We start from the raw sequence: 72,089 nt of genomic DNA, 5'->3' as shown, positions 1-72,089 counted from the left end.
TTTACCATTGTGTTAAAAATCTTCAATGTAAATAATTATTCTCCGTTATTTTCGGAGAGGTATAATGAAAAATATCGTTCATTACACGTCCAGAAAGGCTTTTCCCGTGTTTGCATGACTTCCCGTGTTCGGCTTCGCCTCACACGGGAAACGTCATGCGCCCACGGGAAAATCTTCCTTTCTGGACTGGTAATGAAATATACTATTTTATAAATCAGTGATGCTTTGGAATCTTTTAACAAACTACAAGCGCATCGCGCATCTAAGTTATAGTTGTTTGACGTCAAACGATTTTCATATTTAAATTCTGTTTCAACTAACCGACCACGAAAAACCGTCTTTAGGGTAATGTTTTTTTAGAGAATGTAATGCTGCATCTGCATCAGATACTATTTGTTTATAATTTTCCGGAACCAGAGTACAGAATCGAACAAAAAGAAATTGATTTGAGCAAGAATTGTTCTTAAACTTGTATTCGGATTTTCCGCTACTGCAGCCAAAACGTTGAATGTATTGTCGTTTTCCTGATGGTTTTGACGGACATTTTGAACAATACCTATTGCACTTGCAGATATTTAACACTGTTCCTGTTCTTTGAAACTTGCGCACAATTCTGTCTACTGTGGTACTGCTTGGAATCGGTCGATTGGGGTACTTCACAGTAAATAAAGACGTTACTTGGCGGGCATAAAACAACTTTACCATTTCCTCTTTCTCTTCAGTTAAAAACATGATAAACAATTTTATGATTAACTAATTTATAAACAAGTATAAATTTAATATACGTCAAAGGCAAATAATGAAAAGTTATCGCCGTTTTTTTTTGTAATTCCAAGGCATGTCTGATTTATTGTAAAATGATTTTGTCGATTTCTATTTTGCCTTTTTTTTGAGTGGGCGGTGTTTCAGCCGAAGGTGCTCTACCAACCCAACCCACTATACATTTACAAATATCCATGCCCGAACCCGGGACCCTTAGCACCGCAGTCCAGCTTTAATTGAACTGCGCCACACGGGCCGACTATTGGTGAAGTCAAAGACAACGAAATGTAGGAAGAGAGTACTCATAAAAGGCAAGTGAAATGTCAGGACGAGACATACCTATTGGTGATGTCAAAGCTTTCAGTGCTAATATCTCCAAAATTGAGTCTTTAAGTCTTTAATGTCTTTAAAAACTTTAAATATTTATGTGTAAAGAGCCTCCTCCCCATTAACCATCTACCAAGACATCAATAGCATGTACGATTTACATGCACAAGAGTGGTGCACAATTTATACTTGTTTTCTTTTTATTACAAGGCTGTTTTGATAGGACCAGCACTTTGGATGCTACCGACGACAGAAACTCGTCAAATGGTACATTTTAGTCAATATTGGAAAAATGGTCGTTCTCCAGCCGTCCATTACTACTTTATAAATTACTTCAGCTTTAAAGTGGAGGGGCGGAGGGAGTCAATCTATGCAGAATTTAATGCTCTTTAATTTGGTTCTGAATAAGGTTATCGCTAGGATGCGTTTGTTATAAGCGAAAAACTGAAGGTCGTCCGAACATTTGGGGTACCAAAAATTATGCGAAACCCAGATTACTCGATTTCAGTACTATATTAAACATCGAGCAACCTTATATAATATTGTGCAACAAATTCGAGATGTACCAAATATCTATAACTGAACGATTTCTGTTGGCGCAGTCATATACTAAAACTGAAGCTTTTAAATTACTATACAACAAGCAGCGCTATAGATTTTTATAACGATTTGGATGTTATTTCACTTAATTAAACTTTAAATTCATTAGTACAGTTGCTATGTCGTGTTCCATTTTCGGCTGCCTCAATAAGAAAGTGCTAGTTTCTGAGGTAAAAAATCGGTACTTTTTTTTAACGTAGAATCCCTAATTGATATGCCCAATTAGTGCGTAACCATCTTCCTGTGGTGTTTGACAACTTCACACCGAAATTAACTACTTGATGCCCTGAATACATAAATAACCGCACAGGTGCGGGTACCTGCCGAATATATTTATGAATTTATGATAAAAACGTGTAGGACACTTAGATTATCTTTTTAGGTAAAGCAATCATTCACGGTTATATGTAACATTTAATTGCTTCAGTGTGGTACTAGGTACCGTAGAAATATTGGATAATTGAGGCAATTTTAGGTTTTGTTGACATTACCTACTTGACAATTTGCAGATTTACGTCAAGTGGGTCAATTTGGTAATTCGAATAAATGATGACCGTCAGCAGTTTTTCACGAGGCACCATGAAAATGGTGTAAGTAAAAGCTTCGGTTCGATTCATACTCACATTATAAAGTGCACTTAGAAACTTTTGTAGATAAGAAATTTGCTTACTTCGTTCTTAAAAGTTATGGACATGCTACTTTGTGATACAAATTATCTATTGTTTTCATGCAGTGTCCTTTCACGACACGTATGTTAATATTTTTAATAGATACCTATCTGATACATATATTCATGGACATTTTGTCAGGATCAACCCTAATGTCAGGGTTGAATATGTTAGACTTGTACTGCATAAACGTTTCGCGGTTCTGTTTATGTAAATCATTATTGGCAACATACTTAGTGGTAGACAACGTGATTCATGATTTCAAAGATTATTTAAATCACAATAACTGCAATACCCACTAATTTATTGTATTGTTAAATTGCACGTTACGTTTGTAATATGCCTTAAATAAGAAATAGTGACAGTTCCTAAGCTTACGGTCGCGTACGAGGAAGTAGATTGCAAATACCATCAAACTGTCTGCGTAAGTGAGATTGACCTACAAATTAGCCGTCAATGGGACATTCAATTTCGTTAATCTGGTGTAATCTCCATGGTGAAACCCCATAATCACTCTATTGCGTTTTTTTTATTGTTAAACTCCTTTCACCCAAACAACTAAGCGCTATGTTACCCTCAAGACCTAAAGTGTAATTGCCAACTGAACGCAAAGATAATGAAATGTTTGTCCCAGTGGAAATTGCAATAAATATGGTTGGGTTTGTAGGTAATGCATGTAATGCGGCATGTACATTTTACGAATAGATATTTATGTTTTATATGCAAGAACAAGCAAAACGCGAATACATAATTTTAATTTGAACTGCTTTTATTTACGATGCCATGCGAATGTGCTGCCCATTTTCCTGTTCTCGACTCGTAGAAAATTATTGCATCCTGATACGCATTTAAATAAAAAAAAATTGGTCGTGGCATTCGCACCTTCAAACTGTATAATGCGAACGTTTGCAATTCAGAAATCACCTCGCCTGCAATCCGATGGCAGTAATAAAAGTGGGGAATGAATAATAATTTTGTCATTAATCGTTTAGCTTGCATAAAGTGAAATAAATACGGTCTTTCGTTTTGTAAGTGAAAAATTCACCGTGCATTTCTGACGGTTCCTCATAAAATACAAACTTGGCTGCCAAATTTAAGCTTTCTCGTTTACAAAAGGCTACGTAGCTCTTATGTAAAGTTGATCGCGAATATAATTACGCATACAAAAATTCTTAAGGGGAAATTCGCGTATATGCGGATTATATGCTATATATACTTTTATGACAAATTTATTATTCTATTAACGCAATGCCCATAAAATTTGATTACTGTCGTACAGCGTGACAAATTGCAAATGCCAGATCTAAAGAAGCCAATTTTGTGATATCTTAATTTATGCAATACCATTATACAGGGTGGTGACTTGCGTAACGCATCATAGGGATTTCAATGTAAAATTCATAACATGCGATTATTGGCTCCCCAAATTATTTTAGAGCAAAAATGTATTAAGTTTTTTTGTAGAAAAAAAATGTTTACGTCAATCAACCGTATTAGTTTTCAATTTTTTGCACAATAAATACGGAAAACTGGAAAAATAAAATCCCCATCTTTTTCAATAATCTGCGATGCCATGAAATTTTCTAAAACAAAAAGATATCCAGTTATCAATTAGCAGCAGTTCGAAATGGATTTTATGATCGACTTGGTTACTGTCTTGCAGTTAATGGTGACTTATTCGAACATTTATTGTAAATTGTTATATTAGGAAACCGTTTTTAGTAATTTGGTCTTTCTTTATGTTGAATTCGCTGTTCTAAATATAATACTTTTTGATAGAATTTGATTTGTTTTATAGCAGACATTCCATGGCATGACGGAAATTGGCGTAGTTTTTGTATTATAAAATTCCATGGCATCATAGATTATTGAAAAACATGGGGGTTGTATTTTTCCAATTTTCCGTCTTTATTATGCAAAAAATTGAAAACTAATACGGTTGATTGACGTAAAGATTTTTTTTCTACAAAAAACCTTAAGACCGCCGGAACGCATCAAAAACAGACCTTCGCTATTCCAACAATCCTGCTTTTATTTAACAAAATTACACTTTCATATTAGCTGATATTGATCTAGAAGATTCAGTGTTGAACCTAATATACTTTGTTTGTTAATATATTGCTCCATTTTCTCGTAATTGTTGGAATTGCGAGATACAAAATACAATGAAGCGCAGACACACACCCATGTCCATTAATTGTAAAATTGTAGCAGTCCGTACTGTTTCGTAGTTCAGCCACTATATGAAGGATGGCATTACTATCGCGTTATATTTTCACAATTCGTATTTTGTAATTGCCGCGCCGAATGAAAAATAATTTCATTCATATTGAATGATATATTGTTCTTCAGTAAACAATAAGCGTTTTGTAGTAGGTAGTAGGTAGGTAAACGTTTTAGAAACAAATGCATGCGTTGGAAAATCTAAAATTTTCGCAAGTAGGAATTACACGCAAGTGCATCATAATAATACATTTTTTTGAAAGCATGTTGTCTAAAAACTACATGAGCTATTTTCATATTTTGACCAAGCGCTCTTGCTTGAAACAAAATATGGAAATAACCAAATTCAATCTTAAAAAATTATCAGGTTTATTTTAAAGAACGAGTCTAATTCAGTACTTACAGTATTTCTAGAATCTTTGATTTAGTTCAAATTAGCATAAACCTCATTAGCACAAAAAGCACTCGTTGATAAACACTAATTATTTTGCCTTGTTACTATAGACACGGGGTCTATAAGAAATTATTGGCGGTATCTTTCACATAGTGGGAAATTACCTATCACTGTAATTGAGTGATAATTGCCCGCTTCATATGGGAATTATTACGCATGAGGCGCTCTCTTCTCTCTTCAGTTTTTTAGCGCATTTTTTAAGAATGAAAAAAATGTGCTATTGTTTGCGTTATGTCCGTTCGTCCGTTCGGGCCCACTTCTACCGTTTTGAACTACTAATGGTCCTACAGTCATAAAATTTTTTGCAGTAGATACCCTATACCTTGAAGGCCATCAAATTTCGCTTTCTAGGGGGGGGGGGGGGGGGGCAAGAATTATTTCCTGAGATGTTGTTTTTGAAAGTAAAAGGGCAATAGCTTATACATACGACAACCAATTGGTCTCAGATTTTGCATACGCATGCCTTTAATGGGCTTTAGAACATTGGCGGGGGGGGATTTACAGTGTTCTACCCTTAATGGTATTCTAATGAAAGGTCTCATCGAAATAAATTGGTTTGTACAAACTATAACTTTCCCGTGCGACTCTTTTTTGAGATCAGTGAGCGACGGGGCCTGAGGGGGGGAAGGGGTTAAAAATTAATTTTATCTCTCATTGTATTCCTCGTTGTATTCTAATGAAAGGTCTCAACGAAAGGAACACTTTTCTGCAAACTACTGCCCGTTTTTCTGTCCTCTTATCAAAGTACGGGGTGGAGGGGAAGGGGGGGGAGTCAGGTACTCTAATGAAAGGTCTCAACGAAAGGAATTAATTTATACTAACCATAGTCTTCCTCCTCGATCCCTTGTCGTGATCGGTTATAATTCCTTATATCTTAAGAGTGAATTATCAAACGAAAGTACCTACAAAGGGCGATTGGGACGTTTGGAAGAAATATAACCATTGGGCATTTAAATAAAATTTGATACATAGCCACTTGGAATAAAACCAAATTTAACGCCAATTTCAAAATTTCGTTTTGCACATGCGCAGTGCTAACTTTCTTATTTATGGAGGCATTTAAATGAAATTTGATACATAGCCACTTGGAATAAAAGAAAATTTGTCACCAGTTTCAAAATTTGTTTTTGCGCAAGCGCCATATCAACTTTCTTATTTATGGAGGGATTTAAATGAAATTTGATACATAGCTACTTGGAATAAAAGCAAATGTAGCGCTATTTTCTAAATTTTGTTGTGTGTAGGATGTGCAGTGCCAACTTTCTTATTTATGGAAGAAATTTCGTAGGGGTGTTAAAAAAGAATGCGCTTTACTTGCACAAGGGTTGTGCACAATTGGTACTTGTTAAACCTTAAATTTCATGTTTTCTTTCAGCCTAACAAAGTTTCGTGGTTCGCAGGATCTCGATTAGGGAATCGTTTGCAATACAGATGCACTGCTTGCCCACGGTTTTTATTGCACTCGAGGTACACTTGCAACATATCAGTTAATTGACTGAAATCCATTTAAAAAAATTTAGCCAGCAACCACAGTAAAGTGTAATGTTGTTTCCATGGCATTCCATAAAATTTCTCACGATTTCTGTTACATTCGATGCGTAAAGAAGATTGTTTCCTTGACATGCCAGAAAATTTTGAAAAACTAGCTTCTTTAATTTTCTGTGTAAAAAATTCCAATCAAATATCAAATTCAATTAACAAAACATAATCATGCAATTTAAAATATATAAGTCAACCATAATAATAATTTAAAACATTCTAATTACGGCCGTTTTGTAGTATGTTTACAATCATGAAATATGGTTTTTGTTGCATTTAATTCGGACAAAAACTGTAGGCGCTACAGGTTGAGGCGTTTTTTAAGTTACATCCTGTATTGTATCCAGACGATCCATTTTGCCTTTGTGGATGCTCTCCTCTCAGATATCCCAATCGCCCTTTGTTGAGTACTCTCCTCCGACACTGTGCTCTTTGAATATAAGAAATTATCACCGATCACGTAAAAGGGCCGAGGAGAACCGGTTTAACCTCCCCCCCCCCTCCAACTCTGATAAAATGTGGGCGAAAAGGGCGGTAGTTGATAGGGAACAGTTCCTTTCATTGAGACCTTTCATCAGATTACCATGAAAGGTAAAAACATTTCCGCCCTCCGCCCCTCCGTCTTTCCACGTCACTCTCTTATCTCTAAAAGCAGTCGCGGAGGAAAGTGGTAGAAACCAATCCCTTTCGATGACACCTTTCATTAGACCATGAACGGTAAAAAGTGTGATTACCCCACCTCCCATTTTGAAAATTTTATTTGCCAGGCGCATACCAAATCTGACACAAAAAGACGCAAATGAATATGATGCACCTTTTACTTCCAAACAGCATCTCGAAAAACAATTCATGGGGGGAGGAGGCTTAAAACAACAAAATTTGAAGACTCTGCAAAAAATTCAGCGCAATTACCTAAAATGAGTTCAATACCGCGGAAGGGGATCCGGACAGAAAAACGTACAAAACGCAAACAATAGCGCACTTTTTTAAATAAAAAAAGCATACTAAAAATTTACAGAGCATTCCGTAAAAATACTAATTTGTTGAATGTTTTAATAAACCTATGCGCAACTACTCTTCTAATTTAATTATTCTAATTTTGTCATAGTCACTATGCAGATAATTTTGACCTGTAAAAGGTGGCGTAAAAGATTTTATTGTTTTAAATAGCCCAGAACAAGAGAGGGATAACAAATAAATAAATAAATAAATTTGGCTCCAAATAACATGTATTTGGAAAGTGCACACCATTTTATTCCCGGCACAACTTTTGGCAGCCAAAAAACCTCAAAATGTTTGGAATTTTTTCAGTTTTTCGCTTAAACCTCGAAAACGGTCCATATTTAATGAATAACACTTATTTAGTGAATTAAAGAAATTAAAGAAATTCGGCGGTGATCAAAAGATGAACAAACAAAATCGGTCCAATAGAAAAAATTTTACAAGCGATCAAAGAACACCGATTTTTTCCAAGCTTTCTAAAAAAACTTAGTGCGTTGTGGCTCCTTGCTTGTTTGCTTGTTCATTTTTTTCACTGTTGATCGACGCAGAATTGTGTTTTCTTTAATATACTTACTAAAGAAGTGTTATCCATATAAAGTATAGACCGTTTTCGAGTTTTAAGCGAAAAACTGAAAAAAATACGAACATTTTGAAGTTTTTTGGCTGTCAAAAGTTGTGCCAGGAGAAAATGGGTGTGTACTGTTCAAATACATGTTATTTGGACCCAAATGGACCATTTAAAACGATAAAATCGTTTACACCACCTTTTGCAGGAATCGCCCCTTCTGAATGCTCGGGCCGTAGCCAGATTAGTTACTAAGAGCGGGCAGGAAAAATATTAATAATTTGCTGTGTTCTGCCGAAGGAATTCGTTTTTAGCGCAATCCACGAAAGTGGTGCGCTTATGACTTCACATTTCCGTCCGTCTGCGTGTCGTTCCGTACTATAGCTCAGTGGCTAAACCTCGTATTGACTATCAAAAATGAACTTTGGCATTCATCACGTGTTATAGCCCTAAATTGGTCAAAATTATTATTTATGCACCAATTTTGTTGAGAAAACGATCAAGCTCGATTGCTCGATGACCAAGAAATGATACATTTCTATTTTTGGCGACCAAAATATTTTTATCTAAAGGATGTCAAAATTGTTATTTATGCATCGATTCTCTTGGGAAATTCAATTGCGCAATGCCCAAGAAGTGGTCCATGTGTTTTTTTTGTTCACAAAAAATGTCAAAGTCGTTATTTATGTACCGATTTTCTTGGGAAGAAGAACTCGTCGACTTCTAGTTTTCATCAATACAGATAAATAACCGTATGAAACTTGGTCACTAAGTAAGGAATTTTACTATTACAAACATTAGTTACGGGGGTGTCGAGCTAAATATAGCCCAGGGCGTTAAAAACATAGCCCGGGGATATATTTGCCCGGGGTCTGACTGTTACACAGATTATTGAGAATGAAGTAAACATGGGATGCGTTCTTTACCTTTAATTTTACTTTACCACTGAATAAAGAATCTGAACTTTATTCAATAGCTGGCATAATAATAATAATAAATTAATTATTTTAGCACCTGAGTAAGTCTAAGTAGCGTTTTTTCATGTTAGGAACAGTTTTGGTTTATACGAGTACAAATTTTAATATCGTTGATTAGTTCGATTAGTTGATTGATTAGCAAAGGCGAGCGGGAAGCAAATATATTTTGCTTGGTCTAACAAAAAAGTGTAGTACAATTTTTTAAATAATGCAATCAACCAAATGCGCTTCATAACATGACAATCGTTATCATTAGGTATATAAAAAATAATCGCGTACAAGAACCTGCAAAACAAGCGTGTCGCTAAAAAATCATTTCAAAATACAGATCCATAATGATATTTGTCCCTTTGATAGTTTATAAATTCGAATTTCGAGGATAAATTACCACTGCATGAGTGTTCAAATATGCTCATTCGTGTAGACTGTAGACGGCGAGTTGAATTTCATTTTTACAACCGGTATAAAGAGGTATAATTTGCTATCAGCATTCGAGTGCAGCTATCAGCTTTCAAGATAAATTTATTCAATGTTATCTTTTATGAAGCGCCAAAAGCGGCATCTAGTTTTGTATAACCATGGTATAACCCAAATATTTAACATTTTACTTCGCAACTGCCATCTGTATATGTATAGTACAATTTTAATGTTTAGGGTAATTTTCCACGCTTAGCAAGAGAACACGAGGGATCGGGACGCGGGTCTTAATTTGGGCGCAAGTTAAACATTATGAAGCAACACTACATACAAAACTGGTGATGTGAAGTTAGCAGAAGGTGTCGACAATATAACCAAAGAATAATAACAAAATTGCGAGAAACACACGATAAAGAAAGAAGAGGATGTAGGATCTGAATGGAATAACAGAGAATATGATGGAGATCATAATCAATTTGAATTCAGATAGGTCCACTACTGAAGAGTCAGACGGTGAAGATACTGACATATAATCAATAGTACACGGGAGGTAGGCAGTAGAGAAGGCGCGAAAAACACAAACAAACTATACGGCTTACGGCGAACACCAGCCACTGAGAAATCCACGTATGCTGAAGAATACCATGCACCTGCAACAAACAGGATCTTTTCTATCCAACGACGTGTTGTCAGAGTGCTTGACAATGAAAATTACAGAGAGGACTGCAAACTGTCTTTTCTAAAATTAAGAATGTTAATTTTGCCATTCAGTTGTGCACGTCCACAAACATGGTATGTTAAACAGTACCACTTGTTCTACAATTCATAGTCACTATACAAGAACGAGAGAGAACATATATATTCCTTTTAAGAGAATGTCAAAAATTCAATCAATTTACCTTTCTTATAAATTATACAATAAATTGCCATATAATTGGCGCACACTTAATGAATTCAGTTTCAAAAGGAAAATCAAAAGTTATTTGCTAAACAATCCTTTCTACCACTATGAAGAATTCTTAAATAGTACCATCTGTGATAAAGTGTGATAAATCTGTTTAATGTATTCTATGTAGTTTGTCATATCATATACTGTCCATGTTTTTTACTTTACACCTGTTATATCTGTACCTATATACTTTATATATTTTTGACAATTGTGAGTACATGTTGTATAATAACCAGCAAATATATTATTATTAATGCCGCGCACAAGATCTTTCCGACTACACCCGTATGAAAACTATCGGAGCAAAAGTATAGAAGATAGGACAAAAACAGAAAAATCACCCTCGGGGATGGCGCCCACATGTCACCGACCCCACATCATGTAGTCCCGTCTCTAATGTTTTTTTATATAAGCGTGCTTCTACGGGCTCCCTTTTTACCTCGGACACGTGCGCTTGAACCTCACTCTCTGATGCGTCATGCGACTGTTTGGAATAGGTGGCCCACTATCTACTGTCATTGACTTCGAAAATGAAATTACACCACAAAAAATTGGGGACATTTACCTTTGATGATCTTAAAAATTTTAAAAAAAGTATATGACACCGTCCGAAAAAGTAATTGAACTTTGATAACCTTGAAAATGAAGCACCATACACCATACCAATCAATAACATCTGGTTACTTTAAAAATGCAATATCACACCACAAAACAGTCTTGAGCGGCGACCAACCTTTGAACTTTGCACGACAAGCAATCGTTGGGATTTGAACGGTGAGTAACCTTTAAACTTCTTCGTCAGGCGGAGAGCTAGATAACTTTAACGACATCCGAATTTAGCCTTAACGAAGTATATATGCAGTGATTATATGGCTATCGCTTGCTTTAGTTATGAGTGCTCAGCATACGCTATCCATCATATATTTTTCGATACGCATGAATGCAGAAGCTTTATAATCGCTGAGTAAAGTTCAAATATTTTATTTATGGCCGTTTGCATCGCGTTAAGCTAAGCTCCGCTTAAATTTCTCGGTGCAAACGGCCATTAGGGTTTAAGCTTGTGCCCAAAATCGTCAACCCTTCATTTTCATGTCTACTTTGTCACGAAATTTTAGAACTCACACATAGCTTTTAATTTTTTAGGGCAACGACCCACACATTCAAGCCGATCTCTTTGTTGGCACTCTCAACCGCACACAGAATCCAGATTTTTATTGAGGACAAAATCAAAACATCAGGTCTTGTAGGAAGTAACCATGCTTACAGCTACCCAACTTTGTTGAAAACTCCAGCCTTTGGGTTGCTACAGCTCTAAAGCAATATTTATCCACCACAAAGGAACATCGTACTTCGAATATGGAGTTCTTGCATATAACATACAGGGTGTTCATTTGAAAACTTCCCACCACGGTCCATTCGTTTTCGAGAAAATTAGAAAAATCTTTATTCATCTTAATTGGTTCAGATAAAAAACAAACGAAAATATCACTTTTTATTTCAATAAGTGTTGAAAGTTACCCGTTATTGGCCAAAAAAATGATATAGGCGATGTTTAAATTCGTAACGGACATTTTCAAAAACATGTTGTGGGATATCATGGCAGCTTTCGATGGTGGGTTGACGAAGTTCATCCAAACTTTCAGGTTGGGGAGTGAACACAACAGATTTCAAATGACCCCATAGAAAAAAGAATGAAGTCTCGCCCTATCCATTTATCTGGATAAATAAATATTTTTCTAATTTTCTCGAAAACGAAACGACCGATTTTAAAAAATAAAACGTCTAAATAAAGGACTTCGAAAGACCTTTCAAACAAGGTATATTACTCGATACCAGTTGTCATTTAAAATTGTTAAGGGAATGATCCTGGGATGGGGTGAAGTAGTTTTTGGTTTCCCTTGACGAATCTTTTGACGTGTTTCGGCGTTTTTCCTTTAATCAGTGGTTTTCGATAAATCTGTGATGGGAAGTTTTCAAATGAACACCCTGTATAAGAAACCACATAGAATGGGCAGCAAACAAACACTTAGTCGATGGGTGAAGAACACCTTAGAAGAGCGTAGCTTTAAAATCCATGGGATCGATTATTGCGACAATGGTTTTCATGGATTTTAAGCTAAACTCCGCTTAAATTTGTTGGTGCCATCATTCTTCCGTTAAATATTATTTTTCCTTTCTTCTTTTTCTTGTGATTGTCTATATCATTTTATATTTTTGTGATTTTTATGTTTTAACAGATTTTTTAAATTTGATTAATTTTAACTATTATTATAATTTCCAACGATTATCACTCCCTTTTGAGTATCTTCCCTAAATGAATGTTTGACTAACAAATTTCGTCGTGAGAGTTTATTTTATTTTGTCTATTTTGTACACTAAGAGTACCCCACGAAATTAATGTTACATCGTTTGCGTGTGTACACACCGCCAATTAAATAGGAAAATAAGTTTGATAAATGACGTCATTAGTTGATTAAAATTAATCGAGTGATAACGAGTTCGGACCGTGACCACCTGAAAGCCCATCGAGCTCATTAATTTAGACATGTTAATGAATTACCGTCTAAGTGGCAAACGCCGCCGTCTTGGAAAACGGAGTTTGCACCTTGATAAAATTCAAAATTATTAAAACTTTAAATCCTTCAAAGCCAACATTTCCGCGCTACTAAAAACAGTAATTAGCTTATTCGTCATACAAAGCTTTCGGGAAAATCTACGAAAGCTCTTAATAATCCATTAGACTAATTTTTCATGCTTTTGCTCACGGCTGCTGACGCGTCCTTTTATTTTGATTTGGGCCGCGTAGAGGATGACATTGCGGTTTATTCGTAACGTTCGCCGCACGCTATATCCAGGTGATGAATATGATAGAAACATTTGTAGGAAGGATTTTAAGATAATAATAATAATAGAGTTATATGTCCTACAGACTTTTAAATCCAATTATAGCATAAAGATAGCATTATAATAGGTAGTGTACATACATGTGAAATAAATCTAATTAAAAAAAAAATAAGAAAATTCACCTATATTAAACAATTATTAAGACAGAAAGAGAGAAAAAAATAAGAAAAAAACTAACGTAAGTGAATCCGATATAAAGTTATAAAGATGCAAAAAACAGAAAGAAAACACGAATTAAATTAAACTATTCATCCCTTATACAGGGTGACAATTTGAAAACTTACCACCCCCCATATCTTAGTAAATAAACGAGATATTTAAAAAAAATCAAAATCCGTTTCGGTAATTCGGATGGGGAATCACAATGACATAGTTGGCGACGCACCCCCTCCAACCCAGCCACCCTAACTTTTAAATCTTAAATAGTGACCCCCCATGTGTGATACGTCGTTGGAAAGCTATGAAAAAATGCTTTCCAACCATACCAAATAGCATTACATTTAGGTTAGTAGTTATCGTGCAAATCAAAAAATAAACATGGAAAATCGTATTTAACTTGAACTTCCAAAGCCGACTCGACAGCAACTCATTTTTGATCGCCAGTTATAATCTATTCTCAAACTCTTGTCGAACCTTTTCAAATGTTGGTTTTGCAATATTTCGACATTCTTGAATTATTCTCTGTCTTAGTTCGTCTATGTTCGCCGGTTGCGTTTTAAATACGACAGATTTCAAATGTATCATATTAGTTTATTTTTTGATTTGCACGATAATTACTAACCTAAATGTAATGCTATTTGGTATGGTTGGAAAGCATTTTTTCAGACCTTTCCAACGACGTATCACACATGGGTGGTCACTATTTAAGATTTAAAAGTTGGGGTGGCTGGGGCGCAGGGGGTTGGAGGGGGTGCGTCGCCAACTATGTCATTGTGATTCCCCCTCCGAATTACCGAAACGGATTTTGATTTTTTTAAATATCTCGTTTATTTAATAAGATATGGGGGTGGTAAGTTTTCAAATTGTCACCCTGTATAACTAAGAATGCATTTCAATCTACAAAAATGTATGTCATAGCCTACACATCTTAAATTAAAGTTGTTGCACATAACATGAATAGGTGCACGCTGCAAGATGTTACTGTGCGACATATCGTTATAAAATGTGTGATGTTTTCTAGTCCGGTGTAGAGTACATGGAAGTGAACTGATGATAATAAATATGAGCAATTTACATTATTGTGTAAGAGTTTATAAACAAAAGCAACACTACTTTTACATCTTCTTGTTTCAAGCGACTCTACAACGATTGAGCAAATTGTTATGGTCGGTTCCTCTAACAGGGTATACTCCATCTACCTTAAAAGCCATATATTTAAGCGTCCTTCTTTGTATCGACTCTAATTTTGTGATCTGATAATGATATGTTGGGTACCATATTAAGGAGCAATATTCCAGTTTACTGCGTATGAGATGAAAAAATAATTTTCGAATTGGTGTTATATTAGTGAACGACTTACACATGTGCCAACGTTTTCAGTGACGAATTGTATAATTCATCTATATGCTTCTTAAAAACTAATTTATCATTAAAATATACTCCAAGATCTTTTATGTCTGTACAGTGATTTAAAATAACGTAATTAACGTGGTATCTAAATATAACTGGTTCTATTTTACGCGTGTATGACATAACTTTGCATTTTGGCGTGCTTAATGATAAACGATTGCTGTCAGACTGTCACACCAATCTTTCAATACATTTAGTTGCTGTTGCAGAAACAAACAATCACTATTGGATTTGATTGACATATACATTTTCAAATCATCTGCGAACAAGAGGATATTACAATTCAAAGCAGAGGTAATGTCGTCCATAAATAATAGAAACAATAAAGGCCCAAGGTTAGAGCCTTGGGGCACTCCAAAGCTTGGAAAAATGGGATTTTCTGCTATAATGTTATAGATTCCAAAACATGCACGATGTAGGTAAATTTTACTGTATAATATGTAACCTCCGACTGTCTTTGGTTAGTCAAACTAGTGATTTTCGTCGTCGCCACCTGAACTCTAAGGTTTGAAAATTTTCATAAAGCATTGCAAAATGTGTCAACAATTACATTAATTTCCGTTTTCTATAAAGCCTACAGAGGTGTACCTATCTATTTTCGGTTAACCCGCAGAAATTCTAGGGGTGGGCGAGATGTAACAAAACAGTTTCCTGAACTGAATCCATTTATTTAAATTTTTTAGTTAAGCAATAAAGTGTTAACTGTACACTTTTATAGCTCATTGGTTCAATTTCCGCTAGATGGCTCCGTTTGTAGGAATTTAAAAAATAGGTCCTTGTTTTTGAGAAACTAAATCATGCCCGTGACTAAGTTTTGAATTGAGGCACAGGCTAAGACCTCTTGCATTGTCACACTATTTCTTTAGGTACTTTATCAAAGAAGTACAATTTTTTTCATTAAGTGATATGGGTGCTCAAAAATACTACAACTTTGAAAAAATAAAATGGAACCATGGCTTATAAATCAAAATGAAGAGTATTAAAACAACTTTCTTCCCACTAGAAAATAATTTCACAGATGTTCAATATGACCCCCTCCAGATACTCGAGCTATATCCATCAATGCGTGCACGATCGTCCCAAACCCTTTGTACATACACCCCTTCTCAACGAACGGTTTATGCCAACGTGTGATATACCACCTATCAGGAGGTTGAACACCATACTTCATTCGTACGTTGAAGAACTATCGTAACACAAAACGCTTTCTGTTTACCGGTGGCCGTCAGAGCTTCCAGGAATCGTGACAGAGTGTAATGTGTTCTCCTTTTTCTCATTGCTGTTTTCGATTTTGAAAGTTACAATATTCTTTTTGGATCGACCTGTACCTTCGCAACCTACCACAATCCCGTAGCAACATCAGTGTTGGGAGTGTTAGAATTACACTCAGACTGGACACCCTGTTGCGCAGTGTGACGAGCCTAGTGTTTATATTGCTATTTGCTGTGGGACTGCTGGAGTGACTTGAATTCCTGTCTGAAATCTCAAGGAAACGGAAAATGGGGGCAGTATAGGATCGCGTCTCACCTCCTTCTCCGAACAAGACGATCCCTCAATTAAAATCGAAGATACATCAGATTTTTCTCATCCCGAATTGAACGTTACCACTAACTCAATAATGCCGAGGCTGAATCTCACCACGACTTTCCATCTTTTGGACCAGCTTTTATTGGTTTTGTATGCCATTCTATGTTACCGAAGTGTGAAAAGCCGGATGTAGTGAGGGAATTTCAACTCAATTCTTTTTCGTCGACTGACTCAGAACATTTCGGTGTACTACCAACACACGAATAAGTAACAGAATTAGCTACGGAAACGCGAACTGATATTTGAGGGTTGGAAGTGGCTGAATTCTGGCCTCAACTGACAGCTGCTAAATCCCCTTTTTTTAAAGGTAAAATATTAATTACGAAGCTGCCGTAAGTTTCGCGCCCATCCAAACACTACAAATTTATCTAAATTACTCCAATTTATGTTCATGGACATGCGAAAATTAAAATATAAGTAAAATACAAAAGACGCAAGCAAAAACAGATAATTATTCCCTTCGGCTAAATTTAATATGCTATGCATTATCCACTCGCATATTTGGGCAGACCTCAATTCCAATTACAAATAATTGACGTTATCCGCACCCCTTTTCGCAAAGGTTATAACAAAGCAATGAACAAGATGCATTAATCTCGAGACAGTTTTAAGCCACACGCAAGTTTTGTGAATTATTATAAAAGCTACGTGTAAATTATTATGTATTCAATTCAATTAATCAGTTGTAAATGAAAAGAAATTACTTTGCATTACTGTGGAACATCATTATCTATTACCCGCAGTATTACACATTTTTGTTAACATCACTCCGCCATTTCTTACATTTCACATACCTCCCGGATTTTCCCGAAGACTATTTTACTACCGAACGAAGATCATTACCCTCTGATACCCGAACCGCCTGACTTCATGTTACGTTATTTATTTTATTTTATTAAGTATTAATTTTCTTTTCCTCGACAAGAGCACATGTGGATCACTGAAGGATATGGTAGATGTATTTTAGATGTTAGCTAACCAATTTTACTATCAATAAATAATATAAACCGCCTAGCAGTTTTTCTGAGTCTTACCCAAAAGTGATGATTGATGATCTTGCTTTAGTTGGGCGTTTCCAGTGTTTCATAAACTTACCTTAAAGTTTCTGATACTGTGAAGTAAAAGAAAATACGTTATTTTATATTTAATATAAAATTTATATCTCCATTTACAAAATCTTATAAAATATTAACAACATGAAAATTTGTATCGAACATTTACATTTAATTTTATTGTCAACAAATATGATTAAATAAGTAATGTTTAAAACATAATCAACAGAAATAGTAATAAAATTCTCTTTAACATAACGTATCAAACGACAAGGGAGGGGGGCCATGCAGTGCGAGATCAGTTCTTAACACGGGTCCATCTGGGAACAGTTTAGGTAAGTTAAAGTAGAACGCCATAATGACCTAAATTTACCTGTGTCCTTGACAGGATAGGGTCACTACCACTATCATTTATCGTTATTGGCTCATTTTGCATGGAGCAAGATACGTGTGGATGCACTACTTGACGTTGCTTCCTTTGTAAGGTTGATAACGTATATGGAGGGCTGAGAGGCTGCAAACACGGTAGTACTTGAGTAGAGGGTTCTCTTCCACCATACACAATCGCCTCCTGTCGGTATAACGCATTATTAGGCGCTGGTTTGTTGTATATGATATAAGGCACCCCTCGATTAGGTATAGAAAGCTGAGTGAACTGCTCTTCATTCTGGAAGGGATTCGTTACACGAATGTTAACTTAATTTGAACTACCTGATCCGACGTCCTATACTCATCATAGTGACTATTTTGCCCTACTATAACAACGGGCGCTTGAAATCTAGGATACGTACAAACAGGGCCGTTGTTAATTAATATATAACCCTGTTTATCGTCCTCAAAAAACTCCTCCGCGTTGTTATGGGGGATAATGTCTGGATTCTTTTCTTCTAAGCTTTCCATACTTCCATTCATTTCGCCGTTGGTCTCAATGTTGCCCTTATCCGCTCCATTGGTTGTACATTGCGTGACTGACAAGGATAAACCCTCGTCATCGTACGTCTTAAGTTCGCGTTCATTTCCGCAGTGTCGCAAGCGAATTACAATTATAACGGTAATTGCTATTAGCATGAGGGCTGCGACAATTCCAATTAAGGCGCCCAATAATGGACTTATGTGGAGTGGCACAGATGTAGAAGCGGCTGAAAAATTAAAGTGAAAATTTAATTTAAAAAAAGGAGAGGCAACTTACAAATGTGCTTCTCTGCCGATTTTAAGGTGGACGCAGGTAAATGTACGGTGGCGCTCTTTCCCTTTTTATTGGAAGCGTAGAGTTGAACATCAAAATCATTGCCAGATTCCAATCCTCCGACAACAAATATTGGACTTTTGGATGAGACACTGCTTACCAATTTATGCTGTTGAACGTTGTAGATTTCCATAATAAATTCTTGCTGCAAACCACCGTCAAATCCTTCAACGCATTCAACAAATATGGATTCTGTAGTCTGATTTTGAATGGAACAATTTGAAAGAGCGTCAGGTTTACCTATAAACATAAAACGATTCGAAAGAAAAATAGTATGAGGTAATTTATACTATTATACCAGCAGGATTTACGTAAAATACGCAGGGCTCTTTTTGCTCTCCTATTTCATTTCTTCCGCTACAGAGTAAAGTCCCGTAGTCGTATTCTGCCGCCGGTTTATACGATAATATACTACGCGAACGGTCAGACGTAACTAAATTTTGCGGAAGCTCCACAATTAGAGCATTGTTATCGGTGTTATTAAATTTCCAAACGAATTGAATATCTGTGGGATTCGCTTCTAGTTCGCAACGAATTTCCGCCACTTCCAGTCTGGCAATTCCATACGATTTCGTTTGTCCGAGTTTGCATACAGGTGCAACTAAGTAGAAGTTTCTAAAATTCCACCAGAGACAAAAGCCAAACTTACATTTAACGTCGAGCTGTACGGAATTACTTTCGCCATCGCCCTCCTGGTTGCTCCCAACACAAGTATAGTGTCCCGCTCTATTTCTCGTTACGCTTTGTAAAACCAAACTCTGGTTACTCACTATTGTCCCCGAGGTGGGATTGTTATGCAGAACCTTTCCCTAATAAATACCACGTTTGATACATAAATTTAAAGCAGCCTTCTACATAACTCACGTTATGCCTCCAACTAACCCTATATACCCAGGGATTGGATTTAATGTTGCATTCAAAATAAACGTCTACCCCTTCACGAATTGTACTTCCGTTTAAGTTACTTCCCAACTCCAACGTCACTAGTGGCACGTCTACAAATTTGCCACAATTCAAAATTGATTCGATTCCTAAACTGGAATAAACAACAAATAAAATCTTACGATGTATGTCCAATCTCCAACCGTCCTCAATTCCGCTATCGGCAATAAGTTGTTGCTGACCGCGGCACGATAAGTATTTTCCGGCATCTTCTATAGAAGGCACAAACGTCAATACGCTTGTCGTTGTATTACCATCCGGACTCGACTGAAATGTCATTCATGAATGTAGATAAAAGGATAACGAGACAACGCAAGTAATTACTAAAAAGGGTCACAAAAACAACGTACTGTTTCTCTAGTGTTAATCATTTGAATGCTTCCTTTCCACCATGTTATTGTAGGAGCAGGACGAGAACCAATAACCTCGCAACTTAACTCGTATGTATTTTCGGCGGAAAGAGGCCTGTTTTCACCCAGCAGTTTTACCCAAAGAGGTCGCACTGAAAAAAAATCATTCATCTTTTTTTTCCGTGATATAAAATGAAACATCGTCTATGTTAGCGCCAATCTGTCGGTAAAGCTGTATTTCTAGTATGCAAACGCAACTTTTGCCCTGCTCTATTAGTAGAGCAGTAGTTGTAGTCACGGTTTTGGAACCGACTGACTGCATATAAAGGTTACGTTATAATCGTTTGTGTCATTACTAAACCAAGATTTAATTTCGCCTTATCTGATATTTAACGAACTTTTCCATAAAAAGTCTTTCGAATTCGAGAACAGTAATAATTTTCTATCTAAACGTATTTACGTGAATGAGGAATTGTTGGGGGGTATTAAGGTTGTAATAATGCCGACAATAAGGGTATATCTTCTTGGGTTGGTAAAGAATGCGAGTAAGTAGCGTAATGTTCGGTTAAAGTTATGGAAGTGGCTAGCGGGACACCCTATATTTAACATTATTCAAAGTTTGATCAGGAAATCGTGTGGGATTTTGTTACAGGCACATAATTGACTATATTTAATTTTATTGGTATTTTTATGTTTTATGTTACGATTGACCCCAAATTCCAGATAACAACATGCATACTGGGCTACCGAGTTTGGAAAGTTTAATCCGGCAAATTAAGTAAGTGTAATTAACAATGAGTTGCAGTAGATCGCATCCGAATCAGTCGTTGGGTGGTATCATTAGAAGTGGGCTTAAAAACAATGTAACGATCACGATACTAGACTTAAGCATAACATTCGAACTAAGTACTGTAGGTTGTCAAAAACACAGGATGGTGTAGTCCATCAATCTCAACTTGTTTACAACAGCCTTCCTAGTAATATAAGATCTCTGCCCATTGGAGCTCTTAAGTCCCGCCTCAAAACATTGAGTTAATGAAAAACTGTTATGCGATGTAATATGTAAAATTGTACTCTGTTATCCTCCTTTGTTAGTTAGTCTCTGAATGTACCTTTGTATTTTGTTTGTAATATTTTTTGACGACCGGAAGTGTACCCACACGGATAACGGTATAATAAATATTATTATTATTAATTGAGCTAAATTTTAAGACCAATTACATTTTTTTATGTTTATCGCAGGCCGCAGAATTAAATAAAGAAGTTTTAATTTTTGGATGGAAACTATCGAATACGCTGTGTCGACTGGAAAACCCGCCGACCCCTCCATGAAATACGCCAATTTTATAAAAGGTAAAGGCGTTGTTTAGAGGGGATCTTTTTGCCTTTGGTGTTTAATAGGTAGTAAATTCACTTTTTGGCAATTTTTCACTGTACGTTTTGTTCCGTAAACTTTAAAGGTAAAGAGCATTTGCTATTTTTCTTCCGCCAATCATAAAGGGTGTATTTTTTACTATTCCTGCATTTAATTTTCCGTAGATACCGCTAATGAATTTATACTTTGTCGCTTCCGTTCCCGTTAGAGCAATCGTGTGCCGTAAATTATATTTTAGTTGCTTCCCTGTACGTAACCACCCGCCGAATTTTCAACTAAACCGTTTCTTCAACTGACCACCTGTGGCTACCGATTGAGATGAACCTCCGAGACCGTTCCGAAATCACCGACGTTGGCCAGAAGCAAGGCTTTAATCGTCTGGTGGCGCTCGAGTCCGTCCGTTCGTCCATGTACGGTGGAACTATGACAGTAGATCTCATTCTTCATTGCGCCTTACGTTCTACAGCTATATCAATGTATTTGAGGTGTTTTTCTGCATCGGTTTTAGTTAAGTTGTTAGTGTTGGCAGTATGACCATGTCTATTATGTAAATTGATTTTTGTGTTTTATAAGTGTAATGTGTGGTCTATTATTGCAAATGAGCAATGTTGTACCCCAAAATAATTTACTTATATGTGCGTGACTTTCAAATATTATCTGTGGAGTGCATTTGTAGTATGAAGTGTTATCTGCAATGTTACCAACCGTGGCAGAATTCCGCTACAGTAGCAGAATACACAAAAAATGTAGCCAATTCCTTTGTATAAGGCTAATCTAATAGCCGTTGTCAACTACAGAGAAATAGGTTCAACAATATAAATAATGTTCTTCTAAAAGTCTAAATTGGAGAAATTATTCACAAAAATAACGAAAAATACAAGTAAAAAAAGTCGTCTTACTTTCCAGTACCGATAAAAAGAGCCCCGGTTTCAACAAAATTTCAAAAATGACAGTATCGTGAATACAAAAGTATTTAGTTGATATTAAAGACACAAGATGAAATTAGTACGATTTTTCTTGGTTAAAATGCCAAAGCTAGCAACTTATTTAAAAAAAATCAGATACAAGTATCTCTAAAATTGAAGCCCTCTTTCAAAAAATTGCACTAGCAACCTGCCAAAACCAATTAGAAAAGGTTCATTTACCTCACCAGATTATTTTATCAAATTTATTACATACAGAAAATTATTAATTTTAAATGAGACGACTCAAAGCCAAAGTAAGATTATGTTTACATGCCACCCGTAATATACGTTTTTCTGCGAATATTTCCAAATATTGGCAATCGAAATATATAAATTAAGTGTCCAAAAATTGGAATTAGATTAAAGTGTAGCGAATTTCAGCTGAAGTTAGATTTTCGCGATTGGAAATCTGTAATCTTATTTCTTTCCTTCCTTTGATCAAACCTAAAAGGGAAAACTTTAGTCGGTGTGTAATGTCATTAAAATTTAAATAAAGAGGTATGGTCTCTGGAAATTCGTTTTCTTACTTTAAATTCATCGAAAAGGAACAATTGCCGTTGCCATTTTCCAGAAATTAAAGGATTTAATCGAAATTAGTTTTCTATTTTTTTTTAATTAAATTCATTATAGTTAAATTTTTCCTTGAAAGCTCGTTAGGAATTCAGCATGAGTGACTCTACTATGTCTATTTTACCCTCTCTTTCTTTCGCCTATCGTTCAATAACTATTCTTACACAACAGTTTGAGAGTTAAAATTTATAAGACAAAACGGAATAAATAGATTTGACCGTTTCGTTGACGACTAAATTTGTTATATCCCCGAAAAGGAAAAATGCGATTTATGTAACAAAATCTAGGTGATCATTGCAAGTAAGTCACGGATTATCTACCCTCTAATTTGCATTATGTTTGTGCAGCTAACCTCTTGATTTACTAATTACTAGTTGTTATCGCTTCTACTCATGACATATCACACTAATTACGGATTTTGCCTCTCGCCCCCGCCCTCAATTTGCATATGAAGTGAGTACATATACTCTGCAACGTGTCTGCAAACAGTAGCTTTCTAATCGATAATTTACACCGTAACTGTTTTGAGACGTAAAAGCTTCAAACATATAAAAGGGAACGTATCCAATCATGGAGAGGAGTTTTGAAATATAACACCATACGATGACTTCAATTAAATTGAATTCCACATGGTTTTCTTTTTCAAGCTAATATACCTTTGTATGAACAGAACCTGAAGCTTATATATAATTAACTTTATAATGAAACTCCATTTTACTTTTGGAACTTTATTGTCAACACGTCTCCCTTCTTACCGTGTTTTATCTTGGCTTTCGCATCCCGTTTTTATGGATGTAATTTAAGTTTCACGTTTTTTTCATTTATAAAGGTTGTGCCCCCAAACTATTAATCAGCAATTCAACATTTCGAGCGTATCGGCACTTATTGGAGCTCTGTAATGGAGCATGGAGTGTCTAAAGATAAGGATATACAAACCAATTCAGTTGGTGTAAGATTATTTGCTATTAACGTAGGAAACTAATTTAACTTAGCGTTGATAACCTGCCTAAGTATTACGTTACAAACCTAAGGACTTTTTGTGATCCCAGTGCAGTGCTACATTTAAGTTCTTATAAGACAAAGTAACCTTGCATAATTTAGTGTGAATCGCTTACCTACGTCAACGTAGAAACTCCTTGATCCCTTGTCAAGGTAAAAGCAGGCGATGCAAAATAAACCTCTAGAGTGATACCGATAATGGCACTCTCCGAAATTTTCCATTTCTAAATCAATCCAGAGTAGACAGGATAGCAAAAAGTTACAAATTGCTTTGAAATAAATACAGTTCCCTCGCGATAGTAAAAGCTTTTGCTAGATTTTGATTAGCGTAATTGCGATTATGATCTTCTTATCGCTGTGCTATTGACGTTGAGCACGAATGATTTCTGTAACATGAGCCCTAAATTAGTTTCGGAAAGTTTATGCATAAATCAAAGTAGAAAATAGCAGGAAGCAACCAGAGTTAGTGTAATGTAATAGCAATAGACCCCTAAAAGCCGGTGTGGATCATAAGGTTTCCCTTGCGTTAAACGACAAGTTCCAACTTCGTCAATTAATATCGAAACTCAACTACCGCAAAAACTGAATTAGTACATAATATGAACGCATTTGACAGTTATTGGCTTTGCATAATATTCACAATATAGCAAATTAATCATACTTCAACAGAGATCGAGTTTCAATTAAATTCTGCTATGACAACAAAAATTATTAATTTTGGGAAAACGCTTATTTATTTACCCCTATGCAATTAACTCCCGGTTATCGGTTACGTTCACGAGTGTTGACTTTTGTTCATTATTTAATAACGTCCTCATACATTAAATTATACGTATCTCATTAAAGTGGCTCTCAGTTTACACGTAAAAAAACGTGATGACAGCTTCAGCAGAAAAATTTGGATCTAAAAAACCTCATCCCCTAAAATGTATCAAAACAAATTGTCCGGTATAATTTTAAAATTGTAATAAATATGATCAATAAGTCTTTTTAATTAATTCTATTTTACTACGAAGTACGCTTGCAGTAAATAATTAATTGGTGACGCTTGTTTAAGGAGGGTTCTTATTAGTCTATTTTATTGATCAATAACATTGAGTCTGTTATTGAAATGATGTAGTCTAATGTGAACGTCCGTTCAACGATATTGCTCGACCATTTTTGGTTTCAAACAAAGTGAAAGACATTTCTACTTTTCGTATATCAATGGGAGTGATTCAATTTCACTGAACAGTTTTTGACCGTGTAAACGAGCATTCAGTGACATTGATGATCGTTTTTTTCTGCCTACATACAAAATTTCATTTAAATATCTTAACAAATAAAAACAAGTATAAATTGTGTACAGCTGTTGTGCAAATAAAGCGCATTTTTTTAAACCGAAATAGCTTTTGTTTTGACATCACCAATGGATCTATTTCTTGCAGACGTCACAATCCCCCTTTGTGAGTACCCTCTTCCGACAATCCGTTCTTGAGGTACAAGGGAATATACCCGATCACGATAAGAGGTCGAGGAGGAGGACTATGGTTGGTAGAAATTAATTCCTTTTGTTGAGACCTTTAATTAGAATACAATGAGATAAAATTGATTTTTAACCCGCACGAACAAAACGCAAACAAGACCACATTTTTTTTTAATTCTTAAAAAATGCGCTAAAAATTGGATTGTGCAAATACATAAATTGGAATGCGCATGCGCAATTTTTTTTGCATTTGCATAGTTGGTTGAAGTTTAAGGAATATTTACAGACACAGAAAACCGGGCATTCATATGTTCTTTGTAACAAGAATTATAAAAGATACCCTCTTTTGGAGGTTCGGGTAATTTTTGGGATGTAACTTTTTGGTCCGTTAGTCTACGTAACTGAAAAACAATAGCGACCTTTCTTATATCTTTAAAGAATGTGTGTAACGATTTTTTAAGTGATCGGACGTTTCTAAACAAAATTATCGTGAACACGGACAAACAGGCAGACGAATTGACATACAGACAGACAGCAGTACAAAATTATTAATGATCTCGAGGATCGTTAATAATGTCAAATTTCAAATAGATCATTCTTAACTGATTTTTATAGGCATCCCGTCACCTACCAAAAGTTTTACTAAACCACCTTCATATGTGGGTTTTAGGTCCAGGGTCGGACTCACGTTTTTTAAATGTTAGCAAATAATACGAACGCCTGCACGCACAATTTTTTGATTTGCAGCAATTTTTTAAACTGCCACATTCTAGACAGTTGTCAACGTTCTTGAATCATGTGAACAAATTTGCCATTCAATTCCATGTTCAATGGTATAGATTCAATGTTATTGATCAATAAAATAGACTAATAAGAACCCGCCTGTACTTTCGGGCATTAGTTTGGCACTGTTATCACGGCCTACTCCGGTGTATAAACATGTAATTAAGAGGTAGGTACTTTCGGGAAAAATATTGTATAACTCAAAAATACCACAAACACGGGAACTTCGGTATAGGACATCTACCTACACTCTACAGGGTGTTACATGACCGTATGTAAAAAAAAATGGGTGATATAGGGATCAAGACAAGCACTTCAATGTCAACATACATCTTCTTATATCCTTCGATTCTTCCCTTCATTTGATTATGGCATTTGTTTTGATTGAGTGTTTTTGACACTTTGTTTGATATCTTCAATTCTAACGAAAAAAGAACGGCTAAGAAATTTAATTGTGCTATATCTGAAAATTCAGAGCAGGAAATATTAAAATTTTTAAAATCTTTAAAAGTATTAAATTCGAGAAAGACAAGTCCACCATGTATTTTAGGCTGGATTGAAAATATAGAAAGCTTGAAACTACTTTGGTCTGATTTAAGAAGCAATTTCAATTTTGAATATTTACTAACCCGACGGTTAACGCAAGACTGCATCGAAAATCTATTTGCGATTCTTCGTGGAAAAGGTGGAAACAACATAACACCAGATGCTGCAACATTTCGACACAATCTCAGATCTGCAATGACTAACCAATTGTTGGTACCATCTGATTCTAGTAACTGCCAATTAGATGCTGCACAATTTTTGTTAAAAAGAAAAGAAATAATAAAGAAGAAGTTATCCCCTAATATGACAATATGTTTACCAGAAGTAAGTGACACACAAAATTTGATAAAAAGTAACTCAAAAACTATGTAGTTGGCTGGGCTTTTTCTAAACTACCTCATAAAACATGCCAAAATGCACTATGTTCTGAAGAAAGCTACGGTGAACGGAGTAATGTGCATATTACACTTAAGCAATATGATAATGCCAAATTACTTCTTCCAAATGTAGTAGCAACTAATTTATGTGAAAAAATTAATCAATATTTTGAAACAAACGTTGAAAATCTTTTAAAAGAAACAAATATTGGAGTGAGAAGTAAATTATCCAACATTATTGCAAGTGATGTTGAGGCAGTTGGTGTCTGCACATATTGTAAAAACGTGGTAATCAATAAATATATTAATGTATTAATCAAATGTTGGCTACAGAAACAAAATGATCATACTGCCAAATGTAAAACCAAATCGAATAAAGCCAAAAAATTTTACATGAATAAATTTGTATGAAAGATGCACCCGAGTTTTATTTGCCTTTCGTTATCCCTCCGTAATATCCCCAGTAGGTAGTATAGTAAGATAAGTAAGTATAACTGCATGGCATCATACAAAGAGGTAAGGGAGGGTAAGTGTGTGTAGAAAAATTTTTAAAGTTTCCAAAGATCTCGCATTTTCTAAAAAGTGTTAAGTGTTAAGAGCTTTTAATTCATATGTTGCCCCAGTTACCAATTTTTACCAATGCATCTTTACCTTTATGTCTGTGTTTTCTTTTTTGGTGTCGATATTACAATCGTGCTGGATTTTCCATATAAATGCATGTAGTGATGTGTGGAAATCTACAAAATTTGAGGATTCAGAGCAGTTTTTCGAATTTTCTAATTACCTGTTAAATAAAAAAAATACAAACTTTTTAAGAACACAAAGGAAAGACTTTTAAAAACATAAACAGGTTGTTTACAAAATATATAAGCTCTTAAGGCAAAATAAAGATTTAACTGTAGGTACTGCTACACTAAAAGTTAGCTGAGAGACTTCCTTTAGTAGTTTATTATATGAAACCTCTAGTATTCGCATGGTTTTCGTATTATTTCTTCATTATTCACTTCCTCCAAATAAACTTACCCCACCTTACCTTATTAGAAACCTGAAAAGGCAAAGAAATTATCTACCAAGGTACCATTACAGAAATGAGCAGATGAATATTAACTCGCTTTTTTAGGGTATTTATTATTTTTTACAGATTATTTTGCAAAATTCTTATGGATAAACTGATAATATGATGGTATTTGATAATATCATACCCCTATGATGTTAAATACTCTTGGGAATATAAATAATTCTCTTCTTATTTTTTCGTCATTGCACACCGCGCCGTAAAGATGGCGCTCATTCACGTGTCACACGTACGCAAATGCAAATAGTAGCGAGTTTCCTGTATTAATATATTAAGGTATTTGGTAATGGGTAGTGAAATCGAACCAAGTGATACACAATTCTCCATTTGACATTGGATTGGTGTGGTATCTTCAATTTTCAAATTGAGGTGTTGTAGGTATTCCCATCCCGCGTGTCCTAAAATTGTGCAATTAGCTCCGCTATCGTGTAGTCCTAAAAATGGTGTGCCTAGCAGGGTAACTTTTAAGTATGGATGATTGTCTCCTTAAGCATGACCAATTATATAGTTTAACACCGCCGTATTGGTTTCCTGCAGACGGTCCTGAAGTATACGTTGCGTCTTAAAATGTCTTGTCGAGTTTCTGAACATGCGAAGAAAGACTCGACGCTTCAATTCCTCGGGCGAGCGTTTCCCGCGCATTTTCTGCAGCTTCTTACGGTTTCTCCGGGGGTTCCGCATTTATAACAGTATATGTTCTTGGGTTCCAGGCATTGTATGGCATAATGGCCATGTTTTGCGCAATTCCAATTGTGAATTGCAGGTAGTATCAATTTGGTGTTGAATTGTTGAAGTTCGATGTTTTTGGTAGGCCAATGATGGTTCTAAACATTGCTGTAGATTTGTTGTAGGTGGATATCGTTGCATACGTTTAGCTACATCTTCTATACTTCGGCATAATCTTGTTAATTCCTGTAACGAAAATATATTTTGTAGCGCTAGCGATTTTTGATACTCTGGTAACAGACTTCGTTTGATGATTTCCAATCGGGTGTTTTCTATTGGCTTGCTTCGTAAACGGTCAAATAAATTTTGCATATTGGAAATAAAACATATAATCTTCTCATCTGGACCTTGTGTTCTTTGACGTATCTGTTCCCATAGCCTATGTTCATAGTCGACGGGAAAGAAGGCTGATCTTAACTGACAAACCAAGTCATCCCAATTTGGAAGAGTGTTTCGTATCGAACGATACCAATTTAAATCTGTTCCACCAAACATTTCTGCAGCTGCTTGAAATAATTGCGATTTGCTGTAGGCATGTGCTAGACGTAATTCCTCTATTCTTTCTAAGAATTCGGTAAGACAAGCGGTACGTAAATGTATGTAGTATCGAAAAAGGGTACAATCAAGAGGCCATCGGTCTAGTTTTAAGTTAGTTAGTAGGACGTTAAATCGAATGAAAGAGAGAGAGAGAGAGTGGGAAAGTGCATGTGAGGGTCTTCTGACCGGGATGGCAGGTAGTCGCTAATGGGCCGCAAAAGTGGACTGACGTACTTTTGTCAATTTTATCTTTACTTGTAATTTCAATAAACGACATTTAAACTGTTTGCTGTTTACTTTTTACGTTCCTAAGATAACGAGTATTACATGTATAGCTATCTCTGTTCGCTATGCTCTCGCGCGTTTATCTCTCACACGCTCGCACTCGCTGGGATTTACTATACCTAAATTTTTTAACTTCTAAGACGTCTGCCACTATTAAAGCTACACTTAATATCGTCTGCCAGGATATATTTTAAAGTAGTGACAAAAAGAGGAATTTTTTATGTATAACTTTTATACGGTCCTCATGGTTTACTTCAGGGTTGTTTTTCCCTACATTGAAGGGCGTCTTTCGCTACCAACGCTGCGCTTGAAATCGTCTGCCATAGCATATTTGAAAACTATGGAAAAAATGGGATTTCTTGATACAAATCTTTTCCGTGACCCTTATAGTTTGGTAATTTAGTTGATCACCTAAAGAAGTCACCTATTCAGCGCCGCTCCAAGTTAATGCTGCCACTCACGACTGGCAGACGAGTGATTTTATTATTAGTTTTCAACGTACTTTCAGCCTGTATTGTCGAATATTTTGTCGCTTATGGTTTAGTTACTATGTACGCTGCCTCCCGGACTATAACGATGTATCAATCAAAATAGCTTTCAGATTAGCTACGAAATCTTAAGAACAATTTTTAATGTGAATTGGTGTAAAATCACGTAAAGAAGGTCAATGTCAAAATTTTAGATGCAATATGTTAATGGCCTTCAAGATAACAATTTGATGACCTTTCGAACTTCACATTCCTTTCAAATAGTGGAAAATAGATCAAGTTTCTGAATATGTTATAGCATATACCATCTAGGAACGTTTAAATATATTTAGGTAGAAAATGAGGAAGATAACTAATAATTCAGAATAATTGGGGCTAATTAAAATGTAACATCCAGGATCTTCCGCATTCTAGTTACGAGCAAGTTTGGTTCGACTCTTTGAAGCGAAGTGTAGTATTAACAGTCCATGTTGGCCCAATTGTAGATTTTACATTGTTTCTGGCGATTGGCCATTTACCTTTACATTCACCTTGATTGCGGTTATCAGTACCAGTTTCTTGTTAGGATAACGGACGGCGGCCATTCCCTTGCGGAAGTTATTGGAAAACAAGGTCAACTGAAATTAAAATACCTAAGCTAGTAATTATCAGGGGATAATTCCTCTTTCAGGAACATTTAAACGATCATATTTGTAACAATTTAACCTCTTCAAGGACATATGATTGTGAATAATTTAGCCGTTAACGTACCTGAAATCGTGTAACCTCATCCGTACTTCGATATTTGAGTCGGTTTTGTTTTGTTCTCAATTACTTAATCTCATTCAGCGCAACAATTTGCGTTCAGGGGCACGTTCCGATCTTGGGGATTACACAAGCGGTCAAGTGAGATATTAATGCCGAGCGTGTAGACTTGGGGTGCCGTATTGCTTTCGAAATTGTTTCAGGAATCGGACAGAGCTCTCTCTAATCGAAAGTTCTTCAATAACAATTAAAGGTAAGGTTATTATCTATTTATCCTTGTGCATTGTGAGGGGAAGTTTAACTAGGTTATTGAATTGATTTTGATTCCTTGCTTCTCCCCAGTTATTTTATACAGGGAGTGTTAAGTTTTTCAAAGAAGCTGAGTGGCGCTCAATCTTACGAAGAAGCTTCGAAGATTTCATCCCCTAATTGCTAAAGAGAAACTCAAGCCCTTTTACTTTTACAATGACCGTTTATGTGGCGGAGTTTTTAGAAACGCATTTGAAGCAAACTATCTTCAAACCTTCTACGCAAGTCCTTCAGTACTGCTATTCCCACATTCGAGCGATTTAATGCAAGATATGACGCTCCTTTCACGTTTTTTCTAATACGTCCACTTGCTTTTTATTTTTCAAGAGATCTTTGTCTCCGTGAGATTTCTGACCGTTTCAAGAATGCATCCACCCTTATGTTTATTTGGTTTTTCCATTAAAGTATACGTTCCATTTATCAACCGGAACAAATTTTACGAAAGCATGACTGACATTCCGTGCACGTTGCGGAAATAGCTATAACTCGCGTACAGTTTGAATCAAATTTTCGTATTCTTATATATGCATCACGACGCGAGTAGAGTATAATGAAGTCCCTAGATTTAAAAGTGCACATTGATATCATTTTTCTTTGAAAAGTTAAGTTGAAATGTAGATGCCTACACCTTTTAAATGCTGTCCTGTGCACTCCGGATATTAAATTCATCTTATGATGTGGATGTGCATCGACTTAATCCTCCAGCCTCTTGTATCCATGAAAGCGTTTGTAAACAAACACTATAGATTTTCAATTTCTTGCAAGAGCATCTTTCCGATTTTATTTATTCCAATAGGTTGTACTGTACAACTTCTGTTGCGATAATTTAGGAAGAAACGATTAGAACTTGTGTGTGATGGCCTCAGATTGGTGAAGTTTTAATAATATTAATCCACTTCATGTCGGTGACTGCAAATAATCGTGATACGTTATTTTTTGTTTTAGGGACGGAGATTACAGAATCAGCTTTACACTCCACATCGTTAACCGACATGTTGGTTAATTCTTCCCTTCTGCAGGCACCACAATACCTCATAATTAATACGACCTAAAGAATATTTAGTATTGTAAAACTAAAATGGGATACCACAATAATAAACTTACTTTCATTGCCAGATAAATGTTATCCGGCGCCTCATTTATAAATTGCGAAATTTGGTCAAAATCTAAGATTTTAGACTTTTTCGGTTGATAGCCGTGAGAGAACGTTTTTAATAGTGCTTTAGTGCAATTACTCTTGTTAGTTTATAGATATCAAAGTTTTCCTTAATGTTGAGCATTGTGCGCAATATGGAATAGTTCGCCCAAATTGTCGAACTTTCTTTAGTTTTGGGCATTTCATTAAAATATGCGATGAACACATTTTCTGAAATAGCAGTTACATTGTGTTCAAGTTTCCAAGTTTGAAATATTTTATATGTCCGTTCGTAGTGCTTTTGGGACTTAACGGGTACTAATTTGTTTACTGCATCGATGGCAATTTCTCGCAATTCTGGCGGAGTGCAAGATAATTTATCTTCACTCATTGTGATGTAAAAGATGTTAAATAGTGCTTATTATGTAAGTTCTTATGATGTAAATTAATTTAAGCAGGATATTTAAATCAAATTAAAGCTTAAATAATTCGAATTAGTGATGTGCATAACCGAATGATTTCAATAATCGAGTACTCAGTAACTGAGTGATTTCAATAATCGAGTGATCACTCGAGTACTGAGTACTCGTAAACTAAAACTTGAATGAATGAAACAATAAATGAATAAACAGTGGCTAGCGAGTAGCCGAGTAGCGACCTACGTCATAATTCGTAAAGGAATTTAATTCTGGACGCCGAGAATCGCGTACCTGGAGTACTCGTAATTCGAATATTCAACTTTACATTATAATTCGAGCACGCTTTTCCATTTACACCAATTCTGCTGATTATCAATTATAATGTCATAAATAAATAAAACCGATCATAGTTCATATACCCTGGCCAATTGTATTATTTTTTAAATGTTTACTGTTTTCAGTTTCTGCTTAAATATTTGGGTAGGTATTCCTCAAACAAATTCTTCTTACCTACAGCGAAAGTTGCAGTGCTAAAAATAAAATATTAAACATCTGTTAAATGACTCATTTCCGAACGTGACAAACTGCAAAAATAACAACTGAATGACTGCAACTGCAATAGAGTTTGAGATTAGGTAGGATTGAAAACGAGGCAATGCAAGATTCTTTTTTCATTAGATATTTTTCCTTACTCGTGGCAGGAAGTCTGTTTTTGTTTTGAATGTTCTGCAGTTTTCATTGTTCCAGTAGGTACCTATATTTTATTGGTTTTGTTAAATTAATCATTACTGTTTGATCTTTAATTACTTAGTGTGGGTGTGGGTTATTTGTGAGTTACTATAAATAAAAAACTAAAATAAACAATAAACTAATAAATCATGAAACCGGGATCACGCAAGCGGTCTGTAGTATGGAATTACTTTTCAAAAAATGATAATACGAATAAGTGTGCCACGTGGAATAAATGTAAAAAAGTTATTACATATTACGGAAGCACCACGAACCTACGGCAACATTTGCGCCGAATTCATCCGACTCTTCCCGTGGAAGAAGTTGATCCTCCGGTTGAGGCAGATCCAAAAGATCAAGATATACCTTCAAACCAGGATTTGGCTACACCAGGACCTTCTCGGGCACCACAGGCACAGGCTTCAACATCATCGGCAGAAACAGCATCCGCTCCGCCAACTCAACAACCCCCAAGGAAACAATCAACAGTAGTACGTGCTAGACAATTAAAATTATATGGGACTAGAAATGAATTAACGCAAACAGAGATTTCTGCGATTGACAATAAACTGGTACAGCTAATAACTAAAGATTTCCAACCGTTGTCAATCGTAGAAAATAGAGGATTTTTGGAATATTCCAACATTTTGCAACCCCGTTATACAGTACCGAACAGAAAAAGACTCACCCAAGAACTTCTACTTAACGCGTACCACAAATCTGTGACAGATTAAAAAAAAGTATTAGAAAATGTACAAAACGTTGCAATCACAACGGATATGTGGACTTCGGATAGCAATAAAAGTTACATTACCGTGACTGCACATTTCATAGATGCAGATAAGTTGCAGGCGCGAGTGTTAAATACGAAGGAAGTGTTAGGTGCACATACGGGAGAAAATATTGCAAATGAACTTAAAATAATATTTTCTGAATGGAATATCAAAGACAAAATTGTTACAATAGTATCTTATAATGGGGCCAACATCAAAAATGCAGTAAATGAACATTTTAAAAAATACCACCATCCCTGCGTAGCCCATACTTTAAATCTATCCGTTACAGAAATCTTAAAAAGTGATCCAACATTAAACAACCTTTTAAAAAAATGTAGAAGCGTCGTTGCTCATTTTAAACACAGTGTTAGTGCTAGCAATAAATTGAAATCAACTCAAGATCAAATGGGGTTACCAATATTGAAAGTAAAACAAGATGTTCCAACGAGATGGAATTCTTGTTATATTATGATAGAACGACTGCTCGAAATCAAGAACCCGTTAAGTGTCGTTATGACGAATATTCCTACATCTGCCGAGTTTTTTCGACCAGATGAATGGGAAATCTTAAGAGATTGTTTGCAAATTTTGAAGCCTGCGTACGATTTAACAAATATTTTCTCGGGCGAAAAATATCCAACAATGTCTGCAGTCATTCCATTGCTTAGGGGATTTCAAATCAATCTTCGAAACATGAACCCTAAGAATGAAGTAGGAATCCAACTGAAAATGAAGTTTTTGGAAGTAGTTCAACGGCGGTTTGGACATTTTGAAAGTAATAAGATTGCAGCCATGGCAACTATATTAGACCCTAGGTTTAAAAAATTGGGTTTTGGAAGCATTGAAAATGCAAACAATGCAGAAAAAATGATAACAAACGAATTGTGCAAGATTTCCTCAACAAGAGACTCAGTACCGACGGCATTATTGGCATAATCTACAAGCACCAATGAAGATAATGGTGCCACAGCAGCCACTGATGATTTGTGGTCCTTTTTGGACCAAAAGGTAGCAGCATCAAAAACCTTAACGACACCATCATCAACGGCGACAATAATGATGCGGAATTATATGCAGTTGCCAATTTTGAACAGAAATGAAGACCCACTACAATTCTGGTACAAAAAACCGTCACATTATGCCAGAGTTGTCCATTCTTGCAAAAAAATATTTGTGCATTCCTACACTGAAAAAAAGAAACTCTTAAACGAAATGATTATGGCTTTGACTAAAAAAACTGGAGCTTTTGAATAGGTCCAAGAGCAATGTTTCTTGGTACAAAGCATCAACCTTCTTTGTATAAGTTTACTAAAATTAGTGCAAGCAAGTGAATTTTTCATTCTTTTAATGGTTAACAATCTTACCCCAAAACCTATATACGAAATATTTCTTGGTGCAAACAACTGAATAACTTTCTTGAAGATTCACGTTTTTGATTTAAGAAACTCGATTTTTGGCTCAAGAACGTTGTTATTTACCAGAAAAGCAACAACACTTATTGTAAAGTGTTAGAACTTACATACAGTATAATTCTTTCTTTGCCGAATAGTAAATGCTTTTGCTTGAAGAAACATTTCACTACAACGAAGTAAATTTTTCATTCTCTCAATGGTTAACAATCTTATCCCAAAAACCATATATGAAATATTTCCTGGTGCAAGCAGCTAAATAACTTTCTTCGAGATAAACGTTTTTGACTCAATAAACTTGTTTTTTGGCAGAAGAACTTTTTCATTTACCAAAAAAGCAACAGCACTTATTGTAAACGTGTTAGAACTTACCTACAGTATAAGCTTTTCTTTGTCCAATAGTAAATGGTTTTAGTTGAAGAAACATTTACCGATTCAGCCAAAAGCTCCTGCTTTTCGTTTAAAATCATATGATTTTTGAAATAACAGTACCCAGATTTTGATTTCAGTCATGTATTTATTTATCAAAAAGTTTCTGTTCTTGATTGAAAAGTAATTTTTATTGGATCCAAAAACAATTACGAATTCATTTAGAACTCTCTAATCTTAAATGTTTCTCTTTTCTAGCGGTTTCAAAGTTAAAATGTTTATTTCAGGACACCTGCTGCTCATAGGTACGTAATAATTGTAGCGGCAAAAATTTTTTATAACTAAACATTACACAGACGTTTTTCAAAATTATTCCCTATTGTATTACCCTAGGCTATGCATTGCCATCCCATATTGATAAATAAGAAGCGGACCACTATGAATGAAAAAATTTATTTGTTTTAATAATAAGTAAATAATATAATGTTTATAATAAAAGCTAACTTACTATAGCAACAAAAATCAATAAAATAATTCTCATAAAGAATAAAACAACCTAATTTATCTTACATGGTTTTAGGTATTATCTCACCCTAAACAAATAAAAAAAAAATCACACAGTCTAAGGTAACTCCAATCAACAGCCTTTTTAAAAAATAAACTGAAGGTAATTAAAATAAGCAATTGCACAAACTACGAAACAGAAATGAAAATTTGTACTTAATGTAGTGGACTCTCGCAAAATGTACACAAATATTTTAGGCCAACTAATATATTAATTGGTAATTAATTTAGTTATGCTTTTATTTTATCATAGAAATAAAACTACGACCGTCGCCCAATACACGATTGTTATAAACATTGTTATTTTGCAAAGACTGAAAAGGATGAATTATTAATGTGTTCTTACTTAGTTTCGATACCTCATAAGCTTGAAAATGAGTGCTAAATCCAACAGTAACATAAATTGACAATAAAAAAAATATAGACTCTGATTCAATAATAATATCTATTATTTTGCCAAAAGTAACTAAACCATCAGTCTCATCACTATCGTCACTAATACTGAGAAAGAAACCCTTCTTAAACAAAACATGGTTAATGTTTACCCAAGGCACAGAAACAGCTTTATTGCTAAATTTGTTTTTAAAAGTATGACTTGTGTTCACAGTACTACATGGTCCACATCTCTTTTCACACTCTAATCCCTTTTTGTTGGCCAATCTAGAAGATAATCTTAACTGTTGTTTGATACTCAAAGTAACCAACAAATTCTTGCGACTGGCTGTATTGTTAGCTGTACTTTTTAAAAGCTTGTGAAATCCTTCAAACCTCATTGACCAGTAGTGTCGGGGAGGGCCAATCATTCTAATAACCGAAGGATAATGCAACAGTATGTGGTACTTAGGTCTCAAGTGTTGTTTAAATAGTTCAATAAACATTGTATGATGTTCCTCAATTAAAATACTTAAGTATGCTATAGATTGAGTGGTGAACACCCTATTTAACATCATTTCTAAAATTTGTACCGTTATAATATAAAATATCCATATTTCATCTTCTGGGGGCACTAAATCCCCCACAAGAAAACTAAAATATACTGTTAAGGAAAGTATTTCAGATGCACTCATCACTATATGGTTTTTCTTTAAATGGTCCGACTTAATTTGAGGCATAGGATTACCTGCATCTGCCTTAGAAAACTTAAAAAATTTTATTCGTTCATTTAAATGATCAAGACTAAAATATTTTTTTCTAATAAGCGAATTGATAACGAAAGCCATATCGTACCTTAGAATACCCTCCAGAACATCGTGCATCATATCACAGCAAATATTGTTTGTTACGTGAAAATTTGGTAATACATTCCAAATGCAGGATTCTTTTACCCCATGTGAAAAATTAGTGCTATGAGAATTATAAGTTTCTTTGCTTCGCAAAATAAATTTTGATTGATCGACTTCTACCTGCGACATTTGCTTTGTGGCTAAACATATTCTGCAAAAATGATCGGAATTGAAACTTTCATTAAATCCCAATATGCTGTTTAAGCCTAAATTATCACCCAATATAAGAAATAGAGTGAAATAAATTTTTTCCTGTATGCCGTCAGGTCTATCCACGTAAATTCCTTCACGTTCCAAAAAAATTAAATCGTCAATGAGACTTTCAAATATTTTTTTATTTCCATGTCTAGCCCTATCACTGGAATAAAATAATTGAACTAAGAAAATATTTTCAATTAAGGAAGCGAATTCAAAAGGGATACAAGCTAAGGATAGATACACACCTCCTATTTTGTAAATGCCAGCTCTAGAGCCTAATGGATTAATTGGTTCAAAATCATCAAAAAATATATAAATAGGAAATACCTTCTTGTTTATGAAACGTGACTTTAAAGACTTCCACAGCTCTCCTTGGAATATACTAACTATTTCAGAAGAAATTTCTTCCTGTGATTGAACAAAGTAATCTATTTTGTTTAAAACATTTGGTAATTCTAAGAATTTTTTGAGAACCGTACGAATACACACTTTTTGTCCGCGTGCTTCGCGAACCGATAATGTTGCTTCCTCTGAAGTATCAATTCTATTCAAACAAGTTGTGATTCCTATAGTAAATGGAAAGGGTTTAATAAAGGATTCACATTTTTCTAAAAGTTTCAGTCTCTGATGTTCAGAATTTGTAGTTTCGAAAAGACAAAGAATATTTTTTATTGTATAACGTAGATTTTCTTTTGCTGTAGTAACATTGGCTTCTGAGAAATTTTCAAAAATGTGTGTGAGAATTTTGTCAATTAATATTTTTGTGTTTTCAATTACGAATTGCACAACACTTCTATTTACTGAGGTATTACTATAAAGAGTACACATATAGTTAGTAATAAAAGATCTAATATTTGTTTCATTATTTAAATCATAATTTTGGGGAGCTGCTGGTACAGAAGTAGAAGTAGTTTCTGAACTACCTGAATGAAAATTAGCTAAATCAGATAAATGATCAGTCACACTTGAGATATTTGTTGTCTTACTGACAGCTTGTGTGTTCTTTGAAAGACTTTCCACTGGAAGATTATCATGTTGAGATTGAAAATGTTTTCGCAAGCCATTCAGATCTTTGTAAGACCGGAAACAGTATAATTGTTCACAACGGTACTCAGTCAAAAAAAAATGAGATATTTTTATGTGTTTGATTAGGTTTTTATGGGAAAAAAAATTTTCTTTACATTTAAAGCATATATATCCTTGTGAAGATTCCATTATTGTGCCTTGGGTTCGCATTAATACCAAATATAGTTCCGTTTTAACATGCTATACAAATCAGTCAAAACTAAGAGCAAAAACGTAATATGTACTATTATTTACGAATTTACGAGATCATTGATAAAAAGTATTTTTGGATCTGTCGCTGCTCTATATTTATAAACAATCCACTGGATTAGATACCATAAGTGCTGCGATTGAAATGGATATTTTGCATCCAAAACAATGTACGATTTAAAACAGAAGTCCAATGCTTCAAGAATGGAATTGCATTGATATGTATTTTGATTAATTATAACAAGAGTTTGGGAAATGTTATTAAGGCTTGGTCCAATGATTATAAAATAAGGCTGCACAGTGAGACCTTTAGAGTACATTGAATTAATTTTTTGTTTTTTTGCCTGTTCAATGTCGCCTGGTGTTAAAACATGCACGAAAACACCTTCCCTTGCTTCAGTAATAGAGGGCTTCCAGTGAAGCTTCTTTACTTTGGTTCTCCCTTTTGGAGGCACTAGTGATGCCAGCAAATACAGTTGGATCGCTCTTCGTGAATCTATAACAAAAATACGCAATCAAATATACCGTAAACCGGTAAACGTCTTTTTAAAATTGATTTGCAAATCGATTCAGTTGTTGTTCAATCAAATTATTGTACCTCTTACAAAAAAAAGTAGCTATATCAATCGTCCATGCTTACCAGAAGTTATATCATCGGTATCTAGCAGCTGCAAAATAGTATTATCAGCAGGACTTAACGATGATTTTCTCTGCGTTAGTACAGCCTCAAACAAATTTTGAAATTCAGTCTGTAGGTCAAAATTCTCGGGAACTTTGTGCACTTGCGCGAAGTCATAATTAATCTGAAAATTAAAAGCATAGTATGACTAACTAACTCGTAACAACAGTTTTTTTAAAGAAGAAATGTAATTTAAACCCCTGTAAGCATGTGTAGGTAACCATAGTATACCGAGTTCCCGTTAATCTCACAAACGATTTGAATGATTAACGAACTCGTCTGGGATTTAGTCCATAACTGTCTGTTGCAGAAAACAAATCTCAAAAATTCCCTTACAGTTATCTAGCAGAATGACGGGACTTACAGACGGATACACGAACATAACAAAATCAATCGCTATTCCTCAACATACTAATACAATTTAAAAAAATATACGTGCAATTCGTTGATCTAATGTGGACAAGGTAAAGAACTTACCAGATCAGGGGCAATTGGAGATCTTAAAATTGGCCACTGTTCCAAAAATTGCGCAATAGTTTGAAATTGCGTATTTCTTCTAGCAAGATAGGATTGCTTCCAGTGTTGTAACACTTCGCATTGCGGCTGGGTGTTTCGTCGCAACCAAATTTCACTGTCTTTTGCCTCCTGATCAATTACTTCTAAAAATCACGTTTGAACTTTACAAGAATTGTGACATTACTCTACTATATACCTTGATGATAGGATTCGTCTGCTTCTATCTCGTTTGTTTTAGGGCTTTTAAGTTTTTTTACCATATACAGCAAGTTCCTTTGCTTGTCGACCAGCTTACCCCGAGCTTTTTCATGTATTTTATTACCTGACATTTTTTTTGGAATGGGTGCCACATAATAAGTGGCAGCCTGTTCTCTTGGAAAAACATTTGTAATTTTTTTTGATAATATTGCGAAATCTTCTATACTGAGTTTTTTGTGCTCATTTAGAAGATGTTTTATAAGCAGTTCACATAGTCGGTCCCGGTCTCCGTTGTTGAAAGCATTTAGTTTGGTTCCTTTGACAAGCAGTGCCTCCCCCAAAATATCGTTTTTTAAAAATTTTTCAAGATCAAAGTTATTGAGGGCTGACATTTGAATATCTGATTTTCTCTCATACACAGTGCAAGAGGAAGCTGTCGATGTGTCTGTGACAGTGACTGTGTCTGACGTCTGGCTAATTGTATCGTAAATGGCCTCTACTGCGTTTGAAGTAGACGGCCTAGCAAGTGCTTCAAAATTATTTTCCAAAAATATGATAGGAATGTTGTCTGTGAGTGTTGTGTCATAACTTTCGTCATGCAATTCCACTCTTTGTTTCTTTTCTGGTGGTTCATCATTCTATAAAAAATCATAAATTCAATGTAGGAATTTATGTTGGCGACAATGCCTCACAAAAGAAAACGATTGTCTGAATGGCCCCATACCTCTCATACACTGAGCATGCCTGCAGTTTTTTTTTGTATAAAACTTTGTTTTTCAAAAAATTTGAGAAGATTATCTTAAACCTAGCAGCCAATCTCGCTGAATTGGGTACGCCTCGTGGTACGCATTTTTTAAAAAAAGATAAAAAATTGATTGTGTACAAAAAATCGAACCCGAACTGCCTGGGTGCAAACCAAGTACTATCCTAACCACTGCCAATCATGATTAAACCGAGTTCACATTGCGAAATTGTAGTGGAGAATTCAAATATAGACGTTTCGCATGCGCGGTGCGTGTTACGGTACGGAACTATTTAGCTTAAAATCAAAGGAAGCGTATGGCTAACTTCCACAAATGAATAGAATTAAAAATGCCACATGACATGACAAATAGTTTCCTTTCGTTTACTTGTCGACAACAAAAATAGGTACAATTACACGTTCTCACAGTTTTTATTACCTGATCCTCGACCTGATCTGAGCTAAGGCTTTTGATTCCTTGTTGCAGCTTAATTTGATCTCCAATATTAGGAGCCAATAATCGGATTTGGTCGTTAGTCAAGTGTTTTATTAACAAAGGGTCGTCAATATTCTGCTCTAAAAAATTCTAAATTTAATAAAATCCAAGAACAAATTTATCACAATAATAATAATAATAATAAATTAAAAAAAAATAGGACCGGATTTGACTATAGACGAAGGACATACAGACAGATACTAATCGTTACTTGATTTTATTCCGTGCGATTAGTTAACCAGGTTATACCTGAGCTCTAACAAGAGACAACGACCATAATCTTTATTTAGGGACATCAATAAAAAGCCAAAAGGCCATTCCATCCCTTCTCTACAAGCTTCTAAACTGATATAAACTAACCATGTTTTTATGTAAATCTTTTATAAAATCTGAATATGTAAATCAATATACAGGGTGCCCATTATGTATGGAATATAGTATATGTCTCGGTAATTATCGACTAACTAAAAAATGTGTATATAAAAGTTGTTTAACACTTTATTTTCCATTAAAAGAATATTTTTTTAATTTTAGTAAACAAATGATAACGAATATCTGCACTTATAATTTTTTTAAATAGCTATATACCCTTTCATTAGGCTCATTTGATAGATTATTTTTCTCCTTTCAATAACGTAAAATTTTACCACTCTTGATAGTATAAGAAATTAATTTAGTTTGGTCTTTAAGGTTTAATAAGATACGTACACATTAATTTGTTTCATTTTTATGTAGGATATCTATTAGTGTTATTAATGTACCTTATTATACTTAAGTTTTTTAATTTTTTGGAAAATTTTCTTGCATAGCGAAGCTAACATGTTACGTCATAGAAAAGAGAAAAGAAATCTCTCTCAAATAAGCCTAATAAAGAAGTACCTACATTGCTATTTAAAAAAAACTCAATTGTTTTCTGAAATAAAAATAACTGAATAATGTTTCATTACGGGAAGTAAAATATTAAACAACTTTTTTATCGAAAATGTTTCTATAAAATGGGTATTTACCGAGATATATACTATTTTCCATACATATTGGGCACCCTGTATACACATAGGTATTATTCGATTCGGAAGTTTAAACCGGTTTTAAATCTCGATTTCTTTGTAGCTAATGCACCGATTAAAAAAATAAAATCGGTTGATTAAATGACCAACATTCCTTCCAAATTATGAATCATTTAGGTAACTACAAGTCCTATTGAAAAAATTAGCATGAAAAACTCAACATCTAAGAAAGAAAAACGATAGTTTCCATCCAAAAGTATATACATTTTATATAAAAGCGGCATTACTTGACACAGGGGCATTTTATTTTAAAGGGAGAGTTGAACGTCTTGGGTTAATTTAAATCTTTTGCCTGAAGATACCAAGAGCTTAGCTTGAGAGATGTGATACGGTCAGCGTACCTCTTTTTCGTTGCCAAAGGAAAAGACGTGGCCATTTTAAATAGTTATAAATAATACAAATAACAGGACATGCATCAAAGATACGTAACAAATCTACATAAATATCATCAACAAAGTACATATACCTACACATGACCTAAGTATAAAGACAAGTGCAGAGTAACTTACCTTCAAAAACGTTAAATAAATGGATTAATTTCCATTTACTTAAAAAGATTTTTACATTTTCCATACCGCACTGATATAACATACACGTCAGTGTCAATAAATGAAAAAAATCACTTTCGGCTTTAAAAATGCGCGTAATAATACTATAGTAGCATTAGTAGCTATAAAAAGTAATAAAATAAAGTAAGAGCAAGGGCAGCTAACACGTTGCATGTGAATATGAATACATACGTAATACGGATTGCAATGTGCGGTAGTTGCAAGTTTCGAGCATGGGAGAGAATTCTCAGAATATTCACAACATACAAGATCTTGTTACTTGAATAAAGAAACACAGATTTTGTTTAAATTGCTGAAATATACAAACACTTCAGCAGTTTTGAACAAAAACCCATGGCATTTGTTATTAGTAATTAACGTTCAAGAGAGCCTAGGGTCAATTTCAAGAGAAAGGGTTTTTTTTTAATCAAGGACATTTCATTTGTAGCAAAAAAAAATCTATTCTTGACAGATTATTTCTCTTGCTTGTAATAATTTGTAATCAAGAGAACCGGTGACTTTGCTTTAAGGGTACCTATTTTTTCAGTGTAGTACATCTGTGCCTTCGGAAAGAGTTTTTTCGAAAGCTGGGCAATTGACTAATTTACGGCGGAACAAACTGTTACCTAAACATCTAGACGAAATAATATTTTTAAATGCATGTTAGAATCAAGCTTGAATAATGAATAACTGTTGTTTTTTTTTTGTTTATTTTCCCACTTTGATTTGTTGTTCGTTTTATATAATAATAAATGAAGACGTTCTTTTGCTGTACCGTAATCATTTTAGTTTAAACTGTTGGGAAAGCGATTTCAACGAGAATATTCATTTGTCAATCAACGATTATTGTAAAGGTAAACGTGATCGAAGAAAAAACACGTGTTTGCTTATTGAATGTTCTCACAATTACTCATCTACTGAATGCAACTGAATTGAATTAATGAATTTATTTATCAAGTCGAATTCCCTAAAATGAGCGAAACACTCGACAAGATCAGAACTCGAGTACTCGTTTCTAATAATCGAGTGATGTCGGTTATTTTAATAATCGAGTTCTCGAGTAGTTTTTCACTCGAGTTATCCCATCACTAATTCGAATTTAATTTCAAACAGTATATTACCAACATGATACAATTTTACTGTAATGACAACTGTTTTCTTGGAAATCCCTAAATGGTTTTGTAGTGACAAGTGACAAGAAACCAAGTCTATTCTATGTAAAAAATCCGCTGAATCCAAAAATCATAGCCCCCCTGACCGGAAACTCCCGGAACATGTTGTTATAAACAAAAAACGTAAAAAAAATGGCAATATGTCGTTTCTGTTAGCATTGGACTTCAATTATCTCTCTTGCTCTGAGCGGAAAAATGAATAGAAATGAATTTGCTAAGAGTCAAATTTTCTATCAGCTACAGATGGCATCCCAGGCAACACGTTGTGTACTATGAACGTCCATTTTTTATCCTTTTTAAGTCCTTACGTCCATGGACGTAATCTGGACGTACATGAGTCATTCGAAAATGGATTAAAAACGGACCACCATTATGCATATGTCCATTGTTTATACAGTGGACGTCCTGATTTTTACAATGAAAAAATCGGCGAGATATACCATACATTTAAATTACAAATACTTCAACCAAAAAAATAATATAAAATTTCTTTCATAGAGCAGAGATAATGCTACAATTCAATTACTAGGAAGATTTGAAGGTTGCGAGGGAAGTGTGACGTTAGCGCCCGCGCGCAAATTATGGTATAACATAAACCTATAATACGCATCGTGTTTAAACTTTTATTTATGCCGTTGTGGGTGTTTATAATAAATTTAATAGACTATATTTTACTTCTGCTCGTTATACTTTACACGGTAAGTACCTACCTAGATTTAAGTCCCAAATTTTTGGCAATTTATGGAAATTTTGTTTACATAACCTAATATGCTATTTATTTTATGTTTACATTCTTGCATAAAAAAGTGAATGATGACGGTATGTGTTTTATATTGTCTATCGAATGTGAATTTGAATTCAGATTTACGCTCCTTTCACACCGTACAGTTTTCACCGCACGGGACGAAACCGTACGGAGCACACTGCAATCAATAGTGGCACGAAGAAAAGCATGGGATTTTTCACACAGATACGGCAGCTGCTCCTCGCCGCGAAGCAGGTGCCGTCTGCCCTGTATGGGCGCTGTCCTCGTCAAACGGCGTTGTAGTAGTGCACTGAAGTCCCTCCGTACGGTGGAACCATACTGTGTGAATGGAGCGTTAGAGATTCATGGCAGGTACATAGTTTGTTCTCCTTTTACTTCGAAGCCAATTTCAAAAACCAATAAAGGTAATGATTAACAGGAAATTAATTTAATGGGAAACGTAAATACAGGTACAAAAAATGCCCAAAATTCGGAAACAACTGTATAGAAAAGCTAGAGAAATGGCTGCGGTTTCAGTAGAAATGGCCTCCGAAGAAGCAGTAGCTGGATCTAGTGGAAATTCACATCAAATTGAATATGCATCGTCAATTCCTACTACACTAGATGTAAGCGATTCTACTGATGATAGTCCATATGTAGTAAACGACATGCTTGAGAGTTCAGATGATGATTTTTTTTCAACGATCCAAGTGTTAATGAACCTGCGAGATCCTCTAAAGTTGCCAGTAATATATTCAGTTGGAAAACAGAATTACGAGAATGGGCCCTCAAACATAAAATTACTATCAGTGCTTTATCTGATTTATTGCATGTTATGAAACGTGGCGATATTGCAGATTTGCCATTGGATGGGCGCACATTATTAAAGACCCCCAAACAGATTACTACGAAAGTAGTTGCACCAGGACATTATTATCATTTTGGACTATTGTACTGTGTAGAGAGACTTCTGTTTAATTATAAATTTAGTTGTAATTTAGAATCAGTCGAAATTTGTGTTAATATTGATGGGTTACCTATAAGTAAAAGTACAACAAGTCAGTTTTATCCCATATTATGCACTCTTTTTCAAAATCGTAATCATGTCGAGGTAATTGGTATTTATCATGGAAATGGAAAACCAGACAATGCAAATTTATTTCTTAAAGAGTTCGTTGATGATGCTGTGAGTTTAACTAGTGATGGTGTATCATATAATGGCCATGTGTATAATTTTAAAATTAAAGCATTTATTTTTGACGTTCCGGCAAAAGCATTTTGTACATATACTAATGGACATACGGGATATAAATCTTGTTCTAAATGTAATATTCACGGTGTGTATCGTAATAACAGGGTATGTTTCCCTCCAGAACATAACACAAAACTGCGAACCCATGAAGAGTTTATAGCAAAATCAGACTCCCCTCATCATCTTGGTACATCGGTTTTGGAATTAATACCGAATATTGACATGATAAGAGATATACCGCTAGATTATATGCATTTGGTTTGCTTGGGAGTGATGCGTAAACTATTGTTTTTGTGGTGTGGGGCTGCCAGACCTCCATCAAAACTGTCATCTCGTGACACAAAAAAATTATCTTGCATGCTAGTTCGAAACATTAATAACACCCCAATCGAGTTTGCTCGAAAACCTCGATCACTAGATGAAGTACGACGATGGAAGGCAACTGAGTATCGTCAATTTCTTCTGTATACAGGACCAGTTTTGTCTAAATCCATTCTTAATGCAGATATGTATTTGAATTTTATTACTTTACATGTTGCAATAACAATCCTTTCAAGTAAAAAGTATTCCGAAATGTATTTAGGATATGCACAATCATTGCTAGAGTACTTTGTGGAAAGCTTTATTTCGTTATATGGAAAACAACATGTATCACATAATATACATAATCTGCTTCATCTTGCAAGTGATGTTGAAAAATTCGGACCCGTTGATAATTTTAGTAGTTTCCCATTTGAGAATCAATTATATGGAATAAAAAGTTTATTGAGAAATAGTTACAAACCTTTAGAGCAAATTATTAACAGAATAACTGAACAAACACGACATGCTCCTGGTGCTCCATTATCTCATACTTCGATAATTGCGTGTAAAGAACATCAAGATGGTCCTTTACTTCCTGGAAGTCGTTCTCCACAATATCAACAGCTAGTATGTGAAAACTATAGTATTAAGTTATCAACTGGGAACAGTTGTTGTGGATTGAAGGATGGTGCAGTCATAGCAGTGGAAAATATTGCAACCACTAATGATAGTCATTTGGTTATAATTGGAAGAAAATATAACGATTTAAAGGATCTTTATGAAGCCCCATGTCCTTCTTCAACATTTAAAATTTATTTATGTTCAAATCTTTCCGAGCTTCAGATGTGGAGTATAAATGAAATTTCTTTAAAATATTTTGTTGTTAATACTTCCGGTAATCAAGTTGCGGTCATTCCGATACTTCATAGTGAAATAAATCATTAAATTTATATTCACGTCAATTTTGTAAAAAAAAAACAATGTTACTAAATGTTTTTGTGTAAGAAGATAAACTGGTTACACCATGTCGACTTGGAGAGTGGTAAAATTCCTGAAGGACCAAACGGTAGAGGCGGTACCGAATAGTTGGGTTTTGGAAAACAAAATGTGTTACTGGCCTCCAACCAGCTTTACAAGGGAAGGCTTACTATTGGCTCTCAAAAATCACACTGCTCCTACTGAAGATTGGCCAATATATAAAGTATTCCATTACAACAATAACTGCTTTGGTAAACGGTTAAGGTACAGTTGCTTATGTACTTTACGCTTTGTTTTAGATTCATATGATTTAGCTAGAATGAAAGTCACTAAGGCAAAAAAAAATTATATCGTTGATCTTGCTTCCGATTCGGACACTACCGCAAAGAAAAATAGAAAACTACATAAGAAAAAGATAATATCATCCGATGATGAAGATTCAAGGGATGGCTCCTGTGACACACCCCCTACTACGTTGAATAACGCTCCTAAATTGAAAAAAGGTAAATATAGTTACTTGCATATTTAATAATTTTAAACACAACAAATGATTACATCAATGTCATTACCAAATTGTATTGCATCTAAGATTTTCACATATGAACATCATTTCTTGTTCATGAATTCAAAATAGTTTTTTATAATTTTATTACTATCTATATAATTATATATACTTATTTATGCATTTTGCCTTCAAGAATTTTTTTGGAGATCTATGAACAATTGCAGTAAGGTATGTGTCTAAAACGGAGAAATAAAGTTGTTTTAGATAGAAAAGTATTTAAAGTTTATTTTGGACAGACCCAACGTATTGTTTTCATTCAAAATATGTTATTTGTTAATTTTTGTAGGTCCACTACAAAAGGTTCCAAACAGCAGCAGAGAATCGTGTAGCTCTGAGAGTGAAGTAATGTCCACTGCAGTAGATGAATGTATGTAAGTATTTTAATTGCTTCTTATCTTCACATGGTGTTGTGTTCAGATTTTCGAAACGAGGATCCCACAGATGAACTCATTGGACCAAACAAGTTATCAAGTACAGGAATAGCACCACTAATTTTTTTTTATAGCTTTGTATTTTTAAGGTTGTTCAAATGTCACAAGGAATAATTTAAACCAAGATCAACCGATCACTCCTACAAACAAAGGAAGGAAGTCTGTGGCAGTAGACAAAGGTATTTGACTTTTTCTAATTTTTGTTGGCGGCAATGAAGGCAATAAAATTCATACATTTTAGGATTTCCAAATGACAGGACTTCAACAAGGAAGGAATGCATGGGAACCTCATCTACTAGAGATCTCGAAGGTATTAAAAGATACATCTATTATTTATTAAATGTGTAAATGTTTTAGGTTGTGCTTGTATAAAGCTTCAGAAGGAAATATTACGCCAACAACATTTACTAAAAGGGATGATGTCAGATTTGTTTGAAGAAATTCGAACAATTAAAAGTCAACAAGTGGAGAATAATCCACCAACATCCTCTATTTTTGTAGAGGTTCATCTACCTGCCAATACCCATCCAGAATTAGCAGATTTGGAGGAATATCTTAAAATTGACGAAAAATTTCAGTCCACTGTAAGGCAATGGTCTTATAAATTCATAAATTATTATAATCTCTTGTCTAGGTGAAGGAAATGTCTATCATTGGGGGGCGCAATATATACGATTTTATAAAAAGGGTGATCTCCAGATTTGTGACTGATTCCTTAGCATCACACTACAGTTACTGTGGTCTGAGAAATAAGGATAGTTTTTCAAAACTCACAACATGCCAAATGGTCATTGGTAAGTTGAATGGAATATTTTATTGTTTAATAATAATTGCCGTTTAAGAGAGTGCAAAAAGAAGTCCCGATTTTCAACAGATAACGGTCAAGGAAATCGAAGAATGCCTAAAGAAATGGCTCCGCTGCGCTAAAGAAAGATCCACATCAAAAAAAAATATCAATTGAAAGAATATAAATCACGTTTCTTTTTTGTGTATTATTTTTCAGTTTTGAATATACATATTGCATAAAACTATTACTAATTTGCATTCTATTAATGGATGTCCACTGGAAGTGTATAGAGTAAATTAATGGATGTACACTGGATTTACATACAGCACCTAAATGGACATCCATTGGATGGCGCTGCTGGATGAACAGTGGATGTACAGAGTAGTAACATTTGGACATCCGATGTACATCCATTGAACTATCAAAAGTCGACCTTTGGACATTCGATGTACGTCCCTTGTCCAAGATGAGGATATACATTTGATATCCATTGGATGTACATGTGCTACTTGGGATGGAACGTTCATTTTCAAATGTTATTTTTTTAATGGAAATAAATCCCGAAAATTTTTAAATTTGTTATTACTAAGTAAAATTCTTCCGACCTTTTTGAAAATCCGTATTTCGTCGCTTCTTTTGATAACAATACAATATGACAAACCCAATTACCGTAGGTTTTATAGTAATTGCATAATTGAATAAAATTTACAAAACTATGCTTGGTCTTTCAAACTAGGTGACTCCCAGAGCGTAGTTAACTAACAAATGGAATAACTCTCGAAATATAACAAAAAAAGTCCAATGCTCTACCGACTGAGCTACCCGGGCAAGAAAGGTAGCTCTATAATATGGCCCTTGGCATAATACATTTTGGTCAAATAGAAGCATAAATGCTTTATGAATGCTTTAATGAATCGTTCGATGCGACCCGATTTGCAAAATCATTTTCGGTTGTTTCGAAAACAAGCCCAAAGTCAAAAGCTGATTTCTCGTGAACTTTTAATCAGATTTGGACGTAGTTATTTCGAAGAACTTTCCATTCGCCTATTACAGATGTATATTTCTTGTTGTATTTTGGAAAAAACCGTTCGTCGATTTGCAAGAATCATCGGCACAATTGTTGAAAAAGGATGTTTTAGGGTTCACTAACCGCTCTGAGAGTCACCCAGTGTGAAAAACAAAGCATCGTTTTTTTTAAATTTCTTTATTTAATTAATCAATGACTATGACACCCATGGTGATCCGGATGTAGTATTGTTTTGTCATCAAAAAAAGTGACCAAATACGGAATTTCAAAAAGATCTTATGTATTTTACTTAGTAAAAACAGATTGTTAATTTTCTGGATTCCTTTTTTTATATTTTTCGGTAAAACACAATAACATTTGAAAATAAACGTTCACTACAAACCATATCTTATAAAAATTCGATTCCAAACAAATTGATTTAAAATGAGGTCAATAATAGCTATCGAAATAATTGAAGTCAAATGCGAAAAAAGACGACATTGTATTTATTACCAGGTTTTCTTCGTTTTTTGTTTATAACAATATGTTCCAGCAGTTTCCGGCCACGGGTACTATGATTTTCGGATTCAGCGGAGTTTTTTACATAGGGCGCACTTGGTCTCATTGAGTAAAGTGACAACACCCGAATCCAGACTACTTTTGGAGCTAATTTGACTGGACTATCCAATTCACCATAGAGAAAGGTAACTTGTAGTCGGTACTAAAATGTATGTCAATTTCTCTATCTACCTTTGTACGTAAGAACACATTATTATAATTTTCAGATCTACTAACACTCTCTGTGTTGCTAGGGATTCTGCTATTTCAGTTGGGTGTTCACATAAGCGCCCATCAACTTCATTAATATATGTAAGTGAGTTTGATATTTTCCAGCTGAGACTTTCATTTTTTGACAGGTATTAAGGGGTTAAGGATGAGATATACTGATTCCACCTATTACGCTTGCTTTCTAATACAATCCATCTCACCTTATACCTAATAGTAGGGGAGCTAGCACGAAATCCACTGAACGAGAATGATCAAAATTTTAACCGATGGAGTTCCATTTTGCCCTATCAGAGTATGCTAAAATCGATCGTCTGCCGCCTCAGGTCATACGACTTAAGGCGCTGCGGGTACTTCTTGTGCTACCAATTCTGAAAGGTTGTTTTTCGAGAAAATAAGTTATACACCAAATGAAAACGTTGATAATAGCTCTTAAAAAAATATTTAAAAAAATCGCGCACATTTGATAACTCCGTAAAAAAACAATTCTTAGTCGGTTTTTCACGAACTTTCTACGGATATAACTAGGTTACCGTTGGAAGAATGAAGCTGATTTTTTTTTACAGACTAATGATAGGTACAGCCAATGACTATGAGAGTGTTTCTTTTTTAAATTTTTTCTCTAATTATAAGATATCTTATAATGTTAAGATAATAAGATAATCTTGTAATTAGAGAAAAAATTTAAAAACGAAACACCGTTATGTCATTAGTAGTACCTATCATCAATCTGTAAAAAAAATCAGCTTCATTCATGACCTGAGGCGGCAGACGATCGATTTTAGCATACTCTGATAGGGCAAAATGGAACACCATCGGTTAAAATTTTGATCATTCTCGTTCAGTGGATTTCGTGTTAGCTCCCCTACTATAATTATATCAATTACATTTCAGTAAATATTTTACATAACCCGTTTACCTATACTTGTAGCGCCCAAACTTATTGTCTAATTCCTTGCTTTGTTTTACCAAAAAAACTACTAGTCAGGTAAACTCCTGACTTGACTTTCCGACTACTTTTAATAGAGTCATTGCAATGATCTTTGGTCATAGTATAATATTTAGAAAATGCCCTCTAGCGCCTTTATTTTGACCCCGAGGCAAAAAGTGTAGAAGCTTTTTTTGTACATCTCATTAAGACACATCTTTTTTGTAATTAATATTTTTCACTTTGATGCTTACTTTTAGAGAAAAATGCAAATTTTCAATTCAAAACTTCTCAAAAACAGAGGAACTCACAAAAAAATTGTAATAAACTTTTTTGTACAGTTTTTTAAGCCATTTTGGCCAGTGTATGCGAAAAAATTTAAAAAAAATTGTTTCAAGCCGTTATGAATCTTTTAAACTTTTGACACCCTCAACAACCATGAAGATGGTTACGGATCAAAACCAAAATAGGACGTTTTCAATTCCCCATACTCTATATGCACCCCAAATTTCGTCCAAATCGGTTCAGTGGTTTTTTAGTTATCGTGTTCACAAAAACGAACCACATACACACACAGACGTCAAGCTAAAAATCACTTTTTTGGGGTCTGTATGTTTCAAAATGTCCAGAAACCACAATATTGGCATATCGAAAACTTATCACCTCTGTCACGACTGACATTAGGTACAAATTTTCGTATGTGCCATTATTTAATACGGAATTGAATTTGTCTATAATGTGAAAGACAATGGAACCCTTCTCCATTTTTCAATTTTAAAAACATTGAAATGTTTAAACGTTGCAGGTAGGCAATGTCCCCATTATATCCAAACCGTCAAGTCTGGTAATGTGTCCATAAATTAAATTGCACAAAAGCCAAGTTAATTTATTAAGCTGCTTAACAATAAACGAAGCATTTAACTCGTTTTGCTATGCCAATTGATCAATAAACGACAATTGATTTCATCCTTATTGACAACATTAACAACGCTAACATAGACGATGGATTTAGAGAATTAAATACTAAATGAAAATCCCTTATGAAAATGCACACGTTAAACTTGTTAAAATGTGTTCGATTTTCAATTGAAACTGAACGTGAGATTATGTGGGTTTGAAATAAAAATGTTTGGTTACTTACAATTCATATCAAGCGTTACTGAACTGGTGATAGGCGTTATGAGATTGTTATTTGAAGCTTGGCACGTAAAAACTGAGTGCAGGTGTCTCCTTTGAAGTCGCTCCAAATGCAAAATATTCCTAACACGTTTTTCGGAAAGATATTCGCATGAATCGTCTAACAAGGCATTATCTAGCCACCAAGTAACTTTCGGAGGAGGGCGTCCTTAAATTTACCAAGCAAATGGTAGACCTATCGACTTCGTTCAGTCTACACTTACCTCCTGTTGCCACACATGTTATGTTGGCAGAAACGCCTTCATTATAAGGACCAAGAACGTAATGAGACATATGCATCCCTCTCTCATCTAAAATTCTTAATTTTTCAGGGGGAACTGAAATGAAATACAGTTATATCACGCGAATAAGAACACATGAGAAGGAATGTCGGGATTTATATCAACATTTATTTCGACTTACTGATAATAGTCAGGTTGACTTTCGCATTTCTCGTAGGCGTCCGCTGAAAATCAACTCTGCACAAGTACACTCCAGCGTCTGCATCTTTAACGATGTCAATAGTTAATTTGGACGGATGTTCATTGTGTCTAAAAAAAGCTCGGCCGCCTAAAATTGATTCGTCGGCCCAATGTTTACCCTGTTCTAGTGGTTTATCTCGAGAATCAAATCTGTTAAAACACACCCCTTAGCTGCTCTCTTAAGTAAATGAGGTACCGAATCGGGCGAATGTTTAGAATATTACTTACGTGTAAATAGGCGACGGTTTCCGTGCACTTCCTTCTTTGTACCATATTACAATTTGCATTTTATCATTTGGAACAGATGGTGTTATATCACAAGGCAATTTGGCGACGCCACCCTTCACGGCTTCTACTGCGTACACCGTCTGGACTGTAACAAAGATTTCTTATTAGAATAATTAGGTACGAGTACCCCAAAATTAATTAACCAAGGTTTACGTGTGTACCTATATTTAACATGAAACCACGTAAATTATTTCAATTGAGTTTATTGTTATAACTACACTTTGTACGTGTGGGAATTCGTGATATAGGCAACTGATACATGGTATTCGCTTACGAACAACAGTAATTTACAGTTGAAAGGAACGGGCGATCATGAGTATAACTCATTTTTTAAATTCTTTTTTCGAAAATATGGCACTAAAATTTAATTTTAATATGGTATCTCTACAGGTTAAAATATATAGGATGTTCCATTTAAATAAATGAGGTCAGGTCATTTCCTTATTTACCCATAAGGGTGTAAGGATGTCTACGTTCCATATTTTATTTAGATTCTATTTCCATTTATGTCAGTACGTTCAGGTTCCTTATAAACCTTTTCCAGTTTTCTCAGTCTTCTGCCACCCCTTTCGCCTCCGTCCGCGTTTTTCCTCTCTTGCTTAATATCTTCTCAATTACTTGTTCCTATGCTTGTTTTGGTTTTACTCTTTTCTGCTTGCCTATTGTTTTTGCTTTCCAGATCTTTTTGGTTTGTGGAATGCTGTCGATCCTTAGCAAATGCCCCCACCATCCCAGTTGCCTTAGTTCGATTAATTCTTTTACAGATTCTATCTTCAGTTCTCTCCTTATTTCCTCCCTCCGGTCTCTTCTGGTTAGTCCCTTCACTCTCCTTAAGTATTTCATCTCAGCTGCTCTCATTTTGCTCTTTCTCTCTCCGTTGGTACCATGATTCACATCCAATTTCTACGTTTTCTATAGATTTATACATCCTATATATAGTGGTTTTGTTCTTAGTTTTACATTTTTCATTAGTTGGTCCATGAACATAATAAATAATAATAGGCTTAGGCTTCCTCCTTTTGTATGGAATACCTTGGACTCCGTATTCTTACTTATCACTTTATTTCTGGTATTTCGGTACATGCATTTTTCTCTTTCAGAGCTTCCCAAATTCTATTTCTTGGTGTACCCGGTGGAACGCTAAATAGTTGGTTTTTGATCTAGCCCTCATTCTACTGCTACTGCTCAATAAGGTATACTGCAGACCATCGCATCTCCGTTCTTAAAGATTGGTAGGATTAGTCCAATTTCCCCCATACATTTAACCATTTCTGTAGTAATTGTCATCCCCTGGTGCTTTGCCATTTTTTAATTCCTTTATCATTTCTAATAATTGGTCCATTATTATTTCGCCGCTTTCCTGCTTCCTTGCTTCTTCTATTAGACTTATTTTTCCTTCATCTTGTACCCTTTCTGTTGCGCATTCTCCATCAAATACGAGCAGCTTTTGGAAGTATTGCTTCAATCGCTCCATCACTTTTTTTTCCGTTCTTAGAACATCCCCTTTCTCATCTTTTATTCCTATGATATCTGTCTTATTATTTTTGAAACTTTTTAAACTTTGAAGAATAATGTTTGGTTTTATGTGCTGTTCTGACTCCGAAGTCCCCCCATGATCTTTGTTTGGCTTCTCTTACTAATGTTTTCACTTTTATTCTTTGCTCCTTCTGTTCTTCATAATTTACATTCTGCTCTGCTCTATTATTCAGGTGCTGTTGCAATTTTGTCTTCTTCACTCTTACTTGCTGCTTAATTTCTTCCGTCCACCATGCCTTTTGTTTCTTGTTTCTATTTTCTTTGTATATTCCATATGTATTTTTGGCTGCTTCAATAAGTATGTTTTTGAATATGACCCACAACCTTTCTGTCCCTTTATTTTCTATTGCTTCCTTGATATTTAATATTCTTCTCTTTACTTCTTCTTCACTTTGGCCACTTCTTTTTCCTTTAGTCTTTAGGATATATGTCTTAATTGCTTCTCTACTCTTCCTCCTCCCTCGCTGAACATTTTTCTATACCATTTTTCCGTTCAGTTTTGGTTATCATAAAAAAGTGATCACTTCCCAATTCGTATCCTCTTTTAACCTTCACATCCTTAATTAGATCTCTGTTTTCTCTTTCTATTATTATGTAATCTATACAGGGTGTTACATGACCGCATGTAAAAAAAATTGGGTGATAGAGGGGATCAAGACAAGCACTGTTTCCAAATAAACCGAGGGTCCAACGCGTTTCGTTTGGGAGCCACCCCCAAAAAATTGGTGAAATTTGGATTTCTTCGTTAATTTTTTTCTCAGCAACCATGAGTTACCAAGATGGGTAGCACGTCTTTGAATAGGTTTTCGGGTATGCCCTATCCGATTTTGAAAAATTTTTTTCAAAATTCCTACCACGAAAGGGCGCCCTATTTGGGGGTACGAAAAAAAATTTGATTTCGACGAAATTTGGTATCTGGGGGTTTTTTAACATGAAAATGACCAATCTGGAATTAGTTTTTGAAAATTCCAAAAACCACGGCAGTTCTTGGCCGGACAACGAAAATGGAGAGAATTCCATGAAATTTAACGTCACCTCATTTGGGTTCCATTACAGCGAAAACAATGCGCAAGATGACGAGGACCAATCACGCCCAAAAGAACTGGAAGTTCCCTCGAGTCCGCCAGTGCCACCGCAGCAACCCTCTCTTGTTCTCCAGTACCCACCATGTTCGTGTGGCGGGCTTTAAACGATCTACAGCGGCGGTGGGCCGTACCAGCAACCAGGACGGGGGCACATGCAAGAGGACCAATTCTACTCCATTTAATAATTATACGTAAAATAAAGTTATACTTATTTTAAATTTTTTCTGTTCCAGGATAACCAGGGCACGATTGCTGTTGGCGGGTTTGCAAATCTCCCAGCGTTTAACGTTTGATTGCATCTAAAGTACTTTCCGGTGTGGATTTTTGAGTGATACAATGTTATCCTTATGAAATACCTTTTGTTTGTGCTAGATGATTTGCTAAACCAATCTTTGGACTTTTGCTGCAGTAATTTTTGCCAAAGTAAGATGTCTTATTCTTTTAATATTTTTATACTTTCGTTTTTCTTAGGGTTTTTTCGCCGTGCTACTTTTGTACGTTCCGTTTTTATAAATAAGAATTCATTATCCTTCATACAAAATTTGCAGTGTTTCGACGTTTTTATCAAAGCATTGTTTTTTTTTGTGTTCTGTTGTGCGATGTAAACTTCCGTCGGATATTAAGGTAAGGTTTATATTGTTATTTTGTTTTTTCTTGGTTGTGTATGTTGAAAGTTAAAGTATTAGCTTTTGTCGTGCTTTCAGCATTAACTACGTTATTGTAATCCTTTAACTTCTGCCAATAAAGAACGGATTAATAATAACAATTAATAATTGTTATTTTATTTAATACATATTCCAAAATGTGTAACTTTAATTGATAATCTGATAAGAAAATATTAAATTTAACGCTTTGAACTCCTAAGTTAGATTGCATTAGAGAAGATAAAATGTTCTACTATATACTATTACATAATATCTCCAAAGTAGTTACTAAAGTACAATCATTTGTTGTTTATGTAATGGGTAGAACCAAAATCTCCTTAGAATATTGAAAGGATCGATTTACAAAGTTAGCGAATAGCTTTTACTTGAACTTAACGGACAGTACGCACTTTAGGATACGATCCTATCAGCTGCAACTAATAGATATTTGTCGGATTATTCTGTAACGAACCTATTGTATTAAAGTTAATCTTGTGAAGTACTCGAAACAATTACCTATTAAAAGAGAATTTCATCCGCAGATTAGATGTTTAATTAGCTACAAAGGCATAATTAATATGTATGAGGAAATACGTTAATAATTCCTATACGGATTTTCGTATATTAATTTAGCCATAATAAGTTGCGGGTATGGTAAATAGAGTATTTCGCGAACGTGCATAATTATCAATTAAGGAAATTTCTGTAGTAGTCGAAACGTTGTTAAGCAAATTACTTAATCATACATTCCCAAATATTCATCTTACAAGAACATTCAATGTGTGATGTAGGTAAGTAAATACTAATTAACAACATTGCAATATACATTTAGGTGTGTCATAAATGATTTATCTTTGCAAATAGTTACACTTTTACGACTAATACTACACTCTATTTACGATGTTTTTGTAAGTCACGGCCAATTTTCCACATCAAGTGCTAATCAACACAGTTATAAAATCGTGCACACATCTAAAGAGTTCGCATAAAACATCACCATCACGATAATGGGTCATCAGTCGTGTCCAATCCGTCCCAAATAATGTCTTAATTTAAAGTATGGGTTTACCGAGAAATTATTTGTAATATTGCAGATCTTAGTACGCTAATTTTGCTTAGTGGGTATTAGCTTCAACGATAGGAAACTACTGCACGATAACTTGTTTCACATTGTTGGGAACGGCTGGTTGGCTGACAGAAATGGAGACGACAATAATTTCAATGAACGAGAAATGAGTCGTGCGAGCTTAAACTGATAGGAGCAAGTGGGAGCAGTAGATGTCGTTTTTTTCTTGTATGGAAATGCAAAATGGACCCCCCCGAGTCACTTTTGAATATCCCAAATCATTTTTCACTTTTTGCGGTTTTTTCCTGAGCTTACCGTGTGTTTCTCACGGTAATCTTGTTATTTTTACCCAAAGTGAACGTAACATGTTAACATAAATAGTAGATAGTAGACAACATCCTCTTCTTTTGCACTTTCCGACACACTATCACATCATCGAATTTATATCACAATTTACCTGGGGAGATATGTACCAGACAGGAAATTTCTCGGCGAGGAATTGAAAATATACTAAAAGTTGTTTAATTGTCGACCGCCTGACTGCGAGGTAATACGTCCAAACAAGTTATAAGCTCTTGTTCTTTCAGAGATTTTGTTTTAATTTTGTTTCATTGTGTTTCGGATTGAATTTTTGTCATTGTCAATACATAGTGTGTTTTTCGAATTCACAGTGCGACCCAGATAGAGTTCATGTTATTTATATTTATTTATATTATGAGGTGTTAATCCAAAGTTGTGTAATAAATTCTTCTGTTCGGAAGTTTGTCGAGGCCACCGAGTCTTCAAATTGAAGTCATTAATCAATATTGGAATTTTTATTATTGCATATGGACGTGTACGAGGCGAGATTATAAAATTTGAAGTATCAATTTTGATTTGTTTTGAGGTAGCTGGCAGGTGTTTTGTGGGTGGTGTAGTAACCGCATACCATTAAACTCTGCAATACAAATACCTTGTTCTGATCTCCGACAAAAATGACAACCAATAATTTGACCGACGTCTCATGATGACTTCAAATATTATAACCCTCAATAAATTGACAGCACCTGCTTTCCTAACTGTTAAATTAATTTCTCTGAGCTTTTATATTTTTCCAGCTTAGTACGCTTTAAGGTTACTGGTTATTTATTTTCCTTTGTCCTGTGACGCTTCAATTTATAAAACAATCACATGCGATATTTACTTCATATTTCATTTCAACGGTGGAACATTAAAAACATGAATAAGATAAATTTTCCCACGATCCGAAGATGGAAAAGTAAAAGACTCGCTCGTAGATCTATTATTTTTAATTGTCAACCGTAATTTATGTTTCTAATTTACATAAATACATACGGTCCTCGGTTCGCGTCGTATACTATCTCCTAGATTTTCAAAAAATTATAAGGAGATTGTTAGAGCATACCGAAAGTATAAGAGCAAATATCCTAGTTTTTCGCGAAGCGCTGTCGGTCGTTATCATAAATTTCACAAAAAAACTAATAATGTAACCACTTGGGAAATCGTTTTGTTATGCATCCAGGCGACAAGGGTGTGTAACATATTAGATGGTCGTTTTCGTGCTGCATAGTCTCAAAGTTCGTTCACAATGTAGCATTGCATTAAGAATGAAGCGGAATAATAAATTTATATTCCGACGCCTATAAAAAGCTCTAATCGCTAACAAAATGCGTTCTTTGTCAGCTTGTAATTGTTACCGTTCTTATTGTTTGCTGAATTTACTCCGTCTGATTTGTTAAGTGCTCCATAAATGGCAAAGGGACATTTAATTTTCCCCTTGTTTTGTTTAAGCGATTAAAATTACTGTTATATACTTTCTAAGCTTAATAAACAAGTAAACAGCGATTTTCATTCGCTAATGTAGACAACAATTTCTAACAATGTCAGCAGGAATTTGCGGCATTTAGGAGAATTCATTTACCAGATTAACTGCACTTTAGACGTTCATCTATTAAAGACAATAAATTGATGAAATCGGGGCGAGACACTTAGGTTTCAAGACTAAGTCACACCCACTGTTTGTAACCTAAATCTTAATAGATTACTATTTCTTTAAGTAAATGTAGCTAATGAAGCGGACGCAATGATGAACGTAACCTCAAAACTAATCGCTAAATTGGATTCATTCCTAAGTGCCGACAAACAACCAATGTGAAGAGAGTCTTTGCTACCGTCATTAATCAACGTCATCTTTCATTTTACTCCATATTTTCCAAATATGAAGGTCTTTTAAAAAGCGACAATTCGAAAATGGTTTCCTTTCTGTACGCATTCAAATGAAACAGTGAATGCGATATTCCGACGTAAGATAAAATAGTGACTTAATCTACGTGAAAACCTGGAAAATCCTTCAGAGTGCAGAACAAAGCTACATATCTTGAATTAAATCACGATATATAGAACACGTGTCCTAAAGTGGAAGCTCAGTGACCAAATCCCAGAGGAACCATGGCTCCGTGGACACGTTGATACTAGATAAATCTTATTTATTATGGGGTTATCGACCACCATCATTTCACCTATCCTTTAGTTATCTAAGGCAATCGATCTCCGCGCTTTGTGCCACGAAGTTCACAATGTAGGTTTTCCTTCGGCAAATTGTGCTTACTTTTGAAATTTGCAACAGTTTTATATTGCGATGAAAATATCTCAAACTCGATCAACCTCTTACACAAACAACTTAGTGCGAGTTACTTATATTTCCTTCGGAAGTTACCGCAACGTATATATCAAAAGGTTGTTCACTTTAAAGGTGTTTCCCGTTTCGGTCTAAACGTTATGGAAATTGTATTTGGCACGATATGTAAATCCTGTAGACGCGTTACTTAAGGGCCCTACAGCGTTCATATCTGTTTACCTTTGTATATTTTAGTCCTTAAACATAATATATTGTGGAATTTAAACTTGCCGTTAAAACGTTCGCTTGTTCGATAATAACCCTTTCAAAAAGTTTTGGCTTCACTAATCGAACCATTCACTACGTTTTTAGGACGACAGTGGTGCACGAGAGAAAAATAAAGCTTCAGAAAAGAAACGCGATTTGTCTTCCCATTTCTAGTCTATTATGCTGTGACTCGATTGATTGTTTTCTATATTTTATTTCGATCCCTCTATAAATAGAAGCACGACATGTGCGTATTGATAATATCTACATTAAAATTTAAATAAACAAGGTGGTTTATATCCTCTGTTAATCGATGAAAGCTGGAACTGTCGAAATGTTGCATTATTCACATTTCAATTAATAATGAAGGCGGAATTAAGCTAAAATAACTAAAAATAAAGGTTCGACTAATCGCTCTAATTTGCAAACATTACCAATCAAACAATTTTAGTACCCTTAACTCAATAAATAATATATGGGGTGCGAGCAGTAATGATATTTACATAAACGGTAAATGTTTTTAATGTAATATTGCTTTAGAAACGTAAGAGGCTTAGTCAAAAACAAAATTGGTCAGTAATGTGTTTTTAATTGTCACATATCGGCAGATTTAAATTTTCAACCCTCTACCTATGGTCGGGTTAACCGTATACGACGAATGAATTAGTTATTGAATGATTTTAATAATGCCCGAAAAATATTTAGTACTAGAATAAAACAAACATATTCTATTTGAGATGCAATTTTTTTAGCGTAATGCAGTATCGCCGAACAACTTCTAATCTTGCCGTTAGGCTATACAGGGTGGGGGCTACTGTAAGTACTTTAATATAAGGGGTAGCCCAATTGCCTTTTATTTTAAGGGTAAAATTCCACGGATATTTTTATGAGTGCTCTACTAGGAAATTATGCAACCCTGTTATCGCAGACAGACTTTATCTACAAGTTCTATGAACCTTACGCCTAGTATCTCAATGCTTCTTTTTCAAGGATGCGAGCCCCGTCCACCTCTACATCGCCCGGTGTAAGCTTTCTACGTCCAGATATCAATGCACCCTTGGGTTTGTGTCTCACCAACTTTAAACCCATTCCCCCCAAACCAAGTTTGTATATTGGTTGCAGTATGCCCCACTTTCACTAACGCTTCACTTAGACCCGTGTCCACCACCACTATTTTGACATCGTCCGCGTACGTAACTAACACTCCCAGCACTTCGTTGTAAGCTATGATCTCGAGTGGGCTAAATTGGCGTTTCGACATGGTTTTTCTTTGAAATTTTCTTATGGAATGTGCGGTTTTGTTTATATCAGTGGAAAATTTGCAGTTTTGGCTACACAGAGGTATAATTTGTTTAGGGGGGTGCCATTTGAAATTTTTTTAAAATATGACATTTAACGAAGCTCAATCAAAAATTTTCTTTGTTCGATAAAGTACCTAAAAAAATTATGTAATTGTGGAAGAGGTCTTAACCTATACCTCAGTCCAAAAATTAGCCGCCTGCGCGGTTTAGTTTTTCAAATTTTGACGAAAAAAGGTTATAACAGCGAAATCGTTAAATGTATAATAACATGTTACATAAATAAAAATAAGTAGTTTTCAAGTACTCTCCAAATCAGAAATAAAAAATGGGGTGTTCCATTAAAAAAAATGGATGTTTGATACACCACTGGAATACAGCACGCCCCTGGTGATCAAAAATATTTTAGAAACATGCCGGCGGTAATTGTGTACAGTTTTGCTCTAAGACTTTTTTCAGTATCTTTCATAGTAAATGAGTTATGATCCGAGGGATCTTAGGTGCTACACCCTGTATACAAATAGTAATTAACAATTACCGAAGATGGAGGCACCCACCCACATCAAGGAAGCGACAGAAAAAGTGATGAAGGATTTACTTCCAAATAAATCCGCTTCTCGATACTGGAAGGAGTACGCAAAATTTTATGAAATGCATTCTATTCACAATAATTGTAATGCATATGTCCTGCTACTGTATTTTGAACATAAATCTAAAACATTAACGGCCAGTTGCAAGAAAGCGAATTATAATCGAAATCCCAAGATTATTTGCCAAATCTGATATTAAACAAAAATATTGGCTGCATGATCAAATATTGGATTAAACTAATCTTGATTATTCTAATCTAAGTTTATACCTACTACCTATAATCCCTGATTACGTTGGTTTTGGGTTGCATGAACCTGCAATCTTACATTTGTCATTGATTAAATCAAAATTATTCTAATTCGTCAAATCGGATGTTGATGGTGCTGATGACTCTTCGGTGAGAACAGCACTAGTGAATACGGTGTTTGCTGTATGACTGGAGAATTCAAGAATTATAGAAATTCAAATTTTAATTATCATAAAATAATTACAAAACTAAGCAGTATCGTTACTTTTCTCTTAATTTGCTGCATTTAACAAAAAATTTGCATGTTTAATTTTTTTTTTAAATACACGACCTTTAAGGTTTCCGCATTCGCAACATTCTTTTTTATTTTTCTGTTTTTTTCAATCCAGACCGACGAACCAACACATTTGAACCTGACGCCCTATCTGCTACGACCGTATTTGCGGCCATTGTCTCATCTTCAGCTATTTCTTTCGCCATCACATTTTCTGTTATTGTTACATCTTCCACCAGTAGATCTTCCATCACTTCTAGCACATCTTGTTGGGTTCTATCTGACAAAATTAATTAATTTACAATGTGATTTTTCTGCGAGCCCCTGGAAGACATTCATTTGGCGCTGAGGGTACTGTGCAGCGAATTATGAACTGTGTTTTTGCTTTGCTTTGCCGTATAGTCCAGTCATTCTAGGAAATATTCGGAAATTTTTTGGGACTTTATGACCTACACAATCATCAGAGACCTTCAACCACACATTCCCGAAAAAATTAGAACTACACGAATTATTTTTTTCTATTTGTCTTTTTTTTTGGCATAGAATGGCTGGACTATAAACCCGCGTTGCTTGCGTTGGTTCGGCGCTACTCTACCGTACTACAAAACGTCTCGTATGGAGGGGCCCTTGAAAATTATCATACCGTGATAGAGAGCATTATCGTAAGTAATTGCACAAGTACATCAAAATTACCGATATTTTTTTTGAAAGCATGTTGTCTAAAAACTGCATGAGTTTATTTTCATATTTTGGCGAAAGATCCCGACACCGAAGGTGGAGGGCTCTTTTAACAAAATATGAACATGACCGAATGCAGTTTTTTACTGACAACATGCTTGAATAAAAAATTATCAGGTTTATTTTGATGCACGAGTGTAATTTAGGGGAATATTTCCCGAACAAGCATTACTTGTCAAACTGACGTTACCTACTTATAAATTGTCGGCATATTATGAAAGTGTCCAAAGAAGTTGCCAGTTGCCATGGATATGGACAGTGCAATTATCGCAGGGCTCTTTCGCTTTCTACTGTAGAACAGTGCAATTATCGCTGTAATTGAGCGATAATTGCACACCTCATATGGCATTTATGACATATGAGGGAAATATTCACTTATAATTGCACAAGAGGTTTGTATTTTACCGAGTAAATTTGGGTTGTTTAGGTAATGAAAATCTGTTGCCTAGCAATTAGACGAGAAAAACTGTCAGCTAATAAAAATGCGACACCGCAGGTGGAGCATTTTTAGGTTGACAGTTTTTCGAGTCCAATTGCTAAAAGGAAACAGATTTGAATTGCCACAACCCAAATTTATTCGGTTTAAATACAAACCTCGAGTGGAATTCGGCAGGACAATTTAACGAACAAGAAATTCACCAAACTAATCAATTATTGACAGACGTCAAACTAGTCATATGGGTAAGGATAATGCGATTATTGGTTCGAAAATGAATAAGTGAAAAAACGACTAGTGCATTTGTCGCTGGAAAAGTTGCAGGTAACTTTTGCCGCTGTCAAAGTGACAATTACACTGCGGCTTATGTGATTTTTTATACATGAGTTGAATTGTCATCATAAATGTTTTGGTGTGGAGTTATTTGCTCCTCACATATCGCCAACAATCTTGCCCCAGATTCCGTTAATCGGGAAGCATATGTGCCACCCCCTGTCCTTACAAGTTTTTTCTAAAAATAAGTAATATACGTTAAAATAGGTATATGGCACTACTGTGGTACCTGTATATCAAGAAATACAGTACCTTATCATGAGTCCGATCTTTCTTTGCTTTCAAGTCTTCTTTCTAAAGTATATCATAAATTACCTTGAAATTTGCTTAAGTTGATTAGGTTCAACGTACATTTATCTCCGCCACATCTTTCCTTAACTTTTGTTTTAAATTTTTATAGAGGTTTTTTAACTGTTCTCGTGTACGTCTACTATGGTCTACTTTTTCAATGCTAAAATCTGCATTGAATAAATATTAAGCACGAATTACATGAAGCTTTTCTGAAAAAAAAAATAATTCTGGGATTGTACCCCATAACTCTAGAATATTATAAATAGAGGAGACTGAACGATCTATTAACGAAGCTCGAGACGAAGATTATCTCATGATTAAAGCAAACCACTCCTTTAGATAGAAGTGCGCTAAGCACGTCTTATGCCCGTTTCTATATTCTTAGTTATCTCATAACAGGATAAATTAACAATCCGATAGTAAGTAGTTCATAGAAATAAAGCTGTAAACTTAAAACGTCAATTTTCACGTTTGTTGAAAAAGCGTGTATTTACTGTAGTGATAATAGTTTAATTTGTGAATCTCGTCATCATTCTTTGGCATATCACTATTTGGTATGTTTCCAAGGTGTTTGTTTTTACTAGGTAAAAATGAAATTTTCGAAGCATACGAAGAAAATGGCCTCCTATCAAACAAAAAATACAGAACCTAGTCCAGCTAATACTTGTGCTTTTGATTCTTTGGCACAAATTGTATGGATGCACAACAAAATTTTCTTTTTATCCTATATGAAAGGAAAGTATATAATTTTCGCGCCTACTAAGACACGCCAAAGCAGGCAATTGCACAGATCAAGAGAAAAAATCGTCTTTTCTCGGCTAGGCGAGAAAAAAATGCCTATTCGACACTACAGATGGCGCACTAATAAAACATCAAAGTCTGACTCTTTATTAATGCCTGGAGCGTCTCAAAAACGTTTAATTTTCAATAAATCTTCTCAATATTATCTTTAAATTTTGAGAACAAATCAAAACGCATCCCTATACCTATAGAAATAATTTATTAATACAAGGTAAAAACTGTTGATTATGCCTACCTAACCCACTTTTCATTCGCAATGGACTTTCCTAAGCAAAAACTATACGCAGCTACAGTTTGATCATATGACAATAATTGTCATTTCAAATTTAAAAGCGCCATAGAAATTTTTGGTTTAGTTCATTATTATAATAAAAAAATCAATTTAATAATGGATGAAGCAGCAGCAGGCCCATCTAATGCTGATTTAGATTCCTTCCCGTGCACACCGGAAGAAATAGTTGAGCAAGCTTGCTGCCGGAAAAATCCAAAAACAAATATAATTTCCAATACACCCTTTTTTATAAAGTGGTGCAATTCTAAAAATGCAAAACGATACAGTGAGAGTGTGGTTTGAACGTACTTATCCGAACTCTCACAAAAATACAGTCATCAACACTCTGGTCAATTTATTCGATGTTAAAGGCAACGCTATCAGTGCGCAATAATGTACATCGGCAGGTATGCAAAAGTCAACGCCTTTCTAAAAAAGCAATCAATTGGATACGTTGCTAAAAAATCACATATATTTACAGCATGCAAAGGACATTAATAACTTCCTACAAAATGCTCCAGATGAAATGTACTTAATGTTAAATGTATTTACAAATGTGATATTGTATAAATTTTATTTACTCACAAAATTATTATAGGTTGTATTAATAATCGGGGTTAGCGGAGCCTGTCGAACAGATGAATTATCGAATTTAACAGTTGCCGATGTAGAAGATAAAGATGACATTTTGGTTATCCATCTCCAAAACACAAAAAATTACTAACCCAGAAGCTTCATCGTTTACAATTCCAAAAAAGAAGCTGCTGTAGATATTGTGTCGATCTGCCGAAAGTATTTCAAGTTAACACCTAAGAATGTACCATCAAGTCGATTTTACACTGGTCTACAGCATTTTTGCGCATGGGACATATATACCTTATTTGTATTGCTTGTATAGCCACAAATAAGAATTAGAACAAAAAAAGGTTATGTATTTGTTTTTGTGCGAAAAAAATGCAAAAAAACAAAAAATAAAAATACCTATAAAATCTTACTTACATACGCACGATTTATTATAAGGTAAAGTTCCTACATTTATAATCTGTTTGTCTTAGAGTCTAAATGTTTAAAAATGGAACAGTTTTGCTGTTTTTGACAAGTTCAACTGAAGTTTTTCTCATCAACCCCCCAAATATGATCTTCCATCATGCTTCCAGCTTACTGGCCTTGGTAACGTGCCTAAATTCCATTATGTCTTGATGAAAGGGTTCCGAATAAGCTCCCATATTATCCTTAAATTAATCTAAATGAGAATGTAACCTGTGCATCTTTAGAGACATTTTATACCCGATGATGCAAAACCAAAACCCGTCAGCTCGTCATAATTTTTAGCTCTATGGTTTCCCAGGAAACACTGAACGGGAAACCATGGACTATTGCCTTAAAACTGTTCCAGGATTTTTTTTCCTCTTTGCTAAGTTACCGCGGGAAAATATCACCCTCCATTTTTCTTTGAGGGAAAACAAAGATTCCAGTTTTAATTTTCGCCCCTGAAAGCTTTCAATCAAATCGCTATAACTTTTGTAAAAGCAAATATTTTCGATGTCTAGTTGCACTTTGTTTGAGTTTAAGTTTATTCCAAATATATTTTCGTTTCAACATTCAAATTAAGAATTTTTCTAGTGTTTATTGGTGCGATCTCCATATTACTTTCGGTCGTTCATCCTTTATTAACCACAACTCCATAACGCAAGTGCAATTCCGTTTATACAATGCATTTCAATAGCATCCATCATATGCAACCGACCAGTCACTTTCGCAATGAAAGTTGACTAAATACACCTCTTATTTCATGTCATTGGACATATAGAGTTAAAAGATTGTGTGCACTACGGAGGGAAAGATGTTTTCCGGGCATCGAGAAGAGGCCAGGCGAGGCGAATCAGCTTCACATCGCCTGTCCATAATCTTCTCTCGGCCCGGAAAACATATACTTTCCCGCCTTGGTACACAAAGTACTATTTTGCCAATTTGACAACAGAGTTGTTACAAATAGCTATTTTCTTCAAGCGTCAAAATATTAAGCAATTGTCCGACTGGCATCCTCTTTTTTGTTGCGAATAGACTCTTCTATGTATCCTTCTGCTACGGAAGTCGACCTCCAACCCCCGTAGCGCTTCAACAACTCCATACTTCCTCCACCATCGACTAGTAATGTAATCCAAGTACGACTTAAACAGTGACCCGTATATTCTTGCACATTGCTTAATTGTAGAAATCCGGCGACTTTTCTGGGTACAGTACAGCACCGATCGTGTGCAGCTTCTGTGTGGTCTATCTTAAGAACCAATCTATCGATTTCATACCCTTTCAAATGATGTATCGCAAGGTAGAGGGTGCTGTTTTAAATTTCGAAGCGGGGGGGGGGGTGAAGGGATGAAACCTAATATTCTCCAAGTACCATTTTTAAGCTTTCCCCTCTATATCTAAATCGACGTGTTTCCACTCAAAGCAATAATCACATCAGGTGAACAGTTCGTAAAGTGCAATTTATAAACTTTTCCGTTCCCGTTTCCGTTGAAGTAGCCACATAAACAATAGACTTTTTCATATACGGATTTATAAACTTAATTTGTCGTTGCCGTTCGACATTCCCGTCGCCGCTTTGCCGTTCAGAGTTAACCAAGTTTTAAGTTTTGCCGCCGCCGGCCGTTCCCAAATTTAGCTAATCAGAATTCAACAGTACGTGACGTAATATGACAACAGTTGATTTAATTTATGACAGCCTCGTGCCTTGTCCTGCTCTCGTCTATATTTATAATAATACTTATCCCTAAATGGGTCGAACCTTAAATCTCCTTTGTCTGCGCTTTGACGCATCTTAATGGCAACAGACCAAGGGTTCCATATAATAAGTCACTATCTATGTCCATTATTCACTTAAATACCTATAACATATAAAAGAATATTTGAAACATTTTTTGTTGATAACCTTAAAAATCAGAACAACTACCGTTTAATAAATTTGTCAAACGGAAAAAGTTTATAAATGCCTGTTAGGAAACGGGAACTGCAAGCGGCAACGGGAACAACGAACGGGAACGGGAACAGCAAGTTTATAAATCACACTTAACGGTGGATACTTTTGAAATGAACACCACACTGTATAGTAGTAATTCATTGTTGATATTTAGCACAAGGTCTATCCATCGTTTTATAATGGGTAACGTTCAACAAATTAGAAGCAAGCTGAAATTTGGCAAGGTACTTTGTTATAAGGATCTAAACACCCTCTGAAACTTCAGCATCGAGGAGTTGAACCCGTCACCCCAAAACCACCCCCTAAGTGGGATAAAATCACCCTTTTTTGCAATTTTGCAAATTTCAAGAAAAGGTAGATTTTACGCCACTTACGGGGTGGTTTGGGGTTTCAGAAGATATTTAATACCTTAAAACAAAATTTCAGCTTGTCTCTAATTTCTTTAACATCATCCTGTATGGTCCCTATGCTAATTAGTTAATACTAACAAGTACGTCTGTATTTTCCAGTTTAATCAAACCGAATTCATACAAAGTGACAAATTAAATCCATTTCTATACGGATAATAATAATTATGTATTGTGCTCATATGAAAGGACTATCGTTTTTACCCACGCCATTTTCATCCTCAATCCTTTACTCTACAGTTCCTTTATTCAGATTCACTTATCGAAAGGACTACTCAACTGCGTTAGTTCTTTTCAAAGCAGTGACCTGTTGAAATTGAAAAAGTACTTGAATTGAAATTTTAATAGGGGGTTCTCGTTATATAATCGCAGAGAGTAAAAATTCGATAAGCGTATCTTTCACTGATTTGCTTTGAATAGAATTTTAATTCCTTTCGCTGGTACAAAATAAATCTCGATGGATTATTTGTTTAAAGGCGTATGAGTTGCACACAGTGTAAATATTTGTTAATCCAAAAGGCTTTATTGGTCGTAATTACTTTTAATTTTCGGGTTATGGTTTAAAGTAATCCGTATGTTAACGGGTTGCGCTCCTTTTAATACAAAAGAATGTATAGTGTTTATTGATCACATCATTGCGCTGTCAAAGTATAGTGGCAATTCGAATGCAGTATCCATTAATATTTTAATAACCGTCTGTTATTTGGGTAATGCATATTAAATATCATTTCCGTTTTCATTCCACGCTACTACATGTTCGAATATTTGCCAAACAAGAAAATTGCTAACATGTAAACAAACCTTAATAGAGTTTCATCTTTATAAAATTGATTGCTCCCTGCACTGCTTTAAGTGCAATATAATAAGAAAGATCGAGAAAATCGAACCAAGTATTTATTCCTTATTATGTAAGGAATCCAACTATGATACTTTTTATAATCATTTTAGGAAGCAATGATGAAAACTATTTTCCTGAAGTTCCGTGAGATGTCGCCACCTACCTTTCCGATCATATCAAATACCACTTCCCGTTAATCCCTTCCCGATTACCATTTCCAAATATTCCCCCAAACGTAACCGGCCGTTGAATATAAAAGCGAGTGTCCCGTCTGTGAGAGGGCTAATTGAGATCACCTTCCTATAGCTCAAAACCTTCTACCAGATCTCCTGCTCTCCCTGAAGCTTAGGCCGGTGCTTTGTACCAAAGGCCTAAATTTCGAACCCTGTTATCTCTTACCTGATCCAGAAGCTTAGGCCGGTGCTTTGCACCTACGGTCTAACTCCCGATAACTACTTCCCGAAGCTCACGGCTGGTACTGTGTACCTGGTCAACTTTCACACCTGTTATTCTAAACCTTCCCCGAACTCTTGGTAACTTAGGGCGGTACTTTGTACCTAAGTCCTGAAAACCATCCTGTTTAATAATAATCCACATCCAGATACTTTTGTTGAGTTAATTAAAGAACCCCTTTTCATTTTATTACGTCCAGTCAATTTTGTTTAGAACCCGTTTCATTTTTTTTTGGAA

The 72,089-nt window shown here is 35.0% G+C and overlaps 3 protein-coding genes across 8 annotated transcripts; 1 reads left to right on the top strand and 2 right to left on the bottom strand.

Annotated features, from left to right (window-relative positions):
* Positions 1 to 17,675: 17,675 nt before the first annotated feature.
* On the bottom strand, positions 17,676 to 63,155 carry LOC116166431 (nephrin-like). The gene is made up of 14 exons (XM_031481386.1): positions 62,969 to 63,155; positions 54,620 to 54,764; positions 54,333 to 54,541; positions 54,134 to 54,247; positions 53,875 to 54,078; positions 20,134 to 20,285; positions 19,906 to 20,050; positions 19,706 to 19,836; positions 19,491 to 19,650; positions 19,140 to 19,442; positions 18,785 to 19,081; positions 18,307 to 18,734; positions 17,969 to 18,262; positions 17,676 to 17,915 (listed from the first exon to the last, which is right to left on the bottom strand). Exons 1-14 carry the CDS (start codon positions 63,153 to 63,155, stop codon positions 17,901 to 17,903), a joined length of 2,784 nt encoding a protein of 927 aa, XP_031337246.1. The 3' UTR covers positions 17,676 to 17,900.
* On the bottom strand, positions 36,468 to 44,328 carry LOC116174173. Of its 4 annotated transcripts, none has more exons than XM_031492046.1 (6): positions 43,742 to 44,328; positions 42,109 to 42,245; positions 40,926 to 41,565; positions 40,691 to 40,872; positions 40,175 to 40,337; positions 36,468 to 40,030 (listed from the first exon to the last, which is right to left on the bottom strand). In XM_031492046.1, exon 6 carries the CDS (start codon positions 39,493 to 39,495, stop codon positions 37,018 to 37,020), a length of 2,478 nt encoding a protein of 825 aa, XP_031347906.1. In that variant the 5' UTR covers positions 39,496 to 40,030; positions 40,175 to 40,337; positions 40,691 to 40,872; positions 40,926 to 41,565; positions 42,109 to 42,245; positions 43,742 to 44,328; the 3' UTR covers positions 36,468 to 37,017. The 4 variants fall into 3 exon arrangements, with proteins under 4 accessions (XP_031347906.1, XP_031347928.1, XP_031347913.1 ...); XM_031492053.1 differs by lacking the exon at positions 42,109 to 42,245; XM_031492062.1 differs by lacking the exons at positions 40,691 to 40,872; positions 40,926 to 41,565; positions 42,109 to 42,245.
* Positions 45,545 to 50,260, top strand: LOC116174201. 3 transcript variants are annotated; one of them, XM_031492080.1, is made up of 10 exons: positions 45,545 to 45,650; positions 48,261 to 48,481; positions 48,530 to 48,733; positions 49,082 to 49,162; positions 49,213 to 49,266; positions 49,316 to 49,405; positions 49,468 to 49,536; positions 49,584 to 49,810; positions 49,861 to 50,020; positions 50,069 to 50,260. In XM_031492080.1, the coding sequence occupies exons 2-10, from the start codon at positions 48,277 to 48,279 to the stop codon at positions 50,185 to 50,187; spliced, it is 1,209 nt and encodes a 402-aa protein (XP_031347940.1). In that variant the 5' UTR covers positions 45,545 to 45,650; positions 48,261 to 48,276; the 3' UTR covers positions 50,188 to 50,260. The 3 variants fall into 3 exon arrangements, with proteins under 3 accessions (XP_031347940.1, XP_031347950.1, XP_031347956.1); XM_031492090.1 differs by having other exon boundaries at positions 45,558 to 45,650; positions 48,258 to 48,481; XM_031492096.1 differs by lacking the exon at positions 45,545 to 45,650 and adding an exon at positions 46,056 to 46,069 and having other exon boundaries at positions 48,258 to 48,481.
* Positions 63,156 to 72,089: the final 8,934 nt, after the last annotated feature.

This window comes from Photinus pyralis, unplaced genomic scaffold (genome assembly GCF_008802855.1).
Source record: "Photinus pyralis isolate 1611_PpyrPB1 unplaced genomic scaffold, Ppyr1.3 Ppyr1.4_LG1, whole genome shotgun sequence".
Lineage (NCBI taxonomy): Eukaryota > Metazoa > Arthropoda > Insecta > Coleoptera > Lampyridae > Photinus > Photinus pyralis.
Note: the sequence above shows the minus strand (reverse complement) of the source record. Positions and strands in the feature narration are given on the sequence as shown.

Bases quoted from the DNA above. Each gene is read 5' to 3' on its own strand.
- LOC116166431 (XM_031481386.1), bottom strand. From the start codon at position 63,155: ATGTCGAAACGCCAATTTAGCCCACTCGAGATCATAGCTTACAACGAA. The intron at 54,542-54,619 runs GTAAGTAATATT...GTGTTTTAACAG, and splicing joins AAACCGTCGCCTATTTACAC to ATTTGATTCTCGAGATAAAC. The intron at 19,837-19,905 runs GTAAGATTTTAT...GCAAATTTGTAG, and splicing joins TTGGAGATTGGACATACATC to ACGTGCCACTAGTGACGTTG.
- LOC116174173 (XM_031492046.1), bottom strand. From the start codon at position 39,495: ATGCGAACCCAAGGCACAATAATGGAATCTTCACAAGGATATATATGC.
- LOC116174201 (XM_031492080.1), top strand. From the start codon at position 48,277: ATGTCGACTTGGAGAGTGGTAAAATTCCTGAAGGACCAAACGGTAGAG. The intron at 48,734-49,081 runs GTAAATATAGTT...TAATTTTTGTAG, and splicing joins CGCTCCTAAATTGAAAAAAG to GTCCACTACAAAAGGTTCCA. The intron at 49,811-49,860 runs GTAAGGCAATGG...TCTCTTGTCTAG, and splicing joins ACGAAAAATTTCAGTCCACT to GTGAAGGAAATGTCTATCAT.